Source organism: Dermochelys coriacea, chromosome 1 (assembly GCF_009764565.3).
Source record: "Dermochelys coriacea isolate rDerCor1 chromosome 1, rDerCor1.pri.v4, whole genome shotgun sequence".
NCBI classification, from domain to species: Eukaryota; Metazoa; Chordata; order Testudines; family Dermochelyidae; genus Dermochelys; species Dermochelys coriacea.
The window spans coordinates 102,105,514-102,172,497 of record NC_050068.2 but is presented as its reverse complement, the minus strand read 5'-3'; the positions used below and the strand labels follow the sequence as shown (position 1 = coordinate 102,172,497).

The following is a 66,984-nucleotide window of genomic DNA, read 5'->3' as shown; positions in this document are numbered from 1 at the left end:
GCGGGTCTTGGCCGCCCTGCAGTGGCAGCTCCACGACGAATGGCACTGCAGCTGTATGTAGATCATAAGCTCCCGCTGCCTCCCTGGCGCCCCAACATCAACAAGCAGCCGCCTCGGCGCAGGCAGCGGGGGCCCAGCTCGAAGCAGGGCAAAGAGACCCAGATCGGCGCCCAGGCGGGTTGCCAGCTTGGGCTGGCGCCCCCGCCCCCCGCTTTCCCGCTGCAGCAGCAAGGAGCACGTCCCTCTCAGCATACCAACGAGGCCCAAATGCCCCAGCCCGCCGGAGGACTGCTAGTGAGGGGAGCGCTGAGCCTTCGGGAGAGTGCCCGCTCCCACCCGCGTCCACGCACTGCAGTGCGCGAGCCTCCCCCCCCCCCAGCCCCCCGGCGCGGGGAACTTCCAAACCGCGCAGCAGCTGCCGCTGCCCCCAGGAAGTTCCCGGGCGGCGAAAGCAAAGCAAGCGGCTCGCCCCATTCCCCTCCCTGCCAGTGCAGCCCCCAAGCAGATGCCTTCCGTGGCCACTGACAAATTGATCTCATCCGCCCCCCCCCCCACCCCACCCCTTGGCCTCTAATCTTCGAACGTGGCACTACGGTTAAGGTGGCAGATCAGAGCAAGAGACGGGGCGGGATGAACGTCTTGGGCTAACCCCGCCCGTACAAGAAATGCGCCTTTCCTTCCCCACAGGCTTCCTGACCCTTTCAAAGACGGAAGCGTGCCCGGGCTTGTTTCGAGACGCTTCAGTTTGCACAGAGCTAGTGGAATTGCCTGGACCTCCTAGGTGCCAGTGTGTTGCATCTTCTCTTTAGTGGGGAGATGAGGGGTTAATAATAGTCTCTTTGGGGAGCTGAGTGACTTGAGAAGCGCTCATCTGAAGCACTTGCTTCCCCTCACTCCCCCGTTTAAAAGCGGTCTATTACACGTGGCCCCTCTTTCCCTGTATGGGGGAAAATATAGCAGTGGCTTCTGGTTTGTTTAGGAACGTCCCAAATGACACAACATTATATAGCAATTCACATGCTAGTTTGGGAATGCTGAAACCTTGGACATGGAGGTGATGGAATAATTCAAAGTGTGGCCAAGAACAACATCAACAGGTGTCAGTTGCTTGAACCTTATTCTGTTATTGATACAATCCAAACTAGGGGTTTCAAACCTTGCTAATGTGTACCTTGCTACTGTATTTCAAGCTATTTTGCTTTCCAAACCTTGCTGTCCCTTTTCCTTGTTTCTATAATCATTTTGTTACAGGGACATGGTAAGCTTTTTTACTTCTTTTCTTGATCCAGATAAAGTCTTTAAAATGTGTTGCAAGTTTGTGATCCCAAGGTTCACAGTTCCTAATGACTGAGGTGAAATGTTGCCAAACTCCCCTCCTCTCCTATTTGTAATAAGTCCAAGAGAAAAAGACTGATCATTCACCACTGTGTGTTGTTATGACTCAGAGAAGATAAATAGGTTATGGTTCTAACAGAACTACTTGGCAGTGTGCAGGGAGTGGCATTACTACAGTGAATTTCTTTATCAGTATCTGATGTACCACAGCAGTTCAGATATTAGATCATTTCTTGTCCCAAGTTTTAAAGTCACATTCTATGGCCTACCAGTCTGTAGCTGAGTTTGCAACCTTTGTAAGAATGTTACATGCAATAGGTGTATTTTATTTTTTAAGCTCTTGAGGCTAATATCGGAAATTTACAAGGTATTTATGTTATATTCTAGCAGTTATTTGTGTTGTGATTAAATAAAACAAGCATCAAATTGAGCACCAAAATATGTATTATCCATTCAGTCTTGTCTTCTGATGTTGTGGTCTCTAACTCTAATTATTGATCCAACAAGATCTAAGTACTTTTCATTCTTTTATGACATAAATACAGCAACAGAGACTTAAACTAAAACCAAAGCATATGCCTCCACTCTAAAATCCCTTTCCAGAGTAAAATTAAACAATCATTGGCTATTTGGAGAGACTAATAAACACTAATCTTCTTGATTAGATTAGTTGATATTTTGGTAATTAATACTGCTTACTGGAAACTGATTACTGCATTGTTCTGGGTATAAACTATTTTTTCCTCTGTCTTTGCAACAGACCAGCTGTCCCATGTTTGTTCCCGTGCTCTTCTTTGCCTTTACTCTGATCTCCGTATGTGGCACATGCACCACTCTCTTCCTTACTCACAGATGATATACTCATTCTGAGCCCATCCCTACTTGCACGTTGTCTGAGAATCCACCACATTGCAAAGCATGGACTTCTCTGCCTGTCATCGTACTGACTCAGATGCAAACTTTTAATAAGGGTTGGGTTTGAAGGGTGAATGATGGTTCTGTATGGAGTGCTTAGTGCTGAATAAAATGCACTGGTGGGTGTTTGAGCAATTAAGATCCACTGATTGTTATGAAGCATGGTTGTCACTCTTTAGACTATTAAAGAGAAGCTCTGTTTCAGAAAATGCAGCAGGACTGCACATTTTCAAATACGCCTTTCTTTTCCCACTCTAATTGTAACTTGTCTCTTGTGAAATCCATCTCCGAGCCTTCTCCTGATCAGGACCCACATGCTCTGTCCCAGTTTCTATTATTTCCTAGTGAATTCTGAAGCCAGCCCTTCCATAGTTATTGACACAAGGAATTACTTCAGAGAAAGCCAACATTAATAAAGCAAAGGGCTGCTGGTCTAGAGAGTTGTACAAGTCATGTTAATGTCAGGTCAGGAAGTTTTAGTTTATCGCTAATGGGACATAGAAGGCTAAAGAACATTTGTGTTTCAAATTATGAATCCTGGGAAGAACTGTCTCTGTTTTCTAAAATTGCATGACTGTTATCTACTTCACATTTCTTGTAAGGAGAGAAAATTGTAGAACTCATTTGACTTGTTTTTACTTACAATTGGAAAGAATTTTCCTTTTTAGCTTTTTGAAATTTAGTAATACAAGTTAACTGAAATTTCTGTGGTCTGTCAATAATGTAAACCTTAAAATCTTTTTAGATTCACAAGGCCTCATTCTCCACTATCCTACAGCTTGTGTAGTCAGTTCCCCCTAGGCAAACTGGGTGTAAAATGCTACCATTCTAATATGGTGGAAATGACTACACAAGGTGTAGGATAATGGAGAATCAGGGCCTTCTTAGAGAACATTTTATACTGATCTAGGCCATAAAGGCCTGATACAAAGCCCAGTGAAGTCAATGGAAAGACTTCTGTTGACTTCAGTGGGCTATGGATCAGGCCCTAACTGTGCATATGTTTGGTTAGGGAATGTATTGATTATGTAATTATTTTAAGGCTTGAAGGATTGGTAATGGGACATTTTTCTAACCTCTAAGCTTTTGGTTCAAATTTAATTGAGACTGCCAGTGCCTGAAATATGTACCATAGGACAACTGTTTGGTTGTCTATGGGAGATGAGTTGGTTGTTTCAGTCCATTTCCTAATGGACAGGGGCTTCCATCACAGAAACCACTGTCATGTTTGCCACCCTTGCTCTCTGTCTCAGCAGAGAGACAATGTATTAAACGTTCTTCTCTGTTCTTTCCTATGGAGAGGCTTCTTTCCAAGTTGAATTCAAGAGATATTGCTGTGGGGGAGCTGGCATTTCTGTTTTATATAGACTGTAAATATTTTGTGGATACAGAAATTTAGTTTCCATTAGTGTCAATCCACGACCATTCTCAAACCCATATCCATGTAAAAGGAAGAAAATGCCAACTGCAAATGTGGAATCCTATCTCAATATTTAAAAAATGGGATCTCCAGACAATCCCTTGATAACCTCTTTCTTCACCCCCCCCCCCCCCCACACACATACAAAAGAAATGATTGAATATTGTTCTGAAGAAGTTTATAAACGTAACCATGCAAAAATGGAACTGTTTAAAACACAGACTTAAGCTCTGCATTTTATGGGCCCATTGTGTGTCATTGTTTGAGTTATAATTAAGTTAGGGTCAGATGCTGCAGCCCCCTTACTCATAAAAAACAAACCACCCACTAGAAACCAAAGGGTGTTTTGCCTGTTAAGGACTGCAGGATTGGGCCCATGGTGTTTCTTTCACATTACAGTCAATGCTGCTTTTCAGTGTTAATACTATAGAATACAGATTCAATATTGATTTCAGGTGCACAGTATGTTTTTTTTCCAAGAGCACTCAAATGTAAAATGGCCTGTTTACATGTATCTCACCCACTGAAGCTTTTGCCCTCCATGGAATATGTTTTCTGAATTTATACAAATTTAATTCTTCTCTGATCAAAGTAAATTGCATATTGCACTTGTTAAAGGGTGAAATGTATTCCTTCTCATGAATCTTCCTCCATGATACCTATGCTTACACTTAATTCAATGTCAGTTAATGATATGCCATTTGTAAATGAATTAATGTTTAAAAGGATCATTTGGACCTAGGGAAAATATGCAAAATGTATGTACAGACATTATTGGGTTTAATTTTGTAATTATGCAGTTTTCATTTGAGGATGATATTTAATTTACTTATCTATAAGCATGCTAGGTTCATCAGTTTGGGGGCAAAACTGCTATTGACTTCAGATCTGAGTAAGGGTTGAGTACGAAATTCAGGATCTGGCCATTGACAAAGATCCAGTAAATGTCTGTAAAAATATAACCTGAAAAAAAGAGAAGTTATTTGAAGTGGAGAGATTTTCAGAAAGACTTCATTTACCTTTTAAAAAAAAGTAATAACATTTCCTGCCCTTCCCCCCCAAGTAATATGTTCTGTAGTTTTCATGTACTTACTCAACTTGGAGAATGAAGTGTTGCAGCAAGTTGTCAGGTCAAATAAGGTGGATAAAAGAGATGACTGTGCTGAAATAGACTACGTTGGATCTCTAGAACCGTTAGCAAATTCAGAGGTTGTGGGTATGAAGCCTACTAGAAGAGGGTTTAGACAAGGACTGTCTTGTCATCTAGGAAACTAGAAACCTGGTTCCATACTTGGTCTGTCAGTGACTTCCACTGTGACTTTTGGACAAGTCATTTAACTTCCCTATGTCTCATTTTACCCCTCTTTAAAGATACCAAACAGTGGCTGAATATTGTACAATTCCACTGTTTTTTACAGCTTCTTCTGAATTATTAGATCTCCAGAGGCAAGTTACCAGGCTTGATGGACCAATAGTATTATCTGATAGAAAAATTTACGTTAACTTTAATGTTTTGTTTCCTTTTTTTCATCTATGGGGAAAAATGGGTGGGTTACGATCTAGTGTAGGGATTCAGCCACTGATGGACTGAAACCTACAAACCAGAGTGTAGTTCTTATAACTGCAGTGCCACTTACCTCAAGAGGGGACTGTGTGTAGTAGTAAGGTAGTATGCTTGGAAATAAGGTTTGCAGAATCGGGCCAATTAGATTTAGTTCAGAGCGTGTCTGCTCCTCATGAGGAGTGTGATTTGAGTGTTAGAACAAGTGAAAAATGACAAAATAAGTGGGTGGCCCATATTTTTATCTCCGATCATGTGCTGAGGTGCTGGATTTTAAAAACTAATTTATTGTGCTGTAGAACTGGATTCAGCACGGTACTGAGCCGCTCCTGGAGATGCTGAGCATCCTAAACCCAATGGGAGTTGAGGGTGCTGGGCATCTTGTAGGCCTGAGTCCAGAGTGAACAAAATGTGGGTATGTAGCCTATTTTCTTTAAACTACTCTGCACCAAAGGTAAATACAATATTCATAGTAACTAAAGCCAGTGCCATTATCCAGCACAGAAACACCCCCCTCAGAAGAGAACCTTCACTTTGGAGTGAAACCTTCCAAGAGTCATTAAGTGAAAGCCTTTTAGTATATATATAAACAAACAGAATCTTGTTTTTGTATTCCTTTTAACATACCACATTAAAAGTATCAATTGCCTAGATAGCTGATATTTAATGCAAACAGTTGCAGATGTGAAAAATTTCTTGAGAACTCAGAATAAAAAGGTTTTCTGTAATAAAATTCAGCAGACTTGTTTAGTCAACACACTGAGGTGGACATGTATCATAATTTTAATTAACGGACTCTTAAAATAGAATGGAATAGTGCTGTGGAATAGCAGTAAATGACAGACAACTGGTGATGGAAATTGACTGCATGATTTTAACAGCCATACGTTATTATTTTGACTTTTTCCCCCAATTACTTTAATTTTAATTGGAAAATGTATGAGGAATTTTATTGAGCTATTTTAATATTTGCATATGAAAAGTAATCTCTTGGAAATTATTTGGCTTAATCAATTTGTGGTGTTAAAATTAAATAGGTCCCACCTGACACTAAAATAGTTCCAAGGTTAAACATTTTAACCTTGTTGGAATTGTTTTTGGTTTGCTATGAGATAGCGATACAGGTTAGCTGTATCCTGTAAGAAAACTTTGTTCTAAGTAGAGTCCAGGAAGGCCTATATTTATGTGAGTAGGTACAATATTAGACTTGTCTGTTTTGTGAAAAATCATAATGAAATCAAATATCAACTTGCCTTTGCGCAGTTTTACAGTTTGAAAGAATACCCATCCCGTAAAATGCTGTGTGGTACAAAGGACTGCACAGATAAGGTACACATGCAGAGGGCTCTCCAGGGACAGAATTCTCCATGTCCATTCAGAGGCAAACGATGTTTCCTCCAGGGAGCCTTCTGCATCCTTGGACTGCTGCAGATACCAAGGCATTAGGACACCTGACTTTTTGCAAACTCCACTCTCTTCACCTTCCCATTGAGGACTTGGGGCTTCTCAGGGTTTGGGTGACAGGGAGGTGGAAGGGATGAACCAATACCAGATGTACAGTCCCCCTGTATGGAGATCTGAGATGAAATGCTGGTCCCACTGAGATCAATGGAAAACCCTCAGTGGGACCTGGATTTCACCTCTGATTGGGAGTAAATACAGCCTGAAGCTGTATGATTAACTCACTGAGGGTCTATTGAGGGTAATCCAGAGGGACCTAGCCAGCAACAGAATGGCTGCTACTGCAGCCATGGGGCCCTGAGGAAGGGAGACCATCCATGTATGCAGACTATTACTACTTCCACAGATCTAGAGGAATCTAGAGGATCCTCAAGATCCGTATGATTAGAAGGCATCATCTCCTGCAAACTGTTCTCCTGACCCCTAGTTCCTTTGCCTTTGGGGCATGCTGTAGGGGGGACTATTTGTGTGTGCAAAGGTTTGTAAAATCGAGACCCAAAGTCACATAAAACACCCTGGATTAGGGGATGGATCAAGCAGAAGGAAGAGGCTGTTTATAAGGGCAAAGGCTTCTGTTTACATACAAATTTCTTGGAAGAAGTCATGCTGGAAAAGGAAATACTGAAGAATTCCATTGTACTTTAATAAGATTTTGAATTGAAAATGTTAAATTTTTAAGCTTGCCAGTGCATGGTTGTGGTTCTTGAGTAAATGTATTTTCTTAAGCATGTCCCATTTATGCCCACTGCATTTCAACATTATATGACGGAATGCGCAAATGAATGTTTCCATTTCTATCTGGCATTAGGGAAATATCACACAATATTATTGGATGTTGGTAACTTTCACAAATTCATTCCTTTTTTTCTGAGATAATAAATTCATTGACCTTGACTAAAGCAAATGTTAACTAGCAGTAGAAAACTTAGTGCAAGTTACAGTTGAAGACATGAGGAAAGACTAGGGTATAGGGCTTATCTAAGGAATAGGGAAACTTCGAGGAATTCAATGCATTCGTTATGATAAGTGGTATTAAAGAAAGTACAGAGCTATACCAAAGAGGATCTTAATAAGGGTTACATTAAAGTATTGTTATAATTAACTCATGTTCCTTCTGACAACTTGAGATGGGCCTGAATCAAAACCTGTGATCCTAATGGCCCTTAGTATTGGGGTGTAAGAAATCTGAACTTGGCAGATTCTCTGTCTTTATCATTGGTCAAACCAAATGATCTCCCAGCTGAATGTCCCTGAACTTTAAGGTGTTTAGAATAAGGATCTGGATTTTGTGGTTTGAATCCCTATCTACTTACAGTATGTTTGTAGTAGCTTTTTAAAATGTTTGTACGCTAATCTCTTATGAAAGACTTTTTGATTAGGCTATGATCTGTTTTTCAATTTCTTTTGAAATCTATTCATTCTGAGCAAGAGCAAATTGTCACTATCTGCAGCTCAGATCCATTAAAATTGGGGGAGGCACCCCAAAGCTTCATGCCCCTTTGACACTTTTTCCCAGCTGCTCTAAAGACAGAATCTTTTCACCCAAACCAAGCAGCCTTCTTCCTTCTCTTCAACCGCAAGCACAGGGTTGCATGAGTGTGTAGTTCCAAAGTTTGCTGGTGTCTTGGTTGCCTCTCAGTCCTGTCCCTGATCCTTGGTCCGTCCCAATTCTATAGCTTTACTGAAGGCTAACCCTGCTTGTTTCCTCCAGATTCAGTACTTCTACTGGGTGCTATTTCAGACATTCACAATTCTGTCCTTTGTTTTGAAAAATGTGGAAAAAAATAGCCATTCCCTCTAATTTCTTTTAATATGTTTTTAAGGTCTTTCACAGCTTTTTAAGATCCAACCAATGATAGTGAGCACACGTAATAGTGATTACTGGTGACTTGATTATTATTGAAAGAAAAGTTGATGGATTTTCCTAATTTTCTAAGGGTTTGGGCATGAGCTATCTAAATTGTGAATTTCCCACTTTATGCCAAAATGCTGAAACTGAGTAAATGTGGATGTACTAAAGCTCCTGGCGCTGACTCCACAAAAGAAAAGCAAACCTTTAGGAGAGTTCAGGAGATGAAAGGGCAAATTCTGGCTCTTCCAAGGATATGTGGAAGGGCTCCAGTGCAAGAAAAATGATGGGCTACTGTTGTGTTTGGGGACCAGGCTTCAGAGACTCTTGTACAGCAGGACCCTGCACCTCCACTTGCCTGTGGAACCGGCCTCTGCAGCTCTTCCCTCCACTGTAACATACTTTGGGATGATCAGCTGACCTCTGGAGCATTTCCAGTGAGGCAAGTATTTGGAAAACAGCTGGCTGAATCCATTTCTCCTTTCTGTACTCTGTAGTACTGAGCACTGACTGGAAAGTCTGAAACCTGTTGGGGCTAAGGGTTGTCTCTCTTATCTCTGAGATTTTTTTTGGTAAGCTCTCCCCCATGCTCTCCACAAAGAAATGCCTGCGAGAATAGCTTTACAAATCAAACAATTCTTTTGGCTCTTCTTTTGAACCTATAACCATTTAGATTTTTCTCTGTAGTTTGGACTGGGTTGCTAGGTGGTGAGTGGGAACTGTTCGTGTGATTGGTAAATAAGAGGGAAAAAAACCAAACTCTTATAGAGATGTATGCTTTATGTATTAAAGTCCCACATTTTTAAGGAGGGTTAATTCTGGATATTCAATCCCAGTGACATCAGTGGAGTTGAACAAGTGTAACAGACCACTGTATCTGTCTGGGTACGAGTAAAATTCTGCAGTGTGTCCATGTGTGTTACTGAGTTTAACTGGGCAAGAAGTCAGAGGGTATGTGAGTGATAGTGAGAACTGACTAGCTGCATCTGATATTATCTTCCCAATTCTTTTTAAGTTTGGCTTTCTTCATAGTTTATATGGGATGGTACAGGTGGAGGATTATTGGCCTGAAAGGGGGATGAATCCTATGATTTGTGGGCAATAGAGGAAGTGGTGTTTCCTGGATGAAGACATTCAGTTGGCGTGAATGTACATTAGAAAATGTTGGCTTATTTAGCCCATTGACAGCAAAAATGTCAATCTCAAGAATCAAAATGCCATACAACAGTGAAGAAAATACACTTTGGTGGAATTCCTGAGGATGTCCAAATAAATATGGTTTAGCATGGTAAAAAATGTGCGCTATGCTGCACACTTCTAAGGACAATGAGGGAAATCAAACCAGTCCTGAGGACATGCAGATGAGTATCTGGGGCTTCACTGAAACAATCGTGATTTTAATTTCATTGCCTCCTGAATGCTGGGTCGGGGACATTACATCCCAGATAGACCAGCTCCCAGAAGGCACTAAGGAGGAGCGAGCAGTTTTGTTCCTTTTTACCAATGATGCAGATGGAAGTAGAAGGGAGGTTCTACAAACCAGGTTAGGAACGTTTTGACGTACTGTAGGAAAAAACACTAATGTGCAAGATGAGTAAATATGCTGAGAAAGGGCACACTCACTGCAGTCAGTGGGCGTTTTGCCATTCACTTCAGTGGCTAGCTGACTGGATGGAGAACTGGCTTGACTGCTGAACACTGTGCCTGTTAGTGGAAGCAATTTGGGATAGAGGATGGTGACACAAGATTGGGACAGAACAGTGGTTCCCAAACTTGTTCCACCCCTTGTGCAGGGAAAGCCCCTGGCGGGCTGGGCCGGTTTGTTTACCTGCTGCGTCCGCAGGGTCGGCTGATCGTGGCTCCCAGTGGCCGTGGATCGCTGCTGGACGTGACGTGGGCCATGGGACATATAGGCCGCTGCTTCCAGCAGCTTCCATTGGCCTGGAGCAGCGAACCGCAGCCACTGGGAGCCGCGATCGGCTGAACCTACGGACGCAGCAGGTAAACAAGCCATCCCGTCCTGTCAGGAGCTTTCCCTGCACAAGCTGTGGAACAAGTTTGGGAACCACTGTAGTCATGTGATGGGGTGACTACCCTACTTTCACCCTGCAGGTTTTAATGCAGGTCAGATGGGCCAATTGACCAATTAGGCAGCTAATTAATGGGGGTTAGCTGGACAGGAATAGGTGGAAAAGGCAGACACTCCCAGAGAAAGGGAGGAGTCAGTGGAGACTTCAAACTGCAGTCACTCCCTGGGAAGAGGTAGGAGGTTTTGGGGAAGTGGTAGGCCCAGAAAGAAAAGGAGAATCAGTGTTTGGAAATAGCCCACAGATAGAGCAGTGAGGCGAGAGAGAGAGAGAAGGCCCAGGCTGCTGAGCAGAGGGTCCCTGGGTTAGAACCTGGAGAAGAGGGTGGGCCCAGGTTCCCATACCAGCCACTGGGTAAGTGGCATTGAGGCAGTGAGCGGGAAAAGTGCCTAGGATTACTGAGTTAAACCTTCCCTGGAAGGGGGGGAACATGGACAGTGACACAGTCAGAGGACTGAGCCGCGAAGAGGACACTGGTTCCTGAGACTGCAGGAGGAGCCGCAGGCAGACAGCAGAGACAGAGTGATGGTGTGCAAACTGTGGATAGGGTGAGTGTGTGTGTCAGCCTCAAGCTAATCCCCAGAATAGCAGGAGGCGGTGCCAGTCTGACAGTGAATGGTGCGCCCCATGACAACACACATATAGGAGAAGAATTTTGGGGTAGAGCTGGATGAAGTTGAAACGGCTAATTTTTTGTAAATAATGGATAAAGCTGCAAAATGCTCTGCTAAAAGAGTAGAGGGATTTTTTCAAGTCCTGTATGGCTCAAATTGGAATAATTCACTTAGGACGGAACAATTCCATGCACTGCTACAGACTAGGGACCGAATAGCTAGGCAGCAGTTCTGAAGAAAAGGACCTAGGGGTTACAGTGGACGAGAAGCTGGATGTGAGTGAACGGTGTGCCCTTTTGCCAAGAAGGCCAATGGCATTTTGGGCTGTATACGTAGGGGCATTGCCAGCAGATCAAGGGACGTAATTGTTCCCCTCTGTTCGACACTGGTGAGGCCTCATCTGGAGTTCTGTGTCCAGTTTTTGGCCCCACACTACAAGAAGGATGTGAAAAAATTGTAAAGCGCCCAGCGGAGGGCAACAAAAATGATTAGGGGACTGGAACACATGACTTATGAGGAGAGGCTGAGGGAACTGGGATTGTTTAGTTTGCGGAAGAGAAGAATGAGGGGGGATTTGATAGCTGCTTTCAACTACCTGAAAGGGGGTTCCAAAGAGGATGGATCTAGACTGTTCTCAGTGGTAGCAGATGACAGAACAAGGAGGAATGTTCTCAAGTTGCAGTGGGAGAGGTTTAGGTTGGATATTAGGAAAAACTTTTTCACTAGGAGGGAGGTGAAGCACTGGAATGCGTTACCTAGGGAGGTGGTGGAATCTCCTTCCTTTGAGGTTTTTAAGACCAGGCTTGACAAATCGTTCGCTGGGATGATTTAGTTGGTCCTGCTTTGAGCAGGGGGTTGGACTAGATGACCTCCTGAGGTCCCTTCCAACCCTGATATTCTATGATTCTAGTGTGGCATGTTCTCTCCTCCTTATTCTCTGAGGGAAATGAAAGCGAGGAGACAAAAGGAATGGTAAACTAAATAATAAAGGGATCCAAGGGATGTACAGTAGCTTAGGAAGGTTAGAGAAAAGCATACTGTTCTGAAGGGAGCTGAGTTTAGAAGCTCTTCAAGCTACTGTCCAACAGAAGAGCAAATAGGCCTGACCTTTTATGGTAAATATATATTTTTAGAACTGGTTTCCTTACCAGTGTTACTGTTAACAACAAAGATAACTAATTGTGAAGGATTTTTAAAAACTATTTATGCTGTGTACTGCATACATGCTGTCTCACTATCTGGAGTGGCTCACAACCATGAGTACCTGCCTCACGGCAGACCCCCCAAACTGGTGGTCTATTCTATAGTTTAGATTTTACCAAATCAGTAACAAATGTGAACTCCTGGATCACTAAAAGTTTCACCATAGAGTCACAGACAGTCCCCTTACCTTCTCCAGTCTATCTTGCCACACGGGTGAGCTGGACTTCGTGATAAATGGCCACCTATACCAAAAATCATAAAATATTCAGGTTGCTTCCAGTCTCAGATCAAGTGGTATCCTAGATCTTACATCAAAGTCAATGCCTGTAACCAATTCTGTACTAAACTATCAAAAGGCTTATTAACTAGAAAAAACAAATAAGAGTTATTTACAGGTTATAGCAAGCAGCGGTAGACACACATGAGTTGCAATCTAAATCCTAAGAGTGTAGTAGTAGTTTGTCAATTCAAAGTGTTTTTCAGGGCAGACCCCTGGGGATCTCCGGCTTCAGTGGTGTTTTCTGGCCCTGTAAGAGTTCAGACAGCAAAGAGATGGAAAATTTTCCTGTGTCTTTGTTTTATTTCCTTCATTCAGCCTCCAAGTCCGTAGGACAAGCTTCCTTGCACGTAGCATTTCTAAGATGCGATAGGGCCATTAACCAATCCTTTGAATTGTGGTGTTTCTTGATGGCCCATCTAATTTTGATAGTTCTTCTGGACAGGTGTGAGGAAACACCATTCCCATCTTTGTTCACAAGTTTAGAGCAAACATTTTCAAAGTTATAAATCAAAACACAGACATTACAAATAAGATTAATGGATGCAGCAATTTACAAACATTTTATAGAGTCTAAACATTAAATAAAGTCTTATAAGTACTACAACATGTAACAGCACTAACATGTAAGTGACCAGTCTCCTGCTATGAGTTTGTCAGTTCTTAGCTCATGCTTGCAGCCTGGCAAGAGCTGGCACCTGGCCTACCCAGCATCACACATGCATTACTCCCATGTTGGAGAATGAAAATATACTAGTAAGTTTCACTTTTTTTTTTTAAAGAAACTAAGGTGCTCATACACTATCACAACGCTACAGGATTTGGGTTGCAAATGCTGCAGGGAAATGTTTCGTTTCTTTGGAAATATAGTTTACACTGGAACTCTTAAATGTATTGTAAATATATATTTCTATTGGTTTTAGACTTTGTATACCTTATTTTTACAAAACATAACATTTCAAGTGAGAGTTAACCTGATGCGTGAGACCGCTAAAAGATATAGAGGGGTTTGACACTAGAGGAATTTAGATAATTTTTTAGTTTATACAGGATAAATTTCCCACATGGATACTTCTACACATTTTTAAAACACCAAGTGGTTTGGAAAGATTCATTCTTATTATTTAACATTTATATTGTGGTAGCATCTAAAGGCCACAACCAAGTTGGACCTCACTGCACTAGATGCTGTACAAACATGTAATAAATTACTATGCTAGCATCAAAGAGCTTACATAGAGTGACCTACTATACTAAAATGAATTTCACCCATTTTTAATGAAAATCAGAAATAACGAAGTAGTCCTGATTGTCTTGTTTGTTTTAATTTTGGAAAAATTCAGCATGTGGATGGAAATCTCTTAATATTTTTCTCCTAGGGTGGGGAGGCTACATTTATCAATACGAACTACTCTGAATGGTTGAATTTAAGCATTGTTTGTTTATTTTCTTTCACAAATGCCTAGACAAACCCTTAGCACAACCAGTCATTTTCAAATTATATATGTGAAAGAACAAAGTATCAATATGTAATCTGGGGCAAAGAAGGAGGCTGCAATTAACCAGAAAAGATGTTTCTTGTTTTGTATCTTTGAATAATTGCAGTAAGAGGAATTGTGATAAGCTATGGTCATGGCACATAGATTTCTGCTGTCTTAAAATAGAGCACAGTAGGGGTATTGGATTTGGCATGTGACTATATTACACAGATCTAGGGCTACTTAAACCACTAATAGCATGACTAACCACTCTGTAGGTTTAAAAACAAATCAAACCATCTAGTCCAGTAAACTACTTTTAGTAATATACAAGTAAGACTTTCAATATAAACACTTCTCAATTTACTAGGTCACTTGGCAGCTGTTATTCCAGTCCGTATCACACTAACATAATGACCCTAGTAACTGCCCCAAAGTGTGGGCTCAAATGGGTGTCAGTAACTCCAAGGGGGTCCAGACAGACTACTCTGGGGTTCTCCCAGAGACCTCAAAAAATCACAGTTGGGTTTTTCCGTTTTAGTCAATCCATCTCAGGTTTGGCTTCACACAGAGAGAGACAGTTTATAGTTTGGCTAGTACGTACAGTGGCTGCCTTTTTGGCTTGCTAGCCAAGAGAGCCAGCTTTAATTCATCTTTTGGAAAGGTCCTTGCTAGCAGCCTTACATTGGAAGACCTCAGTTTTAGATTGAGGAGGCAAAGGCACCAGAGAAAAGGGGCCTCTCAGGACCATCAGGGATCATGCTGAGTCTACCTGCCATCTCTAGATCCTAGGAGGGATGGGGATTTGTCTTTTCTCCTTTCAGAGAAGGGGACTGGAAATGCATAAATGTTGCTTCGGATTTAATTTTTCTGGTTGGCCTAGTTACTTAAGGGTTAGCCTGCAGTGCTTTGCCATCCTGTATGTTTACTGCCTCTTAGGTCTGAATTTATCACAAGGGTACGGAGTATATCAGATCATGCTCTATGCGACAAAACACAGTAGTGTGGTAAAATGAAAGACAAGAGGCAGACAGACTGAGGCCTTACTTGTAACCCAAATCCCCAGCCCCTCTGCCTCCTGGCTCCATTTTTCTCCAGCAGTGAGTACCCAGAGGGATCAGACGGCCTTGTCCTTAGAAGAGCAAAGATCTATAGATAAATTGGATCTGTGCTAATCCACAACTGCTGGGGCAGGTTTTGGGGCAGTCTGCTTTCTCCTTTTAATTCAGTCCCTTCAATAGTGACTAGTTTACAAAACAAACAGTTCTCCCAACACTCTCACTCCAGGGCATTAATGTATAATGCACTAATATAAAACTACAGAAATCCTGGAACAATATAGAACAAGTAGTGAATGAACTATGGCATTTCTCCATGGGGCACAAGTGTGTTTCTCTTGGTTTTCCCTCTCAAAGAGGATTAGGCTTCTTCTCTTAAACAGAAATTTCTGCACATTTATTTTCTTCTGCTATATTGTGTATTACACCTCAATGGAAATCAGAAAAGGTCTGCATGGTATGTTAATAGATTTCAGAAGTCTCAGTGCCATCGGTGAGGAACTGGGAAAGCACAATAAAACTTTTCAAAATATTTGTAATCCTTGGCTAGATAGAATGGTATAAAATAATCTCTACCTTTCAGTGTACTGTCTGTGGCCCTGATCCTACATTGGTATCCATTCGTCAGTGGGACTCCATGTGAGCACAGGAGTATGTGCTAGTGGACTCCAGTGTAGGATTAAGTAAAATCAAAGTCTTGCTAGATGTAACAGGAATCGCTAGGACATTTCTTGAATAATCACTTTAATAAAGAAATGTTAAAAGAAAAAAAATTGCAACCGTTTCAGTGCCTTGCTTATGCAAATTAGTAAGCAATCCATCCACTCCCTTCTTTTCTGTTGTAAGCGGCATCAACAATTTCTTGCTTAGAGGGTCTGCAGTAATGGTATCCTAAATCTTTTACAAGTGTCCTGTGACAATTAATTTTCTTACCTAGCACAGAAAGATCTGACTGTTGTAGAAATCTGTAGCGTGCTCATGTTAAAAGTACTGTTCCAAAAAGCAGCCCCCAGAATATTAATTTTTAGTAAAAAAATTTTTTAATTATGTAAGTTTAGAGATTTAATTCTTTTGAAAGGCCACAGAAGCTCGTGAATTGGCTGTTTCTGTGTGTGCTGCATCATATTAAGGGCCTATATATCGTACTTACACCAATGGACTTCAAAACACACTTTTGAATTAACTACGAAGTGAGAGACTGCGGGAATAGAACATAAAAATCTGGCTTTGAATTCTCTGTCTTTGAGTTAAAGGAGCAGTTAGAAGCAGGGACTCTGTTGTACTTAACAGACAGTTCTTTCTGTTTTCTTTCAAGAATCCACAGTGTTTCTGAAAACTCTCATACAGCTGATTGAGATATAGTGGGTCAGGTGCCAATACAATGTTTTCAGAAGAGCTTGTGGGATCCCATTATAGACAATCTATTTAGACTAGTGGTGAACCCTACATTAACAATTGCCTTTGGGCTAGAAATCAGCTGTGACTAAAACATGATATTTGCCCTGGCAGCTCCTGGAGCACATCTGTACATCAAGAGGAAATTCTTTTACAGTGAAAGGATATAGCTAAAGGTTTTACAAGTTCATTTTGTAACAGTATTCAGCTTCTACTCTTTAGTAACAGAAAAAGAAAGACCATAGTTTTAGAGTTGGAGAAGCTGTTATTACACTATTTTGAAGAAATAAGCTATAGTATCTACATTTTCTGCCAGAATTCTGTTAAAGGAGACAGTTGTATTCATAACAGTTTAATATGGGTAACTAGTCGAATTTTTGCTGCCCCTCGATACATAGCTAACTAATTAGAGATTATTTACTATTCTAATTAAAAAAGATCTCCCCACCTTTACTGTGAAATGGAATTGTAACTTGTATGCATCCCTACCTTGCCACCTAAACACAAAGAACAGCACCCGGTAGAATCTACTTTTATTGAGGTGGTGTTTTATACTTCTGTCCACTCTCCCACACAACTAAAATTCACTAGAAGCAGTTTCACTATGACAGGAGTTAGCCTATCTTCTAAAACATCCCTCCCTCTCCAACCTGGGATTGGAGGCATGGCCTTCTCATTACCCCCTGCAGTTGTGTGTACTACACAAGGCTGCTGGAAGCCCAGATTTGCTGTCCAAATGGTGGGCATCTGTATCATTTCAAGCTTCTCTTTCCTTCCCAACAGCTTTAGGAAGGACTTCTCTGTAGTCCCAAACCCAGAGAGTAGTGTCAGTCTTTCTTCTGCTTCCCACCTCAACCAGAACAGAAGGGGGGGGGGTGGAAGAGGAAGTGACATGCACACCTATGTTGCTATATATTCATAATGTGGAATGCAGCACTTGACACTCTTCTGATCCAAGGTTAAGCATGGTGACACTATTTTGTAATGCAAAGCAGGTTGGAAGCAGGTGAAGCAGGCTGGAACTGTCACTTGAGTTTACTTGGGGTGGGGAGCAAATCATGTCCTTCTTCCTGGGGGTACAGAGGGCACTTCTCAGAACAAAAAAGGGTGAATACTAGTAATAGGAGGAAAGGGCAGGATTTCTGAAACTTGCTTAGGTTGAGCACAACATTTTGCAGAGCTCTGCTCCTGTGCCCCACTGTGCAGTGGGGATTTATGTTGGGAGGAGGGGTGAAGAGGATAGATGGGGGAGAGAATGGAGCTAGTATGTCTATCATTACATGATCCACCAATTGATTCCCCTGTAAGTATACTCAGGATCCTGCTTCAGAGTTTTTGAAGTTTTTAGATAATATTAAGAGTAACCCAAATCCATATGTGACCAAAAATGAGAAGTATTTCCATAGGTTTAGCTGCATTATAGAGACGCTTTCTAGGTTTTCATTCAAAGAACAAAATATGATGTGCTTAGACTTGCAGCAGAGGTTGCCTTCACTGTGTAAATCAGTGCCCAACTGCAGTATTGAATCTACAGCTAGAAAGGTTGGAACTGTAGCCTTAAGTTATGTACTTATCAATGGAACATTAAAGGTGACCTATTAAAGTAAAATACAGTATTCCAGGAGCTCCCAGTATTCACTGTGCCCCCAGGCTCTTAGAGACAGCTAGTACATTATTACTTCTATACTGAGCTCCATTTTGATTCTCTTAAGTCCTGCAACACCCACTCCCATGTTGGCCTGTTGGCTTCTGCTCTCTCTCGGGATGATCCCCTTGCATCACCACAATGTATGCAAGGGGATCATCTAGGACTGCCAGTCAATTGGTCCTGGGTGCAATGGATGGTATAGAAGCTGAAAGAAGACCTACAGGACTGCTTTTATGGCTGAATATCCCCATAGTTTGATTCAGGGGGAGTGGGAGGGTGAACTTGAATCACATATCTGCACTAGAATCTGGTTCTTGACCTTTGCAGGTCACCTTTAATTTCAAAACCTTTTTGTGATAATTTACATCCTAATTGTATTACAGCATAGATGCTGATGTTGACATTTTCAGGTTCTCATTCTACTGTTAGTAGGTCATGTCACAATCTTTAAGGTACCAGGTTTAAATAAAAACACAAATTCCGATCCCAAGTCCATTGAAGTGAATGGAAAGACACCCATTGACTTCAATCGGCTAAGGATCAGGCTCTGAAATAAGGTCTCCTGTGTTGGTTTGAATAGATGGTATTCATCCAATAAACAAAAGTATAGAAATGTGAAATTTGACTATTTGGTCTCTGTGTGTAATACAACCACCCACTTTCTTGAATACTATTATTATTTTTTATACTTTAGAATCTCAATAGCTTTAACAATGCATTCAATCTTGCAAAACTTCCATTGAGTCAATGGGAGTAGGATCAGACCATATATCTATCTGTCTCTCTAGATTAATCCATCTGATGTTTGTAACCTTTTGCTATCTTTAAAAGGTATGTTTTTAAACAGTAAAAAAGCAAGTTCAGTTTAGGCAGCTACTGTACTTCAAATTAATAATTTTTACAAGAGATAGAATTAGTTTATTTTTTCTTTAGTAAATGGAAAATAATATTTTTGCACATTCCTTCACTCTCCCTCTCTCCTGCAGTTTCTCAGAAATTGGAATGAGAGCTGTTCAGATTGTTTTTCTTCTATTTATACAGGTTTGGACTGTTCCTAACTATTACTGTACCTCAAAGCTTAGATAAAGGTTGTTTTTACTACATTAACTGACTCACAATACAGCATGTGCATACAGAACTGCCTGTTGTAAATTCTGTGCCACCTAATCAAATCTCGCGCAGTAGCTTTGAAGGGATTGTGGATGCAAAGATGAAATTCAGCACATAGTGAAATTCAAGCTCCTGTGTTAACTGATACAATATGTGAGGGAAATATATTATAACTAAAAAGGAAATATTGCCTACATGCAAGTTTGCATCCAAAATGTGCAGAGCCATTGTATTTGTTGGGCCAAATTCACCACTTGTGCAAGCAGGGCAATTCTGTTGTCTTCGGTGGAGTTGTGACCTCTTATGCTAGCAGTCTAAAATTTCCAGCTCAGGACTGCCCAGTGGGCTAACTCTAGTGCAAAATGTGCAGGATCCTATCTGCAGTTAGGCACCTCTCTCAGAAAATGGAAGTTTGTATTTGCATGAGATTCAGTAAAGGTAATTAACTAGAAACAAAAGTGAAAGTGGCTAGTCTAGAGTCATTGTCCAAACTGAGTGAAAAGCAAAAAGTTAATGAGCAGCATAAATAATGAAAAGTGAAGTAGGGTTTTAAAAACTTTTCTAATTTCAGTAATTTAAAATGGTCAGATTAACTCTGGTAGGAAAAATGTTTTTACCTTGCCAATGTCCTTTTAAATTAGTACTGATTTATTGTTCACTGGAGCTAACCTTAGTCCTGAATAACATTTTTTCTTTGTATTGTTACTTTTGCTGTTTGTTTAACATAATGCTACAGAAATACAAAGGAGGTGGTCTTTTTTTTGTGTGTTTCATATGTACTAATTGTTTTCTTTCATTAAATAAAGAGTTCATAGAAACTACAAGAGGAGGGGCACTAAATTCTTTGTCAAATGCATCTTCACTTTTGTAACCATATGTGGAACATGGTCTCTCAGAAAATCTTTTTATGCACAAAAATTATGTAGAAATAATGTCACCACAAAATGAAATTAGAATTCCAGGTGGTCGTTGTTTTCTGTTTCAGAAAACCAAGAAACCTGCTGCTTTATATCTAAGGGGTCCGCCACATACGAGGCAATAGCAAGGGATATTATTGTGTTATCTAGTTCTCATGTCATTCCTCTGAATTATCTGGACCTTTTCTTTTTTCATTATAATGTAGCACTACAAATGTGTGCTGAATGTCCCAGAGGCAATTTAAAAAAACAAAACAAAATGAAATCACAATAATCTAACATGAAATTATATTGTTCATTTGGCATGTCAAGGGCTAGATTATGCCTAGCTCTGCACTTGGTATATCAAGGATGAGATGGTGCCTAGCTCTTTCTGCCCCCACCAGTCCCCATGTTCTTAAGGGTAGGCACAGACCTGTTTTTTGTGCTGTAGGCATATGAGGATTAAGACAGTGGTGTCAGGATTACGATAGAGTCATGGGCATGTCTCTGTTCACCTTCTGCATTAGCCAGCAGAGTTGGGTGGGGCATGTTGGAGGCCATCTAGTATACTGTGTAATAGGGTGCAGCAAGATTAACCATTTGCAGGTAAATTATTTATAATCTCTCTGGCAAATGTTGACTTTCTAATGGCTACTGCTTCAGGTGCAAGAAGATAACTAATGATGTTGGGGTTTTAATCTTCCAAATTAGATCTCAAGCTCTGAATGATATGCAGTTGTTAACATAAGTGATTTTCAAGAGCAGAAGCAGATTTCCACAGCATTGAGAAAATTTACTATTAGCAGCATATTGTTATTCAGAGGCTTGAATGATAACATTTGTAGCTTAGGCACTAAGATTCAGAAGGAGCTCCTGCTGTTTATACTTGAATGAAACTAAATCAGTCAGCAGAAAGGTTGGGGAAACTGAGAACTACTTCCTGTCAGTCACAGAATTTAGGTTGTTACACTTCCTAAAAGCATGGAAACTGAAACTGAGCTGGTAAATTGTTCCTTCTAGAAATGTGGCACCAGATCCTGGTCTGTGGCTGTGAAGTGCAGGTCGTGAGTGGACATAAAGATAACATAAAGCTCTCCTTTACTTTCCCTTGATACTGTACCCGCTGTCAAGTCTCCTGGCTCAGTTTCGAGATGCTGCTTGCCAGTGACCCCAATGGGTTGAAATAGCAATGAGGGATAAGAGCAAAGTAGGAGCATCACTCCCATGCCCCTTTTCCTCTGGCTCCAACCCCCTCACATGAGCAGCAGGAGGGGAGGTAGCACAGAGCTATCATTGTGACTCCACACCATTGGAGGATCCCCTATATACTTTCTCCTAGGGCTAGTTGGCTCTGTGGCAAGAATCCACCAGCCACATGGGGCAAAGCAGCCAAACTACATCTATGTTATGGCCATGAGTTCCAAACACTCTTGGCCAGACTCTCAGCTTGTGTAAATTGCTGTTTATTTAAAATCAGTGATGCTAGGGAGATTTGCTCCCACTGGTGACCGGGGCCTTTGAAGAACTGCAGCGTAACAATATTAGAAACAAGTACATTACTTAGATTTTTCTTAAAAGTAGAAAAGTACTCGAGAATATTTTGTTATCGTAGGAATTTAAATAAAAAAAAGTTGTTGGCAAAATTCATTGATATGTGCAATGCACTTGGAAATTCTTGAATGGAAAGTACTATGGGACTGAAAGCACAATTGTTATAAAGTTGTCAAATGCATCTTATTCTTGTTGTTCTTCTCTTTCCTTCAAATTCAGGCATAATGTAGTTTGATTATACAGGTTTCAGAGTAGCAGCCGTGTTAGTCTGTATTCGCAAAAAGAAAAGGAGTACTTGTGGCACCTTAGAGACTAACAAATTTATTAGAGCATAAGCTTTCGTGAGCTACAGCTCACTTCATCGGATGCATTTGGTGGAAAAAACAGAGGAGAGATTTATATACATACAGTAATCTTTTGAATGCTCTGAAAGAGCGGGGCATAATCAGAAAAAAGGGCTTCTCTTTGGCACTGTACAAGAACACGGTACATCACGGCATGCTACACAACCCGGAAGCTCCAGTTTGTAGCGTTGTTCAGCCTACACAATTTTTTTGAAGTGTGGCACACAAGGGAATATTTATTTTACAGATGGGAAAACTGTGGCACAGAGGGGCTAAGTGACTTGTCTGAAGTCATATACGAGCTTGCTGGGAACAGAATCACAGTGTCCTGACTCTCTTCCCTGTGCATTAGTCACAAAACTATCCTTTCCATCATTAACTATCATAACTTGGTTAAATTTGAGTGAATTTTCCAGGGAATGGCAAGAGCCACAACCCTGACACCAGGACCAGACTCTGTCAAATAGCAAGTCCCAACTCCTAAGCATAGATGTCCTAGAGTTCTTCAATAAAACCTTTTACATTTTTTTTAATTTGTGCAAAACAACATGTTTGTCCCTGAACTTGTTCTCAGAAATGGCTGGACCTATTTAGTTGAAACTTTTCCAGAAAAATCCAGCCTGAGGCAGATATCCAGCATGAAAAATTTCAGCTTTTAAAAGGTTAAAATTTGGCAAAGTTAAAAGCATCTAAAAATAATAGGACGTGTCAAGCAACCTTAATTATATCAGCCCCACCAGCTTCACTGAGAGTATGACAGCACAGTTATTTTGCACACTTCTCTCTCTGACGGTATATCTACACTACGAAATTAGGTCGAATTTATAGAAGTCAGTTTTGTAGAAAGCGTTTTTATACAGTTGATTGTGTGTGTCCCACACAAATACTCTAAGTGCATGTAGTCGGCGGAGTGTGTCCACAGTACCGAGGCAACTCTCGACTTCCGGAGCATTACACTGTGGGTGGCTATTCCACAGTTCCCGAAGTCTCCTCCACCCATTTGAATTCTGGGTAGAAATCCCAGTCCCTGATGGGGCTAAAACATTGTCGCAGGTGGTTCTGGGTACATATAGTCAGGCCCCCGTTCCCTCCCTCTCTCCCTCCATGAAAGCAAGAGCAGAAAATCGTTTTGCGCCTTTTTTCTTGAGTTATCTGTGCAGACGCCATACCACGGCAAGCATGGAGCCCGCGCAGCTAACCGTCACCGTATGTCTCCTGGGTGCTGGCAGACATGGCACTGCATTGCTACACAGCAGCAGTTTATTGCCTTTTGGCAGCAGACAGTACAGTATGACTGGTAGCCGTCATCAACGTAGTCCTGGGTGCTCTTTTAACCGGGCGCTGGACAAACATGGGAGTGACTCAGCCAGGTTATTTCCCTTGTTTCGTCTCATGGCGATTGAGTCCTACCGGCAGTGCACTGTCTTTTAATCATCTGCAGCTAGCAGAAGATGATGGCCAGTAGTCATACTGCACCGTCTTCTGCCGAGCACCCAGGAGATGACGATGGCTAGTGGTCGTACTGCACAGTCTGCTGCCAGCAAGATGTTTAAAGATAGATGAAGTGGCTCAAAACAAGAAATAGACCAGATTTGTTTCGTATTCATTTTCTCCTCCCTCCCTCTGTGAAATCAGTGGCCTGCTAAACCCAGTTTTGAGTTCTATCCTTGAGGTTTTGAGTTCTATTCTTGAGGGGGCCATTCAGTTTCTCGCAAAGCCACCCCCTTTGTTGATTTTAATTCCCTGTAAACCAACCCTGTAAGCCATGTCGTCAGTCGCCCCTCCCTCCGTCAGGGCAACGGCAGACAATCGTTCTGCACCTTTTTTCTGTGCAGACGCCATACCACGGCAAGCATGGAGCCCACTCAGATCACTTTGGCAATTAGGAGCACATTAAACACCACACACATTATCCAGCAGTATATGCAGCACCAGAACCTGGCAAAGCGAAACCGGGCGAGTAGGCGACATCAGCGCGGTGACGAGAGTGATGAGGACATGGACATAGACTTCTCTCAAAGCATGGGCCCTGGCAATGTGGGCATCATGGTGCTAATGGGGCAGGTTCATGCGGTGGAATGCTGATTCTGGGCTCGGGAAACAAGCACAGACTGGTAGGACTGCATAGTGTTGCAGGTCTGCGACGATTCCCAGTGGCTGCGAAACTTTCGCATGCGTAAGGGCACTTTCATGGAACTTTGTGACTTGCTTTCCCCTGGCCTGAGGTGCAAGAATACCAAGATGAGAGCAGCCCTCACAGTTGAGAAGCGAGTGGCAATAGCCTTGTGGAAGCTTGCAATGCCAGACAGCTATCGGTCAGTTGGGAATCAATTTGGAGTGGGAAAATCTACTGTGGGGGCTGCTGTGATGCAAGTAGCCAGCACAATCAAAGATCTGCTGATATCAAGGGTAGTGACCCTGGGAAATGTGCAAGTCATAGTGGATGGCTTTGCTGCAATGGGATTCCCTAACTGTGGTGGGGACATAGATGGAACCCATATCCCTATCTTGGCACTGGAGCATGAAGCCGGCGAGTACATAAACCGCAAGGGGTACTTTTCAATAGTGCTGCAAGCACTGGTGGATCACAAGGGACGTTTCACCAACATCAACGTGGGAGGGGCGGGAAAGGTACATGATGCTCACATCTTCAGGAACTCTGGTCTGTTTCAAAAGCTGCAGGAGGGGACTTTATTCCCAGACCAGAAAATAACCGTTGGGAATGCTGAAATGCCTATAGTTATCCTTGGGGACCCAGCCTACCCCTTAATGCCATGGCTCATGAAGCCATACACAGGCAGCCTGGACAGTAGTCAGGAGCTGTTCAACTACAGGCTGAGCAAGTGCAGAATGGTGGTAGAATGTGCATTTGGACGTTTAAAAGTGCGCTGGTGCAGTTTACGGACTCAGTTAGACCTCAGCGAAACCAATATTCCCACTGTTATTACTGCTTGCTGTGCGCTCCACAATATCTGTGAAAGTAGGGGGAGACGTTTATGGCGGGGTGGGAGGTTGAGGCAAATGCCTGGCTGCTGGTTACGCACAGCCAGACACCAGGGCAGTTAGAAGAGCACAGGAGGGTGTGGTGCACATCAGAGAAGCTTTGACAGCCAGTTTCATGACTGGCCAGGCTATGGTGTGAAAGTTCTGTTTGTTTCTCCTTGATGAAACTCCCCACTCCTTGGTTCACTCTACTTCCCTGTCAGCTAACCACGCTCCCCTCCTCCCTTCAATCACCACTTGCAGAGGCAATAAAGTCATTGTTGCTTCACATTCATGCATTCTTTATTAATTCATCACACAAATAGGGGGATAACTGCCAAGGTAGCCCGGGAGGGGTGGTGGAGGAGAGAAGCACCAGGAGGGGTGGTGGAGGAGGGAAGGACAAGGCTACACAGCACTTTAAAAGTTTAAAACTTTAAAACTTTAAAATTTATTGAATGCCAGCCTTCTGTTGCTTGGGCAATCGTCTGGGGTTGAGTGGCTGGGTGGCCGGAGGCTCCCCCACTGCGTTCTTGGGCATCTGGGTGAGGAGGCTATGGAATTTGGGGAGGAGGATGGTTGCTTACACAGGGGCTGTAGAGGTGGTCTGTGGTCCTGCTGCCTTTCCCTGCAGTTCAACCATACGCTGGAGCATATTAGTTTGATCCTCCAGCAGCCTCAGCATTGAATCCTGCCTCCTCTCATCATGCTGCTACCACCTTTCAGCTTCAGCCCTCTCTTCAGCCTGCCACTTACTCTCTTCAGGCCGTCACCTCTCCTCCCGGTCATTTTGTGCTTTCCTGCACTCTGACATTGTCTGCCTCCACACATTCGTCTGTGCTCTGTCAGTGTGGGAGGACAGCATGAGCTCGGAGAACATTTCATCGCAAGTGCGTTTTTTCGCCTTCTAATCTTCTCTAGCCTCTGGGAAGGAGAAGTTCCTGTGATCCTTGAAACACATGCAGGTGGTGGACGAAAAAAAAAGGGACAGTGGTATTTAAAAAGACACATTTTATGGAACAATGGGTATACTCTTTCCCGGTAAACCTTGCTGTTAACATTACATACATAGCACATGTGCTTTTGTTCCAAGGTCGCATTTTGCCTCCCTCCAGCGCATGGCTAGCCCCTCCCCCTCCCCGTGGCTAACAGCAGGGAACATTTCTGTTCAGCCACAGGCAAACAGCTCAGCTGGAACAGGCACCTCTGAATGTCCCCTTAAGAAAAGCACCCTATTTCAACCAAGTGACCATGAATGATATCACTCTCCAGAGGATAGCACAGAGAGATAAAGAACGGATGTTGTTTGAACGCCAGCAAACATACACTGCAATGCTTTGTTCTACAATGATTCCCGAGTTCGTGCTACAGGCCTGGAGTGGTAAAGTGTCCTACCATGGTGGATGGAATAAGGCTGCCCTCCCCAGAAACCTTTTGCAAAGGCTTTGGGAGTATATCCAGGAGAGTCACGAATGCCAGGGCAAATTAATCATTAAACATGCTTGCTTTTAAACCATGTATAGTATTTTAAAAGGAACACTCACCAGAGGTCCCTTCTCCACCTGGCGGGTCCGGGAGGCAGCCTTGGGTGAGTTCGGGGGGTAGTGGCTCCAGGTCCAGGGTGAGAAACAGTTCCTGGCTGTCGGGAAAACTGGTTTCTCCGTTTGTTTGCTGTGAGCTATCTACAACCTCATCATCATCATCTTCTTTGTCCCCAAAACCTGTTTCCGTATTGCCTCCATCTCCATTGAAGGAGTCAAACAATACGGCTGGGGTAGTGGTGGCTGAACCCCCTAAAATGGCATACAGATCATCATAGAAGCGGCATGTTTGGGGCTCTGACCCAGAGCAGCCCTTTGCATCTCTGGTTTTCTGGTAGGATTGCCTCAGCTCCTTAAGTTTCACGCGGCACTACTTCGGGTCCCTCTTACGGCCTCTGTCCTTCATGCCCTGGAGATTTTCACAAATGTTTTGGCATTTCAAAAACTGGAACGTAGTTCTAATAGCCTGGATTCCTCTCCCCATACAGCGATTAGATCCCGTACCTCCTGTTCGATCCATGCTGGAGCTCTTTTGTCATTCTGGGACTCCATCACGGTCACCTCTGCTGATGAGCTCTGCATGGTCACCTCTGCTGATGAGCTCTGCATGGTCACCTGCAGCTTGCCACACTGGCCAAACAGGAAATTGAAGTTCAAAAGTTCTCGGGCCTTTTCCTGTCTACCTGACCAGTGCATCTGAGTTGAGAGTGCAGTCCAGAGCGGTCATAATGGAGCACTTTGGGATAGCTCCCGGAGGCCAATACTGTCTAATTGCGTCAACAGTACCCCAAATTTGACCCAGCAAGGCAGATTTCAGTGCTAATCCCCTTGTTGGGGGTGGAGTAAGGAAATCGATTTTAAGAGCCCTTTAAGTCGAAAAAAAGGGCTTCGTCGTGTGGACGGGTGCAGGGTTAAATCGATTTAATGCTGCTAAATTCGACCTCAACTCCTAGTGTAGACCAAGGCTCAGAGAGAGAGACAGATGCTATCTTTACTGCAACGTTTCCAGTTCTTTAGAAGACATTCAACGTAGGTATTTGTAAAATTTGCAAAGAATGACTTCTAGTTAAGAAGAGTTTTAGCGCACTTGTCACCATCTCTGCTAGAGGAAGCCTCCAACTGAGGCTAATTGGTAGAGCTGTTTATGGCCACAGAGGGTACCTACTGGTTTTAATTTCATTTCAGTAATGCATAGAAGGTACAGCTTGCAGTGGATCTAGCCATCTGGTAAGGGACTCCATTAATGTGTTAAGTCTTCCATAATGTCTGGTCACCAGTAGACATAGTTTTTTTACAGATAATAATGGCAGCTGTTTCAAGATTTGAGTGATAAATATTTAACAACAGATGAAAGAGGATAGATAGGGGAATAACTTCCTCAGCTTTCTATTTTCTCCTCCTAGTTGTTAAAGTAAACTGATCAGTTTAATAAGAGGAATGATTGGCATTGCCACTCACGTCACTCACAAGTAGTTACCATATGCTAGCATGACAAAAGGAAGCAGAATCCAATGTCCTGTTGCACTGCCCAAGAAAACAACATGTCACCACTTAGCAAAAGTATTTGTTCCCTGCTCGCTTTTTCTATCATTCTATTTCTTGTTTTCTCTCTTTACATACAGATATTAGTAGGGACAAAATATATACACTCTTTGGGGTGAACAATAATTATATTTTTTGAGCTGGCGTGGCCACATTACTTACAGCTAGAAGAGAAGATTAAACCACAAGTCCATTGGGTTACCCCAATGAGTGAAAAAATCCTGGTGTTTCATGACAGGAACTGCTGTGTTTTATTTCTGACACTTCTGTGGAATGGCTTTTATTCACTACTTTCTGTGCATCTAATGCAGGATTGTCTTGTAGAACTTGGTTTTTTAGTGACAGTTGGTTTTTATGTGTGCCCCCATGTATCAGGATATTGAGGCAAATCATGTCTTCTACTATTACACTCCTCTTCATGCATTTCAGTTTAACTCTTCTGGAGTACAAACCTGAGTTCTGTCTTTTTGGGACTCTTTGGAAAGCATTACACAGAATCAGGCTCAGGGCACTGCATTTAAAATGGTGAGAAAACAATATGAGATCTTACTAGTGTTAGCTGGCTAACACTGTTAGTATTCAAACACTCACACTTAACAAAAACAAAGAATTTTAAACAATATTGGAAACACTTTTAAAAAAATTAACCAGTCAGTTCAGTTGTAAAATTGTCAGTGCAGTCCTTCCCATATATATTTCATTCTGCTTATACAATGCATATCTATGGAAAATAAAATTTATAACTTCTGCATCACAATTATAAAAGTTTCAGCAGAATGTTCACTTACCTTTGTTTTAGAACGTATACAGTTTTTCCTACTGATTTTCATATGTGATATTTTATGCAAATTGAGCTAATTTATATTTTTAAAAAATATTTGCATATCACCATAAATTTCACCTTGAGGTCAACACATATTGACCTAAACAATGGCCTCGGCTGGAACATGGATCTGCACAAAATGTGGCAACTGTGATTGGAGTAGGCAGGTGCTAGGGACGTAGGAGTGCATCTACAGGTGTTGGGACAGGTAGGTGGGTGTAAGATGGTGTCTAGTGGATGTCAAAAAAAAGAGATGGGAGGGTGGGTCAAAGGTTGAAGATCAGAGTTCTGGATGGGGTTGCCGAGTAGAGAGCCCTGGACAGCGCCCACTGCTCAGAGGAGTCCAAGGAGCCAGTGGATCCCACTTGCGCTCGGAGGATTGATGGGGAGTGTCTAGTGCAGCTAGTTGAGGGTTGTGATCCAAACATCGAGACAAGAGGTTCCCTAGCTACAGCAGCCACATATAATCGGAGTTTGCAATTGCAAGCAAATGCCTGCTGCCTTCCCACACATAAGGATCCATTGGCTCAATTGTTGGGCTGAGGACATTTTGAGGTATGTAGAATTGCCATTAATGGTGGCTTCCACCATTGATAGCGACTTTTTTTTTGGAGGGGAGGGGGACAACAGGCTTGTAGCTATGTTTCTTGTTCTACTCTCTGCCCCTTTGCAGAAACAAAGATGAGTTCAGCAGAAACAAAGATGAGTTCAGCAAACCACTTTCTTCTCCCCACTACTGCTTTCCTTCTCTTTAGACTTTTAAAAAAAGTGCTACAGTATAAAACCACTTGGGTGACATCTATTTTTTGGGTGGGGGGAATTTTAGCCTGTGCCAGAATTCAGCCCATAATTATGGAACTGAATAGCTTTACAATATTATTTCCTTATTCTGAAGATATAGCTGATAAGATATGCATGCAAATTAAACAAGGTTGCCAACTATCATGATATTTTTGTGAGTGCCGCAATTAGGCAGCATGAAGATTGGCTTATCGGAGGCATTTCTGACAGCTTGGCATTACTGCCTCAGCTCTAACTAATGCTTCAGCTCTGGCTGCAGCAACCAGAGGTCGCTGCTGCTGCACAGATTGCTTTGGATTACAGGTCCAGTTGCTACCAGCAGGGGAGCTGCTCTGCTTGCTCTGTCCTGCAGTATGAAGCTCTGCTCCCTTGTTTGTGCTGCCTGAGCCAGCTTTTCTCAAATGCGGCCACCAGAGGCTTTTCTTGCGGCCACAGCCGCCTGGATGGTGATTGGAGGCGGGGGGCAAAGCATTGGCCCCTCCCCTGGGTCTGCAAGTAGGGGTTGGGCCCTGCACCCCTCTGGAGCCACAACCTCTGGAGGAGCAGATAACCGGTGCGAGTTTCCACCTTCCTGCGGGCAGTGGGGCTCAGGCTTCTGGCTTCAGCCCTGGGGTGGCAGATGGCAAGCTTCAGCCACGTGGCGGTAGGCTGTGGCCATTGGGCTTCAGGCTCACCAGCCTCCTCATCGCCTCTGGCCCCCACTGCCTTCCCCGACCCCTAACCCATCCACCCCATCACCCCAATGACTCCCTACTCACCTCTCCATCCAAGACTTAATTTGTCCCCCGATTTGCCAGGGCTGAGTAAGTCTGCTGTGAAAAGTGATATTTGTATGTGTGTTAATATCACTTTTCATTGCCTCCCAGCTAGGTAACAAGTTTGCTGCTGTGAAAAGTGATATTAATAAACATACAAATACCACTTTTCACAGATTTACTAGCTATCAATTCTATTAAAAACAAAAATCAGAAACCAAAAAAAGCAAACAAACAACAACAACAAAAAAGACAAGAAAATGCAAAACACCTTATTTATGTTTCTATTCTGTTTAGGTCCAGTAAAGTATAAGGACAACTGTACATTGTTGTTTTTGCAGACTCAATAATAACAACAACATCCCTATATAAATAAATTACAATGATTTGGACAGGTATATATGCATATTTATTTGTTTTTCTTAAAGTTAATTAAGTTTTTTTGAAAAACTGTCAATGAGAGTTGATGGCCACTCTCTGAGGCCACCAAATTTTTTTTTGTAAGAACCCCTGTCCTGAGCCCAGTATGGGAATCACAGCCTGCTAGGGTGCAGCTCCTACTCATCCCCTCCTATCCAGCACTAAGTTGGGATGAGAGAAGCAAAGGTGAGTATGAAGAGATCCTAGGAATGTGGGTGTCTCTCCCTGCCCCCTAGCTTGCATAGGATCAGTCCTAACCTGGCTGCAAACTCCCAGAATTGGGCAGGGTCAGTATCTGGGGTGGTACAAAAGAAGAAGGAGCTAGTAGGGACAATCACTATGGGATAGAGAGGAAGGGGCTGATCAGGAGCCTGGGGCAGTGTTCTGAGAGGTGGAAGAACTGGGCCTGAGCGAAGGCTGGAGCTGGGCAGGCCAGTATCCAAGGTTGAGGAAAGTAGCTGACCAGGGAACTGTATCCAGGGTTGGGAGCTGAACAGGGGCAGTGCCCAGCATTAGTAAAAAGATGGGAGTCTAAATTATCTGTTACCACTCAAGATAGAGATCTTGGAGTCTTTGTGGACAGGTCTTCGAAAATATCTGCTCAATGTGCAGTGGCAGTCAAAAAAGAAAATAAGACAATATATATCATAATGCTACTATATAAATCCATGGTATGCCTACACCTTGAATACTGCATGTAGTTCTGCTTGCCCAATCTCAAAAAAGATGTATTAAAGTTAAAAAAGGTACAGAGAAGGGCAACAAAAATGAGTAGGGGTGGAACAGCTTCCATATGAGGAGAGATTGAAAAGACTGGGCCTCTTCTGCTCAGAAAACATACTCAGGGATAGGATAGAGGTCTATAAAATCATGAGTGGTGTAGAGAAAGTGAATAAGGAAGTGTTATTTATCCCTTTATATAACACACCGATCCGTGGTCATCCAATGAAATTAATAAGCATCATGTTTAAAACAAACATAAGGAAATACTTCTTCCCACAATGCACAATCAACTGTAGAACTAGTTGCCAGGGGGTGTTGTGAGGGCCAAAAGTATGGGTTTAGAAAAGAATGAGATAAGTTAATGGAGGATAGATCCATCAATGGCTATTAGCGGATATGGTCTGGGATGCGTCCCCATGCTCTGGATGTCCCTAAGCCTCTGAATACTGGGAGTGGACAACGGGGAATGGATCACTTGATGATCATCCTGTTCTGTTCATTCCCTCTTAAGCACCTGGCATTGGTCAATGTCAGAAGACAGGATACTGGGCTAGATGGACCATTGGTCTGACCCATTATGGCTGTTCGTTTGTTCTTATGAGGTGTTGTCTGCTAGAGGGTGGCCCTGCAAAAAGAAGGGCAGAAGGATGGAGGTGAGATCAATGGCTGCGGAAGGGATGTTGGTGTTAGGGAAGGACCTATTAACAGAAGCAAAAGGTAGGAGCTCTCCCAGTTTTGTGTGTGTGTATTTTTTTGGTGCCTGTCAGGATTTCATGCTCAATCCCAGCTCAAACACAAAAAGAGACAATTCCCCCTAAGAGCAGAAACATCAGAAAACAGACCAAAAAGATTTTTAAGCCAGTCTCATGATTATTTTGGTTTCTCTCATAATTTTTGAACTTTCAAGGTTGGCAATAATGCAAGTAGGTCAAAAATGTTTAGAAGGACTTTAAGGTTTGTGATGAGGAAGAAAACGAACAGTGAGAATGAAGATATACAAAGGGTGTTAGAGTAGTTTTCACCACTTCTACTCTGTTCACGTTATTTAGACATAACTCTTTTATTAATATAATGCCTTGTTTAATCAGCTTTTTGACAGAATACTTAATTACTCCCAGCAGGTATTAGTCAATTGATATCAACCACCCAGTGCAGAACTTTATTATACTTAGAAGGCGGATACGTTGTAGTTCATGCTCCTTGATTTTCATTGAGAGACAATTTTTGTATTTATATAGCTCTGCTGAAGTTAATAGATTTTAATTAGTTAATATTATTTAGCAATAGTTTTAAGATAGTAAGTTTTGATGAATGGAGGTCAGTGTCTCCCAGTGGAAATCAGTCTGTTCAGGAGTTTGGACAGATCTGACAATTTGGTTAGTGCAAAATGTTAACTTGGAAACAAAGCTTAATTGACTCATTTATTTCATTGCTTTTTCCCATTTGGTTTGCTGGCAGATTTGAAACCCTAGACCGGCAGTGGGGAACCAACAAGTTGTGGAGATTAAGCAAAAGTGATTGAAGTGAAGAAAGCATTTGACTTCAATAGCCTATAAATAGACAGGAGTGAGAACTAGTTGGCAAACAAATTTGAGATGTGTTGGGCTGGCACTTTGTGGGGTCATTTACACCTGTGCAATATTGGCATAAAACACTAACAAATCAGATTTCTCTGTGTACTTATCCCATCGGCAGTGTTTTACATCCTCTTTGCAGAGATGTGAATTGCACAAGGCCATAGTTACTGGAGAATCAGGCCTATTGACTTAATTTCTGTTTATTATTTTACTCTTTGCGTACTTTTAATGATATATCTTCTTAAAAACTAGCCTTTTGGGAAATCACAGATATGTCACTGTTATCAAGTCTCAAGGTAAAATTCATATTAGTTCTAGGCTATCAGGAGACTAATAAAAGCCAAGGCCTGATTGTATATGCCGTTGTAACAGTGTGTGGGGAGTGGGGGGCTGGGCCTGTACTGCAGGGCGCGGAGGGAGAATTCCCTTAGTGAATGCACTGCAGTGGGTCATTATAAGCAACCTTATGCTGCCCCCTTGTAAGCCCTGGAGGGGATGTAGTACAGGAGATTCTGAGCTTCTGACCTTTGACTTACAGCTACCTTTGTCCTCACCCTGGGGCTGCCCCTTCTGTGCTGTGTCTTCACGAGGTGCAGCACAGAATTTCAACCCAGTAGAGAACAGCCTTTTATTTTAGCTCGTTTAGCTTTGCAGGAGATTGTTATCACATGCTATAACTGAAATGGTGAGATTTGTTCTTGGTATGTGATTCACTGGGCATGAAAGCATTTAAGTACTAATTTTAAGTAAAGAATATCACTTGATTCTTTGTGTCAGGAAACGAAGAGTGGAATATAATCATGAAGTATGATAAATATAATGTACATAGCCTAACAGTTGATCATTTATTTCAACCTTTTTTAAAAAAAGGTTAAACTCTAAATCTTAATACTATAATAAGATGCTGACTTTTATTTTGAATTAGAAATTGAAACTAAAAAGAGAGGTGGTAATTTGTGACCTTTTACTAGATCGCATGGGTAAGAGATCATAGGCATTAAAAATTACAGTGATCTAGAGCAATGCTTCTCAAGCTATCAGATGTGGGGGACTGGCAATTTTTTTTCCAATGTGCGCACAGCCTGGCAGCCGATGGCTCGTGGACCGGCACTGGTCCGCGGACCACCACTTTGAGTAGCACTGATCTAAAGAACTGGCTCTGCTCCTGGAGATTTTCTAGAGGCTTTATAAAGCTCTTCAAGAGCAGAATTTAAAAGATGATTGATACCATGTGGATTATTTATGTATTATGAAATTATCAAAGTTGAATGGACTTTCAGGATTTGAAACTTAAGAGGCTATGGCCCATGTGTTTCTTTTATGCAAAGGACAGAGAAGCAGAAAGATCTCAATCTCATGGTAAATCCATAGTGTTTTGTTCTTTAGAATGTGTTCATATTTCAAGTAAAGTATATAAGCTCACTGATTTGCACTAGTTACTAGGAACAAAACTGGTTAAAACTGTTGAAAATTGTGAACAAATCTATGGGTTTTTTTTTAAAACAAATTCAGTTTGACTATGTTTAGACCACTTTCATATTTGCTTTTGTCTAGGAAAAAGGTCACTGGCAGGAATGTTCATCAAAACAATATGATTTCAACAACTACTGCAGAATATTAATAGAAAGCAAAATTCGAATTCATAGTCATGGCTATGTACATCACAAACTGGATGAGAAATGACAAGGAGTCTGGTGGCACCTTAAAGACTAACAGATTTATTTGAGCATAAGCTTTCGTGGGTAAAAACTCCACTTCTTCAGATGCATGGAGTGAAAATTACAGATGCAGACATAAATATACTGACACATGAAGAGAAGGGAGTTACCTCACAAGTGGAGAACCAGTGTTGACAGGACCAATTCCATCAGGGTGGATGTAGTCCACTCCCAACAATAGATGAGAAATGCTCATCCAAGCAGCAACAGAAACATTTGACTCTATGTCCTATCAAAATAGCTCAAATTTTGAACAGTAAATACACAAAGTAGTTCTCACAGGGAATATATTTGTGAGCAATCTGTACCAATCCCTGAACTCTGTTTGGGAAGCCCATTGCAAATTACTTTATTTTGTCAATTAGTGATTAAGTGATCATACATTAAATAGCAAAGATAGTGCATTACAAAAAGTAGTTTATTTTGTCAAATGTTTAATTTTAAATATTTGTAATTCTTCATTATTTCCTAATAAATGCATTCTAATGTACTTCAAAAACATAATGTTACTGCAACATTCACTGGTAAATCTTTATTAAGAGATGGGGAGATGCTACTAGTTTTTTAGTGTCTTACAGGGTATGGTAAAAATTTAACTTCTACTGTAATTAAGTGAATACTGTACCTCTGTCTCCCTTATTTGACCATGAGAAGTCTAGCCTTCCCATATGTAATGGCATGAATATGCTATGTAAGAAGCAGTTATGGTGTATACAACATAACCTATAACCCTTAACCTATACCATGGCTTCACCATGGGGTGATGACACTAGGGCTCTGTTCTCCACTGTGCCTGAGCAAAACAAAGCTCTGATGCAGTGGAGAAGGAGGACTCACGAGGACAGACTTTACCAATGTGCCAAAGGAGCAAAGTTGTTGAGCAAAGTCTTCATCCCAGAGCTTTAGGTGTTTTTTTAGATATCCTCACCTTAGGTCATGGAGCGCTTTAAAGATAAGAATGAAGAACTTGAACTTGATTTGATAAGTCAGTGTGTAGAGAGTGGAGGACAGGTTGATGACAAGTGTGATATATTTCATAGAATCATAGGACTGGAAGGGACTTCGAGATGTTATCTAATCCTGTCCCCTACACTCATGGCAGGTCTAAGTATTATCTAGACCAAGGATCAGCAACCCTTGGCATGCGGCCCACCAAGGTAAGCCCCCTGGCAGGCCAGACCGGTTTGTTTAGCTGCCGTATCCACAGGTTCGGCTGATTGTGGCTCCCATTGGCTGCGGTTCGCTGCTCCAGGCCAATGGGGGCTGCGGGAAGCGGCAGCCAGCACATCCCGCGCCGCTTCCCGCAGTCCCAATTGGCCTGGAGCGGCAAACCGTGGCCAGTGGGAGCTGCGATCGACCGAACCTGTGGACACAGCAGGTAAACAAACAGGCCTGGCCCGCCAGGGGGCTTTCCCTGGCAGGCTGCCTGCCAAAGGTTGCTGATCCCTGATCTAGACCACCTTTGACAGGTTTTTGTCTAACCTGCTCTTAAAAATCTCCAATGATGGAGATTTCACAACCTCCCTTGGCAATTTATTCCAGCGCTTAACGACCTGGACAGGAAGTTTTTCCTAATGTCCAGCCTAAGCCTCACTTGCTGTAATTTAAGCCCATTGCTGCTTCTCCTATCCTCAGCAGTTAAGAAGAACAATTTTTCTCCCTCCTCCTTGTAACAACCTTTTATGTACTTGAAAATTGTTCTCATGTCCCCTCTCAGTCTTCTCTTCTCCAGACTAAACAAACCCAATTTTTTCAATCTTCTCTCATAGAAGGTTTTCTAGACCGTTAATCATTTTTATTGCTCTTCTCTGGACTTTCTCCAATTTGTCCACGTCTTTCCTGAAATGTGGCGCCCAGAACTGGACACAATTCTCCAGTTGAGGCCTAATCAGCGCGGAATAGAGCGGAAGAATTACTTCTCATGTCTTGCTTACAATGCTCCTGCTAATACAGCCCAGAATGATATTCGCTTTTTTTGCAACAGTGTTACACTGTTGACTCATATTTAATTTGTGGTAGCCTGTGTGGCTGAGGAGACATGCTGTAGCATTCTGTACTAGTTGGAATTTTTGAAGTACTGAAGCTTCGTGTCTCTGTATAGTGTATTGCCATAGTCCACCCAAGAGGTGATGAAGGTGTGAATAAAAAGATATCGTTCACAAGGATGGGCTGGAGTCTTCTAGCCAACTGGAATGACAGAAAGTGTTACTTGTGGATGGTTCTGTGTAAGAGTTTACCGTCAGTAAGGAATCCAGTAGTCCTCGTAAGCTGTGGACTGAACAGCTCTAGGTTATGCTGTTGGCAGAACTTCCACCAACAGAGAATCAGGCACAGCATAGACCTGCTCTGCCATACCCTCTGCCTCTCCATCCCACCCTGGACAAACCCCTAGCATCTCCATATGCCGCGCAGCGCCAGCAGAGGTGTTTGGCAGAGCTGGTGCAGGGAGTGATATAGCTGCTATACTGGCTGGAGATTCCCCTAACACATAGAAAATTCTCCAAGGGGTTTTCACTGGCTGGCTTAAGTTCACTTTGCACTGCTTACACAAAGTGAATTTAGAGGTGTGGACAATCCAGTCATACTTTTATATGCTTGATGATCACCATTGATCACCATTCTATAGAATTAGCAGTGACAAAGAAATAGAGTACTCCATGTAAAAACAGAGAAGGAAAACTAAGTCAAACATTTCACAGAGTTGCAACCAAATACAGTGTCAGGGAAGGGAGATGCAGTAGCTGACTGGGCAGCAAGAAATACATGCTGAAGTGACCACTGTTTGTGATTGGTATGAGTGAATCACCCAGCTTAATTCTATTCTGCTCATGTTTTTTTTACCATGCCCCTGTCTCTATAGTATTACCAGAGCATTTTTTCTTCCCTAAACAAGTAAATGTCATCTGGTGTTTTTGTTCTGCCAAAATATATCACTTTTCCTGATCACAACAAGAAAATCCTCTTGGGGGATAATAGAAGATGCGTTTTACACATGTACATGAATATGTATGCTGAAGGAAAATTCTTTATAATTACATACAGTGTGATTATGTACTGGTGCCTTTGCATACTATACTTTATTCTGTTTGACGTGTCAAGTGGTGCAATTAAAAAGTGAGTTTTCAGATTAGCTATTCATATCTGGTAAGAATTGAAAAAGAAGTGTGAGCTTTATTGAATTTACATTATGTGCACCTGCTGTTTGGATAGAAATGAATGCAGTTATAATTCAACTGCTCTTTCTATAACATTTTCTTGTTCACGCAATTAGAGCTGAACACTGAAGTGAGGGGTTACCTTTGCATAAGGCTTTCTTAAGTAAGTAGAGACTGAAATCCCTGTTTTTACTTGAATTATTGTTGCACATGCCCTGTGCAACAGTGCTGTGTTTTTGTTAAAGGTAACTTTGACTGTAAGCTCTTTGGGGCAGTGACTGTTTTTTTGTTTTATAGGAATACAGTGCCTAGCACAATGGAGCCTCAATTCCTCACTCGGGGCACTACCTCATTACACAAATAATAACAACATGAAAATAAGCAATCATCAAAACAGATGTGCCCCAATGGGGGTTTGGAAAGCATCTGTTCATCTCAAAGTCCCGGGCTATTGTCATGTTGCATGCCAGGAAAATCAGAGGTAAGTCAGTGGAGTTAAAATAGTGGAAAACTGGCATAAATCAAATAAGAATCAAGCTCTTGGTTTTTCTGGCACTGAAGAAGCAGGTTAACTGATAATGCTTAGCTTGTGGGCTCTGCAGTCCCCTTATAAAAACTGTTAGCAGCACACTTCCTATCCTCACTTGCATTTTACCTGGGATGTGAATTGACCTAAAGTCCTACTCTAGACTCCTTTTACCTAATTTATTGGACATAATTAATGTTACACAGACAGATTAAGTTTACTATAGATTCTTAGTTCATACAGTTTTTATAAAAGTATTACTTGTTCTTACATTAGTTGAAAGTTTTCTGTTTTGTCCATTGTAGGGTATTATATTTTTATTTGGTAAGTAAAAGACATATTCTACCCTCAGTAACTGAGGTTTACCTTCCGTTGACTTCATTTACCATGTAACTGAGGGAAGAATTGGGCCTTAAAAATGGTAATTAAGGGACCAATCCTGCAGATATTATTATGTGAGGAGTGGCAGTTGTTGTTGTGAAGTGATGCCTAGAGGACTAGGTTCAAAGACACAACTAATATTGATTTTACTAACCTGAATCTATAAACTTTGCAGCAGAATTTTATGAAACAAACATGTAACTTTGGTGAGTTAAAGCATTCCCCTTCTCCTTATATTACAATCAGCTAGGTACTTCAGATTTGAGCAGATCCTCAGGTGCACCAAAACTTCAGTTGCCACAGCTGAGAGAGTGAGGACAATAAGTATAATTCATATTAGAGACACAGTGTGGCTATCATGCTGCGAGAGGCTGGTTTGGCCCCCAGCATGACTTAGATCCAGGGGTTCTCAAACTTCATTACACCATGGCCCCCTTCTGGCAACAAAAATGACTACACAGCCCCTGGAGGAGGGACCGAAGCCTGAGCCTGCCGGAGCCCTGCCGCCCTGGCGGGGGGGGGGGGGGGGAATCCCAAGCCTGAGTCCCTCCATTTTGGGTGTGTGGGGGGGAAAAGTCGAAGCCCAAGGGCTTCAGTCCCAAGCGAGTAGGGGTGCCCATAACCTAAGCCTCGCCACGCAGGGATGGAGCCCTCAGTCTTTGGGTTTGACCCCAGGCAATGTGGCTTGGAATTTGGCCCTTGGTGGTGGGGCTCGGGCTTTGGCCCCAGACTCCAGCAAGTCTAACGCCAGCTCTGGCAACCCCATTAAAATGGAGTCACGACCCACTTAGGGGTCCCGAACCACAGTTTAAGAACTGCTGATTTAGACCAACCTCAGGTCTGCTCTAAATTGTGCCGGCTTGCAACAGACTGTGAGGGGCCATTTTGCCAGACAGGTATTGCAGGAGTGCAGCAGCACTATCTGGCTATGTACTCCCCTGCTTCTGGCACAACCTCTACACTTTGAGGTTGCAATGGTGCGGAGTTGAATTGGTTACATCACCTCTATTTGCTAGCAAAGGATTTCCCTATGCCGAAGGAATCCTCCGTTGCTATATTAGGGCAGCTTTCCAGTCCCTTAGTGCCACTTACATTAAGACTTTAAGATCATACTTTTATGAGAAACTTTTAATAATAATGTAATAGTTATTGGGCCTTTTTGGGGATTATTTCCTCATTGAACAGATTTCAACCTGCACTTTTGTTTCAAATAAAAATAAGGAGGCAGGTCCCCACTCTGCTTTCAGAGTTCTGTTGTGCATATATATATGGTCATACTCTCAAGCATTCCATGTTTCGTGCCCTGGTTGTGTGATATTATAGGTACTATATAAAGCATTTAATAAGTAAATAAGAACCAAAGCTGACAATAAACTTGTTTATTAGGGACAAAGAAAAGAAAACAGAATAACTTTTCTTGAAATTAATATGACACTTCTAAACTCAGGAACTTTTTTTTTGTGCTGCATTTAATTATCAGCTGGATTTTTATTTGGTTATTTTTTATGTAGCTCAGGGGAATTTCCCTTGTTGCCAGTTCTTCACAGATGTGCTTGTATGCTCAGTTAGAGTGTAGAAGTACACACTGGTTCAGTTTCCCTAAATGTACCATAAATATGCCAAATCTTATGAAACATCTCAGTATTATGACTCAGCCATATCTTTCAGTGGATTGTCTTATGCATTTACTAGAATGTTAAATATTTTGTATTGATGCTTTTCTCTTATGTCACATAGTAGCACACGATAAACGTAAGTGTCAGCTTAAATATGTGTACATCTTGTTTTATTTTTGTTACTCAGATATAAGATTCAGCATAATTAGCATTCAGCAAGATTCAGCATATTTCCTAGCCTTAACTTTTGCAAGGTTTCACATATAGCTGAAAGTTTGGTGAATGTATCTCTACACTTTGTCTCGCAATTGGCATTTGCAAGGCCTATGTTCAGATAATATTGATGCTAGCTGGTGCAGATAGAGCTGTAGCTTAGTAACTGTTAGTACATGATGTTTTACTCGTGCTCACGAGTCTCCAATTAAATTTGATGATACACAGATTGAATCGTTTCAAAATCTAGGCTGACTGTGAGGAGGGACTCCTGATAGCAAGACCCCTTCAAATTTACCAGAACAGTGCTGCAAATTTCAGCAGCCTCTCTGGCTGTAATATAAATGATGCTCAGTAGTCATGATTACTTTATAAGTTTAACAAGAAAACAAAATATGATTACAGTACTGGGATAGATAGATAGATATAGAAAGGCTATTAGTGGTGCATTTATTAATTACTCTATGGCAAATAGAAATGATAGAAGAGAGCATAAAGGTTAAAGTTAATTTCAATCAATATAACATCTGGTAAGTAATATATCCAAACAGTGATTTAAATAGAGTTAAGTATAGAGAGGGTCTGAGTCATAGCCCAGTATGCTAATGGAGAGTTTCTAAGAGCTTTTAGTGTGCTTTGAATCAAACTCAGAGGTTGCAAGTGTAAGGGGACTGCTGCCCCCTTACTAACATTCAGTGGGGGTGTTTTAGTTGCTAGCTCCCAGTACTAAAAAGGGGGAAGGGTCGATGGGGAATCAAGACCGTGAGACTGACAGCCCCCAGAAACAATGGGGAGAGGCCAATGCTCCAGGTCAGCCTGAATGACAGGGCAGACAGGCTAATCAGGGATTCAGGAGGGCAGGAAGGTCACGTTCTCCATGTGAGCTGGATTTGCCTGGGTCAGACAGAGTGAGGCCAAGCTAAGGAAAAAGCAGGGGCCTAAGCTAAGCTGGGGAGCGGAGCTGTGCCAGATCCAGAGGGACCAGAAAAGCAGCCCAGAGAGAGCAGACCCTGTCCTGGGAGCAGAGCTGCAGCCCCAAAGCCAGAGGCACAGCCCAGAGAGAGCAGACTTGCCCTGGGAGCAGAGCTGCAGCAACCAGAGCCAGAGGGGCCAGAAAAGCAGCCCGGGAAGCAGGTCAGTTCTGGGAGCAGAGTCACACAAGCAGCCTGCAGAGCAGACATGTCCTGGGAGCAGAGCTGTAGCAACCAGAGGCAGAGGGGCCAAAAAAGCAGTCCAGGGAGCTGGAGGCGGAGCAGCAGCAGCAGTGCAGAGACAGAGTGGTGCAGCTGGGGCTGGAGCAGTCTGGAGCTGGGTGCGGTGAGCAGCTGGGGACAGCAAGGGGACCCTGGGCAGCGGGCCCAGCACAGGGAGACGCCTCAGCCAAGAGGCTCTGCAGGCTGGCTTGGATTGTAACCCCGACAGGGCGGGGGCGACACTGGGCAGAAGGATCCTACCACTTAGAGCCTGAGAGTGTGTGGCCACCACCAGAGCAAGTGTCCAAACCACAGCATCCCTGCAGCACAGCCAGGGCCTGAGAAGAAGGCCTGGGACTTACAAGGAACAGACTGTGAACTGCCCTGACATCCCAAAGACGCTGTTTGTGATGTTCCCTGCCACAGAGCGGGGTGATGTGTTTCCTTTAACCTTTCCCATTTTTCCTTATTCTTTTTAAAATTAATTGTTGATTAAATAACTTGCATTTGCTGTAACTTGTATGTAATGGTCAGTGGGTCAGAGAAGTGCCCAGTGCAGAGAGAGAGTACCCCAGAGTGAGGACACCCTAGCCTCTGTCCTAGGTGACCACAGCAGGGTTGGGGGTCGAGACCCCTGGAATCCTGGGCCCAACCTTGTTGGGGTTACGAGGACTCTGCCAGACAGGAGAGTGGAAGGGGAGCCCTCAAGGGCAGGGAGGCCACTGGGTAAAGGAAGTGGGAGCGAGGACTCAGATTCTTTCTCTAGCCCACTTCACCAGGATAGTGCAGAAGCCAGGAAAGTTCCCCACAATAGCTATTCCCCCGCTTACACAAGGAAAAGGGTAGCACAAATGATTTGCATAATTAGTTGTAGATTCATAATATTTCCCAAATTGCTATCACTTTGTTATTGACACACATATTTTCAGTGCACTAGCTACAATGAGGAGATTGTGTGAATTCCCTGTGGAAATGAACTCAATGTATCAGGACTTTCTGCCTGAATGATTTGTTCGTGGAGGGCAGGGAATGTGGGCCTGATCTTGCAAGGGGCTGAATGCCCTGAACTTCCACTGACTTCAGTGAAAGCGGGGTGCTCAGCAACTCCCAGCACTCGGAACCTTGCAATAGTGTGCTTTATGTCTTGGGAATGAGGAATGGCAAGATAAATTGAAGGGGATTTAAAAAAAAAAAGTGTGCCACTAGTATTTCTTGTGTTTGGAAAAGGGAGATGGAGTACAAAGTTTAATGCAATCAATTTGTTCACCACCGCTTGGCTTGAAGATTAGCTGTTCATAGTTTTAATAATAAAACCATCTAATATACTGTAAGTCAAATCAAAAGATCCTCATTATTGGCATACTGCTAGAATGGGTTGGTTATGTATCAGTCTTGTTAGTAAAACAGCTTGAGAACTTAACCTGATGTTTTCTGCATTATATTTGGTTAAATAAAGTCTGTTGGTTTCCTGTACAGAATCAACCCTTCAGACTTAGTGTTGTAGAATGATTGATTCATTCACAGAAGATAACCAAGAAGAGGAAGTCAGACTTAGCACTAGGAAATGTAGAGGATGTTTAAATATATAATTAGGTGTAATTGCAGTGTGACATATTACACGCTACAACTGATACCCTGACATGATGACAGTATTTAGAGTGTCCTTTCGTGATGCCTGTTCACTAAGTTCTTGAAGCTTACTGCTATTGCCAATTTAAGTATGATCTAATAGCAAAAAGTTTCCTAATTTCTAATCCTTGAAATTTGTTTCATAAACTAAAGGGGGGAAATTTTGAGTATCTCAGGGCTTATTTTTGTATATAGCTATTTCTGAAATATAGCAGCTACTGTATCTTTCTCTCAAATCAAACATCAAAATAATTATCTTCTATACCTCTGATTTGACTCTAACACTTTGGGAACAGTTCTGCTTTCAGGGAGCCTAATTATATCATTGTGCTTCTTTAATCCAAGTGTCCTAAATATAAACCACAAAAATCACCACCGCCCAGCCCATCTTACAGCAGCGGAGAGTCACAGTTCCCCGTAGAGAGCCCTGTACCCTCTCCCTCACATAAAATGCCCGGTGCTGAGGTATTCGCTCTGTGAATACATCCCCTGCCTAAGGAGACTGCAGCATGCACTGGGTGTGCAGGAGCCAATCCACTCTTATCTTCTGTCATGGGCGGTGGGTGAAGCTGCTGCTTGGGGGGGGGGCTAGCTCCCGAGCCCACCTGTGGCCCTGCCCATACTCTACCCCTGCTCTGCCCCAGGCCCCACCCCCACTCTGCCCAGGCCCCACCCTCTCCCCACTGTCTCTGTCCTCTCTTTCCTCCCCCTTCCAGCCAAATCCCTGAACCCGAAGGAAGCAAATGACATTAGAAAGAAATTACAGAAGAGTGTTTTTTTCAAAAGACAACGGAACATGTTTTCCATTGGATGCCAGAAAGTGAAGACTGGACATGCAGAAGGCACCTAATTAAAAGCACTAAATTTGGGAATGAAAAATGTCAGTCATGGGTTTTTTGATATACCCTCAAGTTTGTAACTGTAGTTACAAGTTTGAAACTGTAGTTTCCTCAGGAAGTCAGTGGTGTCTCAAAGATAGCTGGGAGTGCTGGTAACGTAGGGCCTGAGGAGGGAGTCTACATAGCCAGACAATCCTGCTGTCAGGGTGCCAATGCCGGAGATGATGGGGCGTCCAGGATTTCCAGGTTTATGGATCTTGGGTAGCCGATAGAATACCCCAGGTCAGGGTTCTAGGGGTGTATCTGTGCGGATTTGTTCTTGTGCTTTTTCAGGGAGTTTCTTGAGCAAATGCTGTAGTTTCTTTTGGTAACTCTATCTTCGAGACACCACTGACTTCCTGAGGAAACTACAGTCCATTGGTGATCTTCCTAAAAATACCATCCTGGCCACTATGGATGTAGAAGTCCTCTACACCAACATTCCACACAAAGATGGACTACAAGCCGTCAGGAACAGTATCCCCGATAATGTCACGGCTAACCTGGTGGCTGAACTTTGTGACTTTGTCCTCACCCATAACTATTTCACATTTGGGGACAATGTATACCTTCAAATCAGCGGCACTGCAATGGATACCCGCATGGCCCCACAGTATGCCAACATTTTTATGGCTGACTTAGAACAACGCTTCCTCAGCTCTCGTCCCCTAATGCCCCTACTCTACTTGCGCTACATTGATGACATCTTCATCATCTGGACCCATGGAAAAGAAGCCCTTGAGGAATTCCACCATGATTTCAACAATTTCCATCCCACCATCATCCTCAGCCTGGACCAGTCCACACAAGAGATCCACTTCCTGGACACTACGCTGCTAATAAGCGATGGTCACATAAACACCACCCTATATCGGAAACCTACTGACCGCTATTCCTACCTACATGCCTCTAGCTTTCATCCAGATCATACCACACGATCCATTGTCTACAGTCAAGCTCTACGATATAACCGCATTTGCTCCAAACCCTCAGACAGAGACAAACACCTACAAGATCTCTATCATGCATTCCTACAACTACAATACCCACCTGCTGAAGTGAAGAAACAGATTGACAGAGCCAGAAGAGTACTCAGAAGTCACCTACTCCAGGACAGGCCCAACAAAGAAAACAACAGAACGCCACTAGCCATCACCTTCAGCCCCCAACTAAAACCTCTCCAACGCATCATCAAGGATCTACAACCTATCCTGAAGGACGACCCATCACTCTCACAGATCTTGGGAGACAGGCCAGTCCTTACTTACAGACAGCCCCCCAATCTGAAGCAAATACTCACCAGCAACCACACACCACACAACAGAACCACTAACCCAGGAACCTATCCTTGCAACAAAGCCTGTTGCCAACTCTGTCCACATATCTATTCAGGGGATACCATCATAGGGCCTAATCACATCAGCCACACTATCAGAGGCTCGTTCACCTGCGCATCTACCAATGTGATATATGCCATCATGTGCCAGCAATGCCCCTCTGCCATGTACATTGGCCAAACTGGACAGTCTCTACGTAAAAGAATGAATGGACACAAATCAGACGTCAAGAATTATAACATTCAAAAACCAGTTGGAGAACACTTCAATCTCTCTGGTCACTCGATCACAGACCTAAGAGTGGCTATACTTCAACAAAAAAACTTCAAAAACAGACTCCAACGAGAGACTGCTGAATTGGAATTAATTTGCAAACTGGGTACAATTAATTTAGGCTTGAATAGAGACTGGGAATGGATGTGTCATTACACAAAGTAAAACTATTTCCCCATGTTATTTCTCCCCCCCCACCCCACCCCCCACTGTTCCTCTGATATTCTTGTTAACTCCTGGAAATAGCGTACCTTGCTTGTCACCATGAAAGGTTTTCCTCCTTTCCCCCCACTGCTGCTGTTGATGGCTTATCTTAAGTGATCACTCTCCTTACAGTGTGTATGATAAACCCATTGTTTCATGTTCTCTGTGTGTGTATATAAATCTCCCCTCTATTTTTTCCACCAAATGCATCCGATGAAGTGAGCTGTAGCTCACGAAAGCTTATGCTCAAATAAATTCGTTAGTCTCTAAGGTGCCACAAGTACTCCTTTTCTTTTTGCGAATACAGACTAACACGGCTGCTACTCTGAAACCTTTAAAAAATATGTTTCCGAAGATTTTGGGCAGAACAAAGGATTTGATACCTTACCAAGATACTGATTTTGCTAGAGGGTTCTCTTAAAACTAGTTCATCAAATAGTTAGAAATAAAGAAAGGGAAACTCATTTGTCCAGCTATCTGGCAGGAAAGGGGTGTTGTCCCTTTAAACGCTCTCTTCCAGGATTTTTTAGAGATGTGATTTTTATCATATTCAGCAACACACTAATGAAAAATTTTAAACTAAGATCCTATAGACTAACATGTTCTGAGTAAATATTACAGTAATGCACAACTGTTTTTGTCCGTAAATTCAGAAACTGACAGCATATACCTGGGGGTTGGCAAGTGCCTGTTAAATGGTTTCATTACCACTTGAATGGCTCTTTAACAGTTTCAGTGTTGGGCTGATAGGTCTGGAAGGCTTTTTCACTTTTAAGTTACTAGATCCCCTCCAGAGTAAGAGTCACCAGGCTGCAGCAGCTAGTTGTGGGAGCCTTCAGGAAGGGTCAGAACAGGGATAGGAAGAGGCGGGAGGGTGGACACTAAAACACAGGGGTGCCCCAAATTTTCGGGTGCCCTAAACAACTGCATATGCCTAAGGACGGCCCTGTTGAGAAGAGTAAGGGGAGTTGACGAGAGAGTGTCTCCCGTCGATGTCGCATAGTGTGGACCCCGCAGTAAGTAGATCTAAGCTACCTAGATTTGAGTTATGCTATTCACGTACCCCAAATTACATAGTTTAGATTGATTTTCCCCTTTAGTGTAGGCAAGGCCTAAGTATTGCAGTAAATCCAACTGTTAGGAGGCCCCTGGAATATGCAGGTGAAACAAGTGAGTTAATACCACCAACCTGATGTGCTATTAACATCAAATGTGGAAAATGATACAACTTGTTTTCAGTTTTCATCTTTAAAACTTGCATTGTTGAGAGGCGGGATGGTCCAGTAGTCAGGGCAACTCTGGAGACCTGACTGTAATTCCCTGCTTCTCCATAGACTTCCTGTGTGACTTTCGGAAAGACACTTAGTTTCTCTATTCCCCATCTGTAAAATTGGGATAATAGTACTTCCTATCCTCACGGGGGTGTTGTAAGCATAAATGTATATTTGTGAGGTACTAAGATACTATGGGAGTGGGAAGCATATAAGGAATAGGTAGGTAGAATTTTGCTATTAAATTTACCTGCTTTGGTGGGTTACAATCAAAACTTTAATTTTATTATATCTTAACATGTTTTTTATATTCCTTTTTGTGTCAGTAGCTGAAAAGGACGTTTAAGAGGTGCTATTAACATGCTAAGTGTGTTGTATGAATCAGAATAAAATCCTCCAAGGGCTTTATATGATGGAAATGAACCAGTTTAGATTTAGCTAAGTCTAATGGCCCCTGGGTCTGTCATGCGTCCTCAGGTTTACTGGAGATGGGGATTTTCTTTGTTGAAACAGGAATATTTTGAAAGACAGGAGAGGGGAAAGGGTGCTGGCTTCCTTGCGCTGCCTGTCCCACGGTTTCTGCTGTCACAGTTCCCTATACCCTTAGGCTGGAGGGATTAGCAGTCTCCCTTCTCTGCCCCCAGGCTCCATGTGTTTTATCCTCCTCAGCAGGAGGAGCCACTGGCATTTCATTGTAGACAAGGATTTTTGACAAAGCAACAGCTGAAAGCATGTTGCTGGTTAAAGTGGAAGGGCAAAGGTGTGGCCTCAGGAGCTTCTGTTAGTTCGGTCAGTGACCCCACCTCTGCCCTGAAACTGGGCCTGCCAGTGAAGCTTGAAATTCTCATCATAGCTTTCTCATTTCTTATGAGAGTAATTTATAAATGTCATGATCTCTGACAGAATGAAATTGCTTTGTATATGCTTTGTTTATACAAAGTAAACTCACAGCTAGAGCGTTATATATATATATATATATTGTAATTGATATTTTGTCTATCATGTCTAATTTAGGACACACAAATGCTAACATTTGCAAGATGTAAGCAGTCTTAACAAGAATCAGAAGGCAGAGTTGAAAACTGATGTGTAAATTTGCACGGATATTAAGTGTCCCGTGTCTAGCTTTATGTTCTAGCTTTATCCTTTCTTGTATCTTGTTTCCTCATCCTCTGTCTCCTCTGCTCTGCCAGTTGTGTCAGCCTCAATCCCTTATTTGTCTGCCCTCCCACTAAGGCATGTAGGTAGGAATAGTGGTCCTACTGACCGCTATTCCTACCTACATGCCTCTAGCTTTCATCCAGATCATACCACACGGTCCATTGTCTACAGCCAAGCTCTACAATATAACCGCATTTGCTCCAACCCTTCAGACAGAGACAAACACCTACAAGATCTCTATCATGCATTCCTACAACTACAATACCCACCTGCTGAAGTGAAGAAACAGATTGACAGAGCCAGAAGAGTACCCAGAAGTCACCTACTCCAGGACAGGCCCAACAAAGAAAACAACAGAACGCCACTACCCATCACCTTCAGCCCCCAACTAAAACCTCTCCAGCGCATCATCAAGGATCTACAACCTATCCTGAAGGACGACCCATCACTCTCACAGATCTTGGGAGACAGGCCAGTCCTTGCTTACAGACAGCCCCCCCCAATCTGAGCAAATACTCACCAGCAACCACACACTGCACAACAGAACCACTAACCCAGGAACCTATCCTTGCAACAAAGCCTGTTGCCAACTCTGTCCACATATCTATTCAGGGGACACCATCTTAGGGCCTAATCACATCAGCCACACTATCAGAGGCTGGTTCACCTGCGCATCTACCAATGTGATATATGCCATCATGTGCCAGCAATGCCCCTCTGCCATGTACATTGGTCAAACTGGACAGTCTCTACGTAAAAGAATGAATGGACACAAATCAGATGTCAAGAATTATAACATTCAAAAACCAGTTGGAGAACACTTCAATCTCTCCGGTCACTCGATTACAGACCTGAGGATGGCTATCCTTCAACAAAAAAACTTCAAAAACAGACTCCAACGAGAGACTGCTGAATTGGAATTAATTTGCAAACTGGATACAATTAACTTAGGCTTGAATAGAGACTGGGAATGGATGCGTCATTACACAAAGTAAAACTATTTCCCCATGTTATTTCTCCCCCCCACCCCACCCCCCACTGTTACAGTGTGTATGATAAAAACCCATTGTTTCATGTTCTCTGTGTGTGTATATAAATCTCCCCTCTGTATTTTCCACCAAATGCATCCGATGAAGTGAGCTGTAGCTCACGAAAACTTATGCTCAAATAAATTTGTTAGTCTCTAAGGTGCCACAAGTACTCCTTTTCTTTTTGTGAATACCGACTAACACGGCTGCTACTCTGAAACCTGTCACGTCTATCCTGTTGTCTTTGGCGGAGACACAGCTTACGCTCTTGATATCTCTCTTTTCAAAGCCGAGGCATTCTAATAGCTCATTGACAGGTACAGCAGCTATAGAGTGCATTGCAGTTACTTTGACTGCATTGCTTTAAGGTCATGCAATGCTGCAAAAGTCACAGATTAATTTTGTTGTGTGCATATCACTCCTCTGCTTTTAAATACTCTTCACTATGCCATTTACAGTAGTGAAATTGCCACAGGTCAATAAGGTACAAACAACAACCACTGTATCATAGGAATGGGATATTTTCTTGTAGTAGACCTCTACCATGACATCACCCCTGTGTTTACCCTTTTTCATTTTACCATGAGACTTTCAAATGATCTTCCTCTCACCTCCTTCTGGACCTCAGAGCAAATATATATATTTTGATGTATAAGGCAATATCTCCTCCATTTTACCGTTCCTGTCCATCCTGAACAAGCTATACTCCTCTAAACCAGTATTCCACTAATGAGATTTATCCAAACAAATGTAGGTGATGCCAATTAAGTCATAATTTATCTTAAGAACTAATACTTCCAGTTCTTCATGTTTATTCCCCACACTCCTTGCATTTGTATCTAGACATCCAAGATGTGGAGTAGATTTCTCCCAGTTGTTGCTCCTGTGACCCTATTGTAATTTCCCATGTCCCTCCTCCCCTGTCCCCCAAATATCTAGTCCTCTGTTTAGGTAGCCTGTTTGGTGTACCTATTGGCTTATGTCATCTGCCCCCTTTGAACCTAGTTTAAAGCCCTCCTCACTAGCTTGGCCAGTAGGTGTGCAAAGATGCTCTTCTCCTTCTTGGTCAGGTGGACCCCATCTCTTCCCTTTATTGTGCTTCTCTTTGCAGCTGCTGCTGCTTTTCAGAAATTGTTACCATCTGTTTAAATCTGAGCTTTGCCACTGGCAACTTTGATTTCTGTTCACACCTGTATACTATAAATAGTATCAATATTTATTATTCATGCAAATTCCAACCCCCTTTCCTTTACTTACTTGCAAGCTTTTGTGTCTATCATTTATTCCTTTACTTCTGAAAGAAGCTAAAGACTGGTGTACTTCATGTGTCTTCCTCTTCCCCAGTGACTGGAAAGAAAGATCAGCCACCAAATTGTTGATGAGTCAATGCTTGCTGTTAAGAAAATGACCAGCAATTAGCCAGGTGCAGAAGCATTAATTTCCTGTGAGGTTGCACAGGATGTAACTGAGAACAGAATTTGGTCCTAAGTGTTCTTAACAAATAGATCTTGGGCTGCATTCTAAATAACTCTTATCTATGGGAATCTCTCCAAGTATCTGCATACTCAGTGTGTGCTGAAAGGCCAACTTGTGACATTTTTACTATAAAACCCACCATTGGCTGGCTGGCTAGTTTGGTAGAATGCCAAAGTGGTAATGCCAACCACTGTTTGGACAAATAGATAGCAAAATAGACAATTTATATAAGAGCCTCTAAACCACCTACATGTGTTGTTTAAAATGTATTTTTCCTCTTTCATATTTTACACAATAATGAGATAATGTGTCAAGTAAACCGGGAATGTAGTTTTGTATATGTGTGTGTAATCTTTAATCTGTCATTGGCTTTCGAAGAATGAAGGGATTTTCCATCCATACACTGAGCTTTGGTGATCACAAGACAAAACTAGATATTTTCTGTACAGCAGCATTTTTTTTTCTTTTCTTTGACATAACTGAGAGGGACAGTCTGAAGATTGTACTTGGAATGTTGGCCTGCTTGTGGTGATTGCTTTATTTTAAAATGAAGCAAATTAACAGCCTTTGATTTTGAGAAAATGTTATTTTTGTAGAATACTGTAGCTTCATTCCTAATACTATACTTTATGAAAAAGTAGAACACCTGTAAGAATATAATTTGCTTTCCTGCTTGAAATTCTGACCCTAGATGTGATAAGTGTGATGTGTACATTGTACTGGAACCTAGGGAAAGCAAGCCAAAGGCTAGGCTGGCTTGAGCCTCATAGCTGGTTATGAGTGCCTGGCCTTGACTTTGCTGTGTCCATGAATGAGATCAGCAAAGACAAAAATATTTTTTTCTGGCATTATTTTCTGCCAGTCTTAAAAATCTGTTTATCACATTACATATTTCTTTTGAATTTGTATGTAATCAGCTTAAATGACTCACCTTCGTGAGTTTGACATAACTCCGGGCATTCCGGTCGAAAACTGGAGACCTGGAAACCCTAGCCCCCCTGCCCCCATCATGACAGAGGGCAGGTGAGGCCAAACCTGAGTGGACACTAGGGCATCCTGTGTTGCTGCTCCTCACCGCTGATGTGGGGCTGGGTCCTGCACTTGTACCTGAGCCAGATTAGCCTGAGCTCATGTTGGGTCCCATGTAAAAATGGGCCCTAGTCATGTACCTAGACTCTGCATACCTTAATCCAGCCCTGGCTAAATCTGAATCTGAAACCAGTGGATCCAGTCTTCTAACAGGCCTATGATGAAGAGATTCTTTTTATATAGCTGTGACTGTTTGGATTTCCGGAAGCAGTGAAGAGTACAGGTGAACATCAGGGCTGCAAACTGTTTTGATGATCTGAGGGCAAATACCCTCTGTGGAGGGTATAGGGAGAAGGAAGCACTCTGACTCCTCTATCAGCATCACCTTTGTCTGTCTAGGATTCAACTTCCGTCAGCTGCTCTTCATCCAGTTGTTTATCTGAGCCAAGATGGGAGATTATGCTCTTGTGTCTAATGTGAAGGCAGAACTGGGTGTCATCTGCATTTTGCTGGCATTTTGCCTCTCCTTCACTAATGCTGTGGAGGATGGGGAAGAGATAGTGCTGGAGGATTAGGAATAGGATATTCCAGCAGTTAGAGATGTAAGTTGATGACAAGTAGTTTATTTAAAATCTGGTTGGGTTATGCCATGTTCTGTATGTTTGTGTGCATGAGGGGGGGCATTAAATTTCCCTCTTCAAAAGAGACTTGCCCTCAGCTAATAAGCGTTGCAGGTGCTCTTGACCCTTTTAAGTTAGGAAGGGCTTGAGTCCGAGTCACAGATGGTGGCTTGGTTTTCTGTATTGTGTTTGTTTCTTGGACTGCCTGCTGTGTGAATAAGTGAAAGGAGAGATGTTGTGTCATGGATTCTATGTTCATTACATGGTTCTTGTTTTCCTGAGAGGCCATCTTGGCATGATTGTCTCTGAGAAGTAGTCTGATAGTTGTGCACAATGGGAGATGCTTGGTTTTGGGGTTGAGCAGAAGCTGATTCGTGGTCCAGAGTAGTTTAGTGGGGTCTGGATTTAGTAGCTCCTATGCAAGAAGAGAGTTGAGATCGGGGCCGGCTATAGGCACCAGTGAACCAAGCAGGTGCCTGGGGAGGCAAATGTAAAGGAGCGGCAGGAGGTCGGGCTCTGGACGGCAATCCGCCCTCGGCGGTGGCGGGAATTCAGCAGCCGCTCTGTCACAGCGTGTTTCGCACTCAGTGGCAATTCGGCGGCGGGGATGCGACTCTTCTTTGGTTGCCAGCAGCAATTCAGCGCCTGCACCATCACTCCGCCTCCATGTTTGGCAGCAAGGTTTTTTGTTTTGTTTTTTTTGCCGCTTGGGGCAGCAAAAACGCTGACACCGGCCCTGGCTGAGATAACTTTGCTTCTTCAACCATTAGGATGCAGGCGTGCAAAAATTCCATGTTCTGGAGACTATCTACATCTGCCTGTGTTTGCCACATCTGACACTTGAGTTTTTTCCCTTCCAGATGTGTCTGTCATCTGTTACCATTGAGATCTATGAGGGCAAGAGAGAGGAAGGCCAGCTTTCGCTGGAGTCTGTTTTTGAAGTTTTTTTGTTGAAGAATAGCCACTCTTAGGTCTGTAATCGAGTGACCAGAGAGATTGAAGTGTTCTCTGACTGGTTTTTGAATGTTATAATTCTTGACGTCTGATTTGCGTCCATTTATTCTTTTACGCAGAGACTGACCAGTTTGACCAATGTACATGGCAGAGGGGCATTGCTGACACATGATGGCATATATCATATTGGTAGATGCGCAGGTGAACGAGCCTCTGATAGGGTGGCTGATGTGATTAGGCCCTATGATGGTGTCCCCTGAATAGATATGTGGACAGAGTTGGCAATGGGCTTTGTTGCAAGGATAGGTTCCTGGGTTAGTGGTTCTGTTGTGTGGTGTGTGGTTGCTGGTGAGTATTTTCTTCAGGTTGGGGGGCTGTCTGTAAGCAAGGACTGGCCTGTCTCCCAAGATCTGTGAGAGTGATGGATCGTCCTTCAGGATAGGTTGTAGATCCTTGATGATGCGTTGGAGAGGTTTTAGTTGGGGGCTGAAGGTGATGGGTAGTGGCGTTCTGTTGTTTTCTTTGTTGGGCCTGTCCTGTAGTAGGTGACTTCTGGGTACTTTTTTGGCTCTGTCAATCTGTTTCTTCACTTCAGCAGGTGGGTATTGTAGTTGTAGGAATGCATGATAGAGATCTTGTAGGTGTTTGTCTCTGTTTGAGGGGTTGGAGCAATTCTTCAACAAAAAAACTTCAAAAAGACTCCAAGGAGAGACTGCTGAATTGGAATTAATTTGCAAACTGGATACAATTAACTTAGGCTTGGATAGAGACTGGGAGTAGATGGGTCATTACACAAAGTAAAACTATTTCCCCATGTTTATTCCACCCCCCACTGTTCCTCAGACATTCTTGTCTACTGCTGGAAATGGCCCACCTTGATAATCACTTCAAAAGGTTCCCCGCCCCCCCACCCCCACTCTCCTGCTGGTAATATCTCACCTTAAGTGATCACTCTTGTTACAGTGTGTATGGTAACATCCATTATTTCATGTTCTCTATGTATATAAATCTCCCCACTGTATTTTCTACTGAATGCATCCAATGAAGTGAGCTGTAGCTCATGAAAGCTTATGCTCAAATAAATTTGTTAGTCTCTAAGGTGCCACAAGTACTCCTGTTCTTTTTGCAAATACAGACTAACACGGCTGCTACTTTGAAACCTGTCATTAAAAATCCTGTGGCTACATTCAATCCAAACAGCCAGAATTAATGTATCATTAAGGATAAGAAATCAAGTGCTCAGAAGTTCGGAAAGGTACAGTGTAAGCTGAGAGAGCATTTTGAAATCATCCTTCTTGTGCTTATAGTTTAAAACGTGTTTTCAACCTTCACTGCATTTTCTGACTTTGAGTATTAGATTTCACACCTTACTGTTGAATTAATGCTAATTTTTTCATTGTCTTTTTGTTTCCTAAAGAAAAACAAGAATAACAATTGCCAGTGGAGCTTGTAAATTCCTTGACCAGATACCTGCTAAATGCAGCCTTCCTTAACCTAACTGACCCAAACCAGTTTATCTGTTATTCAAGGTGGTTGTAAACCCAGGTAATCCCTAACTAAGACTTCTGGAATGTAGGCAACCCTTGACCAAGGCTGACCAAACTCAGTGTGTCTTTGATTGGGGCATCCAAACTAGTCCCTGATCCTGTAACTGGATCTGCTAACAAGGAACTCAGTGTCTGTGTGGGAGTCCTCAGTCCCACCCTTCGCTTGCCTCTTAAATCCCATTGAATGGTCATGTGCAGCAGGTATGAATGGTTTGTACAAGCTCCAGAAATTCTGACCCTTATTCCCAGCTACAGCAGGGCCACATTGTTATCTCAGCCTCTGGGGCTTTCTGTGGCCATGGAGGAGAGGACGTAGTTTTGCCTGTAGGAAATAATTTGCACAGAAACTGTATTAGCACTTTAAAAAACAACTCCTGTTTGGTATTCTGTTGTCTCCTAACATCTTCTTGTATATGTGCAAACAGAAGCCAATGAATCATTTTGGAATGTACTGAAATTGACTGAGTATGAGAATACAATGTGATCTAGCAACATCCTTTTTTTTTAATTGTTAGGAATTTATCAGCATTTTTATTGTAAAGCTTTTTAATATTTTGGTGGGCAAGAGGGCCGTCCTTGGGCTTTATGGGGCTCTATGCAGTATTATTAAACTGGTGCCCCATGCCCGATGGCAGCCTGGGCTCACAGTGTATTTTAGATAAGCGGGGGAGGGGTCTTTTGAAGGATTTATTTAAAAAACTGTATGTCTGAAGATCCAAGCATTTAAGGCTAAAAATTAATACTCAGATTGTGCATCTAAAAATCTGCGCAAGGATTTTTTTAGAGATGGGATTTTTATTATCTTCAGCAACACACTAATGAAATATTTTTAAAGCAAATTTTAAACTAAGATCCTGTAGTCTAGCATGTTCAGAGTAAATAACAGTAATGCACAACTGTTTTTTGTCAGTAAATTCGGAAACTGAAGGTATATACCTGGGGGTTGGCAAATGCCTGTTAAAAGACTTCATTACCACTTGAATGGCTCTTTAACTGTTTCAGTGTTGTACTAATAGGTCTAGCAGGCTGGAAGGCTTTTCACTTTTAAGAAATAGTACTTCCTCCCTTCAGAGGAAGACTCACAAGGCCGCAGCAGCCAGTTGAGATGGGAGCCTACAGGAAGGGTCAGAACAAGGAGAGGAAGAGGGGGGAGGGAGGACACTGAGACCAAGGCATGCCCCAAATTTTCGGGTGCCCTACATAGCCGTGTATGCTGTGTATGCCTAAGGATGGCCTTGGTGGGCAATAATTTCAACTAGCATGAAATTTGGTGCGCAAGTTGAGTTCATATTTAGATTCCTAAATCAGTGGTCTGATTTTTTCCTAAGGGTACGTCTACACTGGCAAAGTTACAGTGCCGGCTGTTACAGTGCTGCTCATAGAGTGCAGAAGGAAAACCGCTGGTGTGTGTTCACACTGACAGCTGCCTGCTCAATAGCGTGTTCACACTTTCGGCACTTGCAGCGCTATTCATAGTGGTGCATTCTGGGCAGCTATCCCACAGAGCACTTCTTTCTCTTTTGCCACTAAGACTTGTGGGAAGGCGGAGGGGGTCACTGGGCATCTTGGGTCCAGTCCCAATGCCCCATGATAAATTGCTTTGCATCCCAGCAATCCCTGTGCTTTCATCCACATTTGGCGCCATCTTTCAACAGTTTGTGTACTGTGTGACCTGCCTCATTCAGACTGCAGGAATGGATCCTGCACTGTTGACCAGTATGCTGCTCGCTCTGACCAACACGTCACGAGTGGCAGTGGAGTTATTCCTTAAACTACAAAGGCAAGAGAGTTCAACATTGATCTTGCCATGTGTAGTAGCTACGACACGAGAGGGCTTGTGGCATTCATGGAAGTTCTGACCACAGTGGAACGCCGCTTTTGGGCTCAGGGAAACAAGCACTGAGTGGGGGGATCACATAGTGATGCACGTCTGGGATGACGAGCAGTGGCTGTAGAACTTTCGCATGAGGAAAGCCACATTCATGGGACTGTGTGATGAGCTCGCCCCAGCCCTATGACACAAGGACACGAGAATGAGGGCTGCCCTGTTATTGGAGAAGCGCATGGCGATTGCATTGTGGAAGCTGGCTACTCCAGACTGCTACCGATCGGTCGCTAACCAGTTCAGAATGGGAAAGTCGACCGTTGGAGTCGTGTTAATGGAAGTGTGTAGGGCTATTAATTGCATCCTGCTCCGAAAGACCATGACTCTGGGCAACGTGCTTGACATTGTGGATGGCTTTGCACAAATGGGCTTCCCTAACTGCAGAGGGGCAATAGGTGGCACACGTATTCCAGTTCTGGCACCAGTCCACCTAGCCACCGAGTACATTAATCACAAGGGGTATTTCTCAATGGCTCTCCAGGTACTTGTGGATCACTGTGGGCATTTCACAGACATTAACGCAGGCTGCTCTGGAAAGTTGCATGACGCACGCATCTTTCGGAACACTGGCCTGTTCAAGAAGCTGGGGCTTTCTTCCCGGACCAGAAGATCACCGTAGGGGAAGTTGAAATGCCCATTGTGATCCTGGGAGACTCCGCCTATCCCTCAATGTAGTGGCTTATGAAGCCATACCCGGGGCAACTTGACAACAGTAAGGAGCGGTTCAACAACAGGCTAAGCAAGTGCAGAATGACTGTTGAGTGTGCATTTGGCTGTTTAAAAGCCCACTGGCAATGCCCGTGTGGGAAGCTGTATTTGGCCGATGACAATATTCCTATACTTATAGCTGTGTGCTGTACGCTCCATAATATTTGTGAAGGGAAGGGTGAAAGCTTCACTGAAGAGGCTCAACGCCTGGAGGCTGAGTTTGAACAACCAGAGACCAGGGCTATTAGAGGGGCACACGTGGAACCATAAGGATCCAGGATTTCTTGAGGCAGCAATTTGAAGCTGAAAGCCACTAATATTTGTTGCTATACTTGGGATTTCAGTGCTTGTAATGCTAGGAAGTGATTGGTGAACATGATGCAAGAAGGGGGCTTAACATAATTATATGTTGCTTTGAAGTGCTCTTTTTGCTTTTACTTAACAGAATAAAGATTGTTTTCAAACCAACATAATTCTTTTATTAAACGACAACAATGGAGGAAAGAGTCAAACGAAAAAATTCATCAGCAGGGAGGCAGAAGGGGGAGAGGGAGGGGTCATAGAATCATAGAATATCAGGGTTGGAAGGGACCTCAGGAGGTCATCGAGTCCAACCCCCTGCTCAAAGCAGGACCAATCCCCAACTAAATCAACCCAGCCAGGGCTTTGTCAAGCCTGATCTTCAAAACTTCTAAGGAAGGAGATTCCACAACCTCCCTTGGTAACTCATTCCAGTGTTTCACCACCCTTCTAGTGAAAAAGTTTTTCCTAACATCCAACCTAAACCTCCCCCACTGCAATTTGAGACCATTACTCCTCGTTCTGTCATCTGCTACCACTGAGAACAGTCTAGATCCATACTCTTTGTCCTTCAACAGCTACAGATTTGTGTATGTCCAGGGATCATACCCAATCTTCTCCTTTGGAGTACAATGCAGTAGGTGCTATGCTTCAGAAGGACCAAACTGCAGAGGGATGGGTGTTGAGTGCAGTGGGTAGTGGGAGTCCACAGTGCTGGACTGTGAGGAGGGAGGAGTGGAATGCTGCGGGTATTGACTGGAGCCAGGAGGTTGATAACAGTGTGTTGGCGGTGTGTGGGGCGTGCAAGGGAAAGTGTTTTGCAACAGCGGCTGCAGGGGAGGGCAGCCGCGGAGCTGCTCTGTTTGAAGAGATAGTATCGCGTGGAGCGTGTCCACTTGGTGCTCCATAACGTTTAAGAGATGCTTCGTGGCTTCTTTCTGGTGTGCCGTGTTCTCCTTTCGGTCCCCCTTCCCGCTGTCCAACCACTCCTTCAGTTCCTGTTTCTTGGTGGCAGAGTGCATCATAACCTCATGGAGAAAGTCCTCCTTTGTTCTTCGTGGCCGCTTTCTAATTCTGCGCAGCTGTTCTGCCGCCAATAACAAAGAGGGAGGCTGGGCTCCCAAGGTCATCTCTGTGCAGTTTAAATGCAACATTTTACAGAAGCAGTGTTATTTTCAACACACACAACACTGAATCAGTGTTTTAAAACACAGCCAGTACTCTCACACCTGTCACTAACTGGCTGACCCCAGGCAAGTGCACATGAGCCACGAGACCCCCAAAATGGTGAATAGCCACAGGGGCAGGGTAAATCACTCTTCCCAGACCCTGCTGTACACTAGGCACGTGGCTCTTGGGGAAAGGCAGCGCTGTAGGGGGGGCCTTATAATCATTTCTGTCGCCACTATTTCCACAGGATGTGATCATTATTGAAGATATCTCGCTACTGAGGGTGACCAGGGAATCAAGGGAGGGTCTTCTCCAAGCCTGCAGCTTCCACCCTGGCCCCTATGCAGCTTGCCTGTGTGCAGCAATGGTCTGGTTCCTTCCCCCTCCCCCACCGTGATGGCACAGTGGCATGGGAAAGTTACCGTTAATGGGGCAAGAAACAAAGCAGCTCTGCTGAGGAACCTGTGGCAGCAGATTGCCCAGTATCTCCACGAGAGTTTCCTGGAGATCTCTGAGGGAGATTCCCGTGAAGTGAGGGAGTCTATCAACAGCCTGTTCCACTGTTCAGACTAGGCATGCGGTGGGAGACAAACCTGCTTTCTGCAACACTCCTGCCCCCAACAACTAGCTTCAGCAATTCCCAAAATCAGATCCACTTACCAGGGGCCTCCTCTCCTGTTTGCACTTGGCCAAGATCCAACTGCTGTGACTAGCTAGGCTCCTCCGGGGTAGAGAAGAGCTCCTGGCTGCATGTATCTCTGGCCTCCGAGTCATCCTCTGCCTCTGGGTCCCCCTCCCGCTCTTCGTCCAAGATTTCCTCCTCCTGGCTCAGTTGGCTTGTGTGCCAGTCGAGAGTGAACGAAGTATCCAAGGGGCTTTCGCTGTGGAGGTGGGGTCACCACCACTGTTCCCTCTAAGCTGTGCACTTGTGCGTACGCACACAGGTCTTAAACCCTGCGCAAATGGTGAAACACCGTGCGCACAGAAATTTGCACAGAAGCACAACAATTTGCACAGAAGAAATTTTTTGTGCACATGGCCTGTCAAAAATTAGAGGGAACATTGGTCACCACCGAGTAACGCATCCAGCTCTTTGTAGAACCGGCAGCTCATGGGCGCAGCACCGGAGCAGCAGTTTGCCTCCCATGCCTTGTGGTAGGTGTTCCGCAGCTCCTTCACTTTGACCCTGCACTGCAATGTGTCCCGGTCATGGCCCCTTTCTATCATGCATCATGAAATCTGTCTGTAGGTATCATAATTCGTATGGCTGGAGCGCAGATGGGACTGCATAGCCTCCTCTCCCCAAATGCTGATGAGGTCCAGCAGCTCGGCATTGCTCCAAGCGGGGGATTGCCTGGTGCATGGAGCAGGCCTGGCCACCTGGAAGGATGCGCTGAGACCATTGCACGCATCACCGAGCAATCAGGAATGGGACTTGCAAATTTGCAAAGGAATGTATAGAGTGGGGGTGACGGTTGGTCATCTGAGGGCAGGGCAGTAGAGTTCAAACAGATGACCAGAAAGGTGAGAACAAGCATTGTGGGACACTTCCCGAAGGCCATTTCCAGTGCTGTAATTGCCATGGTGTCTACATTGGCACCGCAGCACTATAGCCCCGGCGCAGAAAGCTCTACGCCTCTCGTCAGGGTGGTTTTTTTAGAGTGTTACAACTGCGCAGTTGCTGTGCACTGAGTGGCTTGGCAGTGTGTGCACCTCAGGAGTTACAGTGCAGAAAGCTGCTTTACTGCTCAGAAACTTGCCAGTGTAGACAAGGCCTAAGTGTTGATTACCTAAGAGTTGTCAACAATGAAAATAGAAAACTTTGAAGTCAATAGGAGCCGTGGATGCTCAGCACTCTTAAAAATCAGCCCACTTATTGAGACCTGTGATAGGGTATACAAATCCCACACTGGAGAAGAAGGGGTTAAGGAGCAGCTCTGGGCTTAGGTGGCCCTGCCCTACTATACCTGCAAAGCTTGCACATGCTGGAAGTGGAGCTTAAAAGGGGAAGAGAGAAGCTCACAGGTATGTAGACAGTGGAAGGGAGCAGACTTGTGCTCTGAGCTTTTGGGAAGGAGTACACAGGAGCTCTTCCTGCCTGAGACTTGGAGGTACTGACCTGACCATGCCTGCAAAGGACGGGAAGATCCTAAGACCCCAACCCAAGGGGGAGAAGCCCTGAAGCCTCTTGCTGACTTCTGAAGATTTCCATGTCATTGGACTCGTTATGTATTCCCCAAAAGGGTGGCCTTGAATATGTGACCCAGCTGGAGGACTGAGTTTCTAAAAGAACGGACCCCCATACGGCGAATGTACAGTAAGAAAAATAAATGTCCGGGAGGAAGACAACCTGCCACACCCCAGCCTGATCCCTAGGCAATACTGCTGGTGAGTGTTTTCCTTTACAAGGCTTTTTCCTGTTGACTTAGGAACCTGAGTTTAGGCACCAATTTTTTAAAAAAATTCAGCCTCACTGTATAATACTGTTTACTGAAGAGCTTTTGTAAAAAGGGGACACTGTCATGTAGCTATAGTAACCTACTGTCATAGCTCTAAGTCTACGGCTAATGTTGTACCACGGAGTTCTTGGTGATGCGTTTGAACTGGCTGCACCCTCATTCTCAGCACTACGCTTTCCGATCTCATTCTAGGACATGTCAAGACTTAAAAAAGTTAGTCTCCACTGTCAAAACATCGTCAGTGTGCCGACACACTGTTTTTTAAAGTGGCAAACCTCAACATGTGGACGTAGACTGGAATGTGAGCAGTGTACTTCAGAAACCAAAAGACGTAGAAGAGAGAGAGAAATTTTAAATTATATGAAAATATTGAGCTGGGTTCACAGAAGAATGAGACAATTTACTTATTCACTTAATAGCCGATTAATCTGCATTGCTTTGGCCAGTATTAAAAGTGTTGCCCCAAAGCCTTTTCCAGCTAAGGACAGAAAGTAAAACTCTCATTCCCACTATCTGTTGGGTATTGGTTCTGAATTCAGCAAAAATATACCCTTTAAGTATATGCAGGAAAGTGTTGGACAAAGAACTTTTGAAATCCTAGGGCAGTGTCCAAGTGTTGAAGACAAGTCAGATCAGAATAAAAATGGGAAAAAAAAAGTAATGTGAAAAATGTCTCCATTTGCTTTCTTTTCTGATTGCTGAATGTTGCCCGTCCAGCATCTCTTGGGTGGTTATGTGTCTGCTCTTAGAAGAGAGGTCAGGATATAAGGCATAGATTGTAAAAGTAAATCTGCCCTTGATTTCTCACACTTACCTTCTCAAAGAAGTAACAACTAGAAGCTCATTAGGTAGAGTGATTTTAGGAAATAATTAAAGAAAGCAAACAGAAAAAGCTATTGACTTATTCATTTATTTTTTTTAGGTTTGTACAAAAGTGAAAAGGGGCAACTCTGCCTGACTCAAGCACCCCTGACATTGCGAACGCAAATGTAATTAAACAGTCAGCAAAACAACACAACAGTTACTAATCAGTTCCACCCCTTGGGCTATGTGCACCCTCTGGAGGTGCACAAGACAATGAAATAATAAGAAAACAGAGGAAAGGGGCCTGGGGACTGCACAGAGCAGGAAGGGCAGTTTCACATTAGTATCCTTTCCGTTAGGTAGCTGCCTCCAGCCCCTTTGCGGCTGCAGTATATGAGCCGAGCTACACCCAACCAGCATGTTTCTCTGTCCTGAGGTAGGTGGAATGAAATAGCTACTCTTCAGAGCATTTTTCCTTTCCTAACATGACAATTTCTAGTGCATGGTAAATTACTGCTGCTCGGACCAGCAACAAATCCTTCTTTAAATGCTAGTGGGGAGCTACTGGCAACTAGCTCGCAGTAGACTTACCAATGGAATGTGCGGCAGGATAGATATCGGTGCTGGCATTGTTGGGAAGGCTTATTCATCGGGGCCTGTGTTCATGGTACGGAGTATGAATTGTGGCTCTAGGACTTGTGCTTTGCATCCAGTACAGGAGTAGCTGTGGAGCTCCAGATCTCCTGAAGGAACTTGTCGGCAGCTGTGACTTTCCTATATGTGACAAGTAGGATATAGGCCTTTGTTCCTGATGGCGCTAGTAATATTGGGTTCAGTGGTTCTCTTCAAGGTATAACATGTGCATAAGGGCACAAAGTAAGCAGTATGGCTGGATTAGTGTCCAGGCTGCCTTCAGCTTCCAACTAACAACAGCTGTCTGTAAACTGCTCAGGGAATAGAGGTGCGGTTGGCATGCCACAGAGCACAAAGGGCTTGATAATACTTTGAGTACTAAATCAATGAGAATGAAATGATACCTGTATGTGATGAAGCAGAGAAACTACCAGCTGGCACAGCAAGAGTTAAAGAAACCCTTTGGGTTCAGTTAGCGCTGCCCTGCTATACCTGTGGCTAATGCCAGGCTTGCATGGGGGAGAAAAGAAAGGAGCCTGTCTCAGCCACAGAGCTGACTGGTGAAGAAGCAGGAACTCTCTGTGTTCCTGCCTGAACAGACGGGGCAGCAGCCTACCAACTAGGGCAGCCACCTTGAAGGAAGCACTGGCTCCTCAACAAGGGGAGACTGCCTACGAACCCCAGTACCAGAGGTAACTGACTGAGCGGCCCCAGAGACATTGTGGAACTAAGCTTGCAGCTGCCTCGCCCCAAAGGACCTGGGACTGTAGCAAAGCACTACCCCAGACTCAAGAAGGAACCCTCTGGGCAGCAAGCTACTGACATATTGGACTAGAGGGGCCATGCCCCAAACTGAACAGATTCATAGGAAGTAACCCAGGGCAGCAGATTCCGACTCCCCACTGGGAGGGACACCAACCCTCCTGTTCAAGGGTTGGTTTACACAGGACCCTGGCCCTAAAGACTGAGACTACTCAGCCCAGGAGGGGCTGAGCCCAGCAATCTAACCACTAGGCCACCCAAGCCCCTGTCACCCCATGTTTAAGTAGACTAGACTGTATACTGGAGGAGGGAGTATAGTGATTAGGAAGGGGTGCGCTCAGTCCGTGGTGCCATTTTTCCCTCTGTGTAAGCTCCACCTGGCTTTTCTGATCAAGTTTTGAACCCTTCCTTGCTGTGAGGAAGGTTGGTTAGCATTGTTGTTGCTGTTTTTCTATAATATGTATTGTTTGTTAGTAACGTTAATGGAAATATTGTTGACAGTCAATTTGAAAAGCTCATAGTGCAAGTCAGTGGCCCTTAAGTCATCCTTCCTGAGAATGAATAAAAATGTAGTGATATTTATCAGCTGGCCATAATTCACCTAATTTCCATCATGCCGAGCACCAGTTTTTTTCTTTGATAGGAGCATTAACATGATCACCTCAAGTCAGCCGTGCCTCTTCCTCAGTTTGAAGTGTGAAAGCTGTGTGTGTTTGGGAAATGGGGGGCATGCATTCAAATAATTGAGTGGCTGCCTCAGCAGTGATTTAAATGCTCGCATGAAATGTGGTCTACATGATGCTGCATGGCCCTGCCTACCATCCCCTGATGCACAGAAATAGCTTGATGTTTAACATTAAATAGCCAAGGAAAAACACTTGGCAATAAATATGTGGGGATGGCATGGAGAGAAGATCAGTCAGATAATTCAAAATGGCAAAAGGACAAGTGCAGATCTCTTGGCAGCTGACAGAGGAAACAATGAAGACCAGAATTTTTTATTATAATAAAGTATTTTATCCTTATTTAAAAGATGATTTGTGCTGCTCTGTGCTGTGTTCTTATTATCTTGATGATAACCATGATATGCTAGAAAGAAAGTAGACTGTTCTGGTAGAACTCAGAATGTGGAATCTGTACTTACTTTTGATTTTCTTCCTGTTTCCAAAAGTCTTTCTTTCTGTCTTTCTTTCTTTCTGTCTTTCTTGTTTAATCCAGATCACAATTTAATTCCATATAGTTTGAAAGAATACTGTCAAAACTGATGGACCTGATATTTATATATTTTAAAATATTTTCCTTCTGATCTCTGAAAATGCTTTTATGTTCTTCTTTGGTTCAAGAAACAAAATGTGCCTTTGTCAAGGTTTCTTCCCCACTCTGAACTCTAGGGTGCATGAAAAACCCCCTAAAGTTATTTTTACCAGCTTAGGTTAAAACTTCCCCAAGGTACAAACTATTTTACCTTTTGCCCTTGGACTTTATTGCTGCCACCACCAAGCGTCTAATAAATTATATAACAGGGAAAGAGCCCGCTTGGCAACGTCTTTCCCCCCAGAATCCCCCAAGCCCTACACCCCCTTTCCTGGGGAAGGCTTGATAAAAATCCTCACCAATTTGCATAGGGGAACACAGACCCAAACCCTTGGATCTTAAGAACAATGAAAAAGTAATCAGGTTCTTAAAAGAAGAATTTTAATTGAAGAAAAAGTAAAAGAATCACCTCTGTAAAATCAGGATGGTAAATACCTTACAGGGTAATCAGATTCAAAACATAGAGAATCCCTCTAGGGAAAACCTTAAGTTACAAAAAGATACAAAAACAGGAATCTACATTCCTTTCAGCACAACTTATTTTATCAGCCATTTAAACAAAACAGAATCTAACGCATATCTAGCTAGATTGCTTACTAATTTCTAAGACTCCATTCCTTTTCTGTTCCCGGCAAAAGCATCACACAGACAGAGAGAACCTTTGTTTCTCCCCCCCTCCCAGCTTCAAAAGTATCTCGTCTCCTCATTGGTCATTTTGGTCAGGTTATCCTTGCTTCTTAACCCTTTACAGGTGAAAGGGTTTTTCCTCTGGCCAGGAGGGATTTAAAGGTGTTTACCCTTCCCTTTATATTTATGATAGCCTTAGAAAACACAGTAGTGTGAACATAGCCTACTCTGCTGAGCAAGTCTGTAACCAAAAAGTCAGGAAGCTATTTCTACCATGAACTTGGGCTTAGGAGGAAGGTGTGATGATGTTGTTCTTTTCATATTTTGCTGGCATGTAGGGTAGGGAGGAATGTTGTATGAATCAGTGTCACAGTTTATATGATGGTTAGCATGGCCACATACCAGTACAAATGTGTGCATAGTTCATCACTACATAATAACCTTTATTTTGTGCCATGGATTGTTTTATGTATTTATTTCAATATTTTCTTTTGAGGGATACTGTGAAGTAGGATCAGTTAATATACTTATTTATTGGAAGTAGAAACTTTTGGCAAAGTATTAACAATTGTTGTTTCTTGATAATGTTAACTATTTAAAATTATGTTTGTGTATAAACTTGCACTTGGAGCTGATCAACACAAACCATTGATGCATATACTCGTTTACTTTTCTTTTGCATTAGGGCTTTGTTTTGTGTTCATATTCTGAGGTTATTGATATAAGAATGGTATTTATTTTGAG

General features: G+C 43.1%; 1 long non-coding RNA gene across 1 annotated transcript; it reads left to right on the top strand.

Moving 5' to 3' along the window:
- The first annotated feature begins 26,170 nt into the window (after nucleotides 1-26,170).
- Nucleotides 26,171-34,523, top strand: LOC122457990. The gene is made up of 3 exons (XR_006277801.1): nucleotides 26,171-26,180; nucleotides 32,124-32,128; nucleotides 34,390-34,523. It is a non-coding gene; the product is annotated as an uncharacterized LOC122457990 (long non-coding RNA).
- The last annotated feature ends 32,461 nt before the right edge of the window (nucleotides 34,524-66,984 follow it).